The sequence below is a fragment of the Enhydra lutris genome, unplaced genomic scaffold (genome assembly GCF_002288905.1).
Source record: "Enhydra lutris kenyoni isolate GAN:26980312 unplaced genomic scaffold, ASM228890v2 scaffoldscaffold8, whole genome shotgun sequence".
Classification (NCBI taxonomy): domain Eukaryota; kingdom Metazoa; phylum Chordata; class Mammalia; order Carnivora; family Mustelidae; genus Enhydra; species Enhydra lutris.
This window is the reverse complement of record NW_019154092.1, coordinates 42928965-42999684: the sequence shown is the minus strand read 5'-3', so window position 1 is coordinate 42999684 and position 70720 is coordinate 42928965. Positions and strand designations below refer to the sequence as shown.

Genomic DNA, 70720 nt, shown 5'->3' with positions numbered 1-70720 from the left:
ACCACAGCCAAGGCCATCTTGGGGGCTCAAGCCTGAGAATTGGCCTTGCCCTTCACACCACCCCCACCTTTTCCCTTTAACACTCATTTTGAGGCTGTTTTCCAGCAACAACTTAGGTTTTTGAGATATCAACTTTTCTTCAAAGATCATCACCACCCCCACACTGCCCCACCCCCGGCTGGCTAGGAACAAAACAGCAGCAAAGGTAGAAGCCTGTGTTTCCCTTAACAGTGGTCATTGTGTCTTCCACTTTGCCCTCTCTTCTTCCAACAGAGGGAGCTGGGGTGTGGGGGCCAGTGTTGCTAGAAGGTCAAGGATGCTCTGGGCAGGTGAGTGCTCTGTGGGGGCAAGGTGCTCCCAGCAGAATTCTAGAGTGACTGCTCGGGGTGGGAGGAGAGGGCTGCCTCACCCTGCAGTGGTTTGCTGAAGACTTCCCCTTCTCAGTTTTGAAAGAGATAAGAATATGTCTCTCACGAAATATACCACTTGGGCATAAAGATTATTTTGAGCTGAAGGCAACTGAGAATCAAAAGATGCAGAAAGAAACCTTCTCAGAGCTTCCCTTATCTGACTCTAAAAGCAATAAAATCTGGGAAATAAGGCTGCGATAAATTCCTTCTTCAGGCCAGACCTACTCCCAGAAGGGAGAATGTGAATAAAATCTACTCCAATCCCTTCTTCAGGGTGGTTTTAAGGCCCTGACAGAAACAGAAAGTTCACTCATAATTGTTTAGAAAGATGCTATCATGAACATTATCTCTTGAGTGTTCTCCTAAAATCCATTTATTTTCTCCTAAAAGCCTTTTCTTCCCCCACCCTCTCTCCTACTGAATTTGGAGCATAACCTTCTAGCTTCAAGTAAAGAGCCAGCTACTTCTTCTGTCAGCTCCCATGTGTATACAAATAAATCTTGTCCTCTCGTTAATCTGTCTTTTGTCAATTTAATTCACAGACCCCAGACACAGAACCTAAGTGGGAGAGGAAAAGTTTTTCCTCTCCAGCGGTTGCATGTCATGACATGGAGAGTGACAGCCAGTGGCTTGGCTTCTGCCCCCTGTTGTCAGATGCTTGGTCTGCAGCAACTCCCAGTCTGTGGGCACCTGTTGATGATTTTCACGTAGAAGAACACAGTCTGGAGCACCTGGGTGGCTCAGTGGGTTAAGGCCTCTGCCTTTGGCTCGGGTCATGATCCCAGGGTCCTGGGATTGAGCCCCACGTGGGGCTCTCTGCTCAGCGGGGAGCCTGCTTCCCTTCCTCTCTCTCTGCCTGTCTCTCTGCCTGATTGTGACCTCTGCCTGTCAAATAAATAAATAAAATTAAAAAAAAAAAAGAAGAAGAACACAATCTTCCTTTGCCCATTATCTCAGCCCCCAAACTGAATATATAAGCCTTCGTCTTAAGAGGTATACAGAGGTCGATCTATATACAATTTTTAAAGAACTTTCTGCTATATAATCTCCCAACACGACAACCCTCACTCACACTCATTATTTCTCACAGCATCCCTGAACTGGAAGGATAGCCATTACAATCAAGGCCTCCAACAAGCAAGGGCTTGTCACCAAGTCCCAGTCTGATGGTTTTTAATTCAACCTTGTTGGGTTCCCGTTAAATCTCTACAGTGCTACAAGTCACACAAACCCATTTACAAAGAAGTACGGCGCTCTCCAGGGGAGGTCAGGGGCTGATCCCGCCATAGTGGCCGTAATGGTGTGAGTGGTGGCCGTGGAGAGGGTGAGATGCCGGAGCAGTGGGCGGTCTCTGGAAGACTTTCCTCTGTTACCATCACCCTGGCTTTTGGTCCAAGAATGACACATTCCACTGCAAATCAGGGGCCCCACAGGTGCAGCGGTCTCACGGGGTTATTCCAGGGCTAGTTCCTCCTAAACAAATCCCCTTAAACAGAAATCCCTTTAGCATACGTGAGTTCACCCATGTGGTAGTCCTCTCTGGTCCCTTCTCTTGCCACTGACTTGTTACTACAGTGGAAGATCTGGCACTCTTGGGCGACGCGGCCACATCAGGGCACTAGCCAGGATTTTCCGGCGGCTCTGAGACCCATTTGACAGAAGATAGGGCTGAGTCCGCACTTGAGGTAGAGCATTCCAAGCCCAATTCGGATCTGTCAGCCCAGCCTACTCAAGGAATCCTCCCCCACACCATGGAAAAACCCAGTTCCTGGGATCCCAGGCCATGAATATTAATGGCCATTCTGTCATCCTGCTGGTTTGTGCAAACAAAATGTCTCCCCCGGGGCTGGGCTGAAGCAGGTGGGGGCGTAAGTGATGGGGAGACACCGAGGTGATGAATTTTGGCCAGTGGCCCCCATAGAGGAGTGTGAAAAGAGAAAGGAAAACAGACATTGCACAAAGCGATCTGGAGGCTTTCCCGGCAAGCCGCCAGAAGTGTTAACAAGTGAGAGTTGTCCGCTAGGAACCGCTCTGGGCACAGAGGCCAGAATCGTGCTTTGCCTTTCAGAAGCAGAGGGGGAGGCTGGAGGGGGAGGTTGGAGCGGGAGGCTGGAGCGGGCGGCCGAGCAGCTGGTGGGCTGCAGGCTAACTGCCCTCACAGCCAGGCTGGGCTCCATAAAACTTTAATAGCGGCTTCACAAAGCCTAATCCTATAACCCTAGCAGGGTTTCCCCCCTCCCTCTTTTAAGTCAATAGGATTTCTTTCTGGAAAAGAGGAGCCAAGGGGTAACCTTGCACAGCAGAGACTCTGGCTTGAGCCCCAGAGAGGGGGAGGCTGATGAGGAGGGCCCTGCTAGCAGTCCGTTTGCCTCAGGGGACCAAGCCCCTCTCCTTCCCTCAGTCAAAGGAAGGGGAGCCTTGACACAGGAAGAGGCAGCAAAGACAGGATGGCTGTACTTGGAGAATTTATGAGTGCCTCTGGCAGTCCCCGGAAGAGGCTTTGTACAGGTTTCCCCATAACTTTCCTGCAGTTACCACAGCCCCCGAAGCCGTCACTGGGCCATTAGGTCTGAGGCCTCCATCACAGTCAGGCCTTGCAGAGCCTGAGCTGATGAGGGAGGCCATGGTAGGCGTCAGGTGTGGCCAAGATGGTTTCTTTGGTGCCGAAACAGGTGTTCCTCTTGGTGACCACAGGACCTATTGGTGGAGAATTTGATGAAGGCTAGAAGTTCTGCATTACCAGGCTAGACTAGAGACAAAGGAATGCCATCCTTTTGCTTGTGGTACAAGGCCAGCTTAGCTCTGAGGCCACCGGGCCTGGGAAATGAGGTAACATAATTTTTAGAGGGAGAAATCCGCTCAGGCTTTGCTACCAAGGAAATATCCACTGTGAGACCTCAGATTGTAACCAGGCCAACCCAGGGAGGCAACATCCGAGCTACTAAAGGCTCCTGGTGCCGAAAAGGGAAGGTCAAGCTCTGGGGCCCCGCAGTGCCTGGGGTTTCCCATCAGAACACGCCTCCTTCCCCACCTTTACCCACCCACAGGGTCTGCTTCCTGCCAGGTTCCACCTGACCCTCCCTCTGCCAATGCGGGATTTCAGATTCTCTGTCCAGAAGAAAAAACACTTTCCCCAGTGGGCGCTTCTCCACCTCTCCCTACAGGAAGCCCCCCTCCCCTTCAATCTTTCCTTCCCCGACCGGTCCAGGATCCTCCCCCCTGGTTTCCATCTCTCTTTCTTGGAAAAGAGGTTCTCATAGGGGAGGCAAAATGTTACCTCTCCCCATTTAGGATTTCAGTGGGGATGCAAACGAAAAGACAGCTTACCAAGAGGGAACAGTTTATTAATACAGTGGTGACATCACGTAGGAGAAACCTCAAATAAGGAGTAACTCGATGTGGCGGCCGGGGCTGCCAGCAGCTTCAACAAGGAGCACTGCTTCATAAAGAGACGACAGGACAAAGGCAAGGGGTCTCGGGCTCCCAAGGGCGGTGAACCATGGGAAAGGCAACTGTGTGGGAGGAAACACATGGAGTAGTTTGCAGATTCTTCTGGTAGGCCGAGAAGAGTTTGTCTGCAGTCAAAGGGAAAGTTATACCCTGCCTTTAGGCAGAAAGGAGGAAAGGTAGAGAGCGCTCTCCTATGTTTGCTGCTTCCTAAGCGCCTTCCACTCAAAGAGGCGTCTTTTGTCTGGCATAGTTCTACATTACATTCTGTGGCCGGCTTACACTGTTACTGCCCATCCCAGCCGGCCTCAGGAAGCTCTCCGCCCCTTTCTTCGGGCTGTGCTCTCAGGCTAGGTAAGCTGGTGAAGGCTCTCTGGCTAGGGCAATGTGTTGTTCCTTCCAGGTAACGGGGTTGCAGGTGCTAGTGAGATGCAGTGGGGGACAGACGTCCGGGCTCTGGGATGGACTTCTGGGATGGACTTGAGTGGGAGGGCAGGGGAGGCTTCTATCCGGTAGAGCTTTGTTCGTTCCACCTGGAGGGCACCTGCCTCTCTCGTGAGAGGTCTAGCCCTGGCTGCTTTTTTTCATCCCACCAGGTCCCGTTAGGTTTTAAGGGATGAGGTTTTGCTCGTACAATCCTCCTCATATGGAGATCTTTGTGATGATGAGTTATCATAAGAGTATCCATCCCCTTCGGCCTGATTCTGCAAGCCAGAAGCTCAGCTCCTGGAGAGAGAGGGGGGCTTGCCCTTCATTAAAGCAGTGGCCAGCCTTAGCTTAACATCTCCACTTTCGGATTCTGGCCGAAATGTCTTCTGTATGCACAGGGCAGACTCGTCTCATTGTCAAGTCTAATACATAAATCGCAGCTCAGAGCCACGAGACCCAGATGTAAAATGCAGTGTCTGGCATCGCTAGAGATAACTATATTACCTGTAATCAGGAAAGCGGGCCATCTTGATCCTCCACTCTGCTCTGGTGACTCCAGTGATCGATTTGGCTAAACTCCGATGAAGCAGAAGGACATTCAGGTGCAGGGCTTCAAGTGAAATGAAAGCAGCTGAGCCAAGAGATGAGATCATGAAACTCTTTGCAAAAGGAGGTGAACAGAGGAACCGTGACTCCTGGCTCCCCAGGGGCTTCTGCTGAGTCCTTCCTGAGCTCCGCTTTGCTTCTTGACTTCAGAACTTGAGAGACACTGTTGTATCTGTTTAAGAAACACGACTTATTTCGTTTAGGGCCGTTTAAGTGGGTTTGAAAACCATCTCTGATTTGACCTGAAAGTGATCTGCCCACAAAGGCTGCATGGGGCCTGGAGTTCTGTGAGGGCCACTCCTTTAGTTTGAGAAGATGAAGACCTCGCTGAAGCGAAATATTACCTTTTTTAAAAAAGATTTTATATATTTATTTGTCAGAGAGAGAAAGGGAGAGCGCACAAGCAGGGGTAGCATCAGAGGGAGAAGCAGGCTCCCTGCTGAGCAAGGAGCCTGACCCTGGGATCATGACCTGAGCTGAAGGCAGAGGCTTTAACTGACTGAGCCACCCAGGAAACCCTGAAGTGAAATATTATTATAAAAGGATGAAGGCCAGCATCAGCCCATAGCATTCTAGAACTGTGTTATCCAACAGAATGTGGGGAAGAAAAAAAAAAGAAGTAGAATGCAGGACACCCACGTAACTTAAAAAGTTTGTATTAGCCACATTTAAAAAGTAAAAGAGACTAGTAAAGTTAGCCCTAATATATTTTATTTAATACAAGATAATACAAGATATTTAATACAAGATTTAATATGCAATCATATTAAATATAAAAATATGCAGTCAATTAAAAAATATAAGCATATTTTCCATTCTTTTTTCAATTTGGGGGTCCCAAGTCTTTGAATCTGGTGTGTATTTGACACAACCGATCTCCACTTCAACCAGTCACTTCTCAAAGGCTCAGCAGCCACGTGTGGTCATGGCTACTAGATTGGACAGCGCAGACTGGGACTGTCCACCAACCAGAATTTCAAAAGGGTAGGGCAAGTACTTTTGGATGGGAAGAGAAGCAGGGAGGAGAGACCTCCATGAAATAATGGTGGAGAAAGGGATGTTCTTTATCTAGTTCAGTTCTGAGCTCTAAGCCACATCTGTTCTAGAGGGTTGGGGCTCCAGTCAGGAGTACAGAACGGAGAGGGTGGTGCTCTGTGGGCTGGACCGGGAACATAGCCTCCTGGGCTCTTCCCTCTCTGGAGCTGCTCCTACCCTCCTCTGAGAAGGAGAAATATGACCTGAAATCATGAGGGAATGGGGCTTGCAGCTGGGCATGTCTCTGTCTTAATCCTCAGCAAATGCGAAAGGTGGGAGATGGGAGCAGACAGGAAAGCCAGGGAGAAGGACTTGAAAAGGGGGAATGTAGCTAAGTATCTAGCAAAGATCTCAAAAAATAGGCAGCAGACATGGGATGGCTGGAGAACTGTAGATTAAGGACACAATAAATAATGTAAGAGGGTTTCTCCCCGGGCAGGTTAGGGTGAAAGCCAACACTTGGCTGTTTGTTGAGTCTACCAAAGAGCTCAAACACTCACTGTGGTTTAGAACTCTTTTTTTTCTTAAATAGGACAACTCGCTTTTTGGGAAAAGATTTATTTATTTATTTTAGAGGGGGAAAGCATGAGACTGCGGGATGGGGGCAAGGAAGGGAGGGGGGGCAGAGAGAGGGAGACAAGCAGACTCCCTGTTGAGCCGGGAGCCCAATGCAGGGCTGGATCCCAGGACCCTGAGATTATGACCCGAGCTGAAACCAAGAGTGGGGTGTTTAACTGACTAAGCTACCCAAGCACTCCAGTTTTGGAACTTTTGCTGCTCATATGTTCTAGGAAAAGCCAGGTTCTTTGCAATAAAAGGCATAAAGCTACGTAGAAATATGCCCTTGGGGTCAGCCATTGTGGTCGCAGGCATGTAAAGAAGTTTGCCAACTGCAGGTTTTAAGGAACGGGACAATAACACTTCACCAAGGATCTACCAAGCGGTGGGAACCCAAACTGCACCGTTACGGGAACGAGGCAGAACACCATCGTGGAGGAATCAGCAACCTTCAAATAATCCTTGTATTCCCTGGGATGCCTACTACCACAAGTGAAAGAAAATCGTAACTGAAGACTAACTGGCTCAATCATAAGGATATTTACTGTTTTTTAACTAAAAAAATCTGAACGTAGGGCCACCTGGGTGACTCAGTTTGGTTAAGCGTCTGCCTTTGGCTCAGATCATGATCTCCGGGTCCTGGCATCGAGCCCCGAGTTGGGCTCGCTGCTCAGCGGGGAATCTGCATACCCCTCTCCCTCTGTCTATTCCACCCCCGTATTTAAAAAAAAAAAAAAAAAAAGTCTGAATGTAGGCAGTTCTAGGGCTGGTTCTGCAGCTTTCTGACATCATCACAGACTTGAGCTCATTTGATCCCACGTTTTCACCTCCACAGTCTGTTTGACTTTTTGTCCTTTGGTTTGTTGCCTCATGAGTTCGAGATGGCTGCCATAGTTCGAGCATTGCATCCAAATTCAAAAGTAGGAAGCAGAGGGTAAAGGGTTTTCTTCTCAAGATGCCCTTCGAACCCAAGTATTGAGAAGCTTCCCAGGAAACATCCCTTCATCTCTCACTGACCACATGGCCGTGGATCATTTTGAGGAAGTCTTAGGGAGGGAACCAGCTTTTGGATAGCTAACTATAATGAATGCCTCAGGTCCCAAGACAGGCATCATGCTGTAGAAGGAAGAGCAGTACCTTATGAGCCAGGAGCCACCAGCTTGCTATGTGACCTGTCCTTGTCACTTAGTCTCTCTGAACCTACAACCTTATCTCCAGGGTGAAGAATTAGATTCATTAGATGGTCTCTTTCTGCTACAACACTTTTGATTTTATTAAAACTCGTTTGAGGGTGTTGAATGAGCTTTCTGGGGTAATATAATTAATTTAATGAGATCCATTTGGTAAAAAACAGCTGTGGCTCTTCTTCCTGTGGTCAGGGCACATTTGTTGGCTGGATAAACTCTCCTGCTCACAGATTTTGATGGAAGTTTAATTACACCAACATCTTGCTGTCCTTGGTCTCTCTGAACGCCAGTTCCCAGTAGGAATGTCAGACCCTATGTGTTGTGCTAAGCCAGAGGGACCTCTCCTGGCCTTGATTGACCTTGATCAGCCCTGCCCAGGTTGGGTCAGCAGAGGAGACCTCCCCTCCCATCTGGCATTCATTGCTCTCTCGAGTTTCTTTTCACCCAACTCTGGCCTAAATGTGGGCTTTATCTACATCCTTCCCGAAGCCCTTCACATGACAAAACTACTCAGCGCCCTCCTTTTTGTCTAAGCACTGCTTGAAGGGAATCACTGTGATGTTATGCTGGTGTGAATGGATACTGAGGGGACAAGGCTGCCCTACACACGGGTCAGGTATGGGGGTTTCGTGCACGGCTCCTGCAGGCCAGGCCAGGGCAGGAGCAAGGCAGGTGAGTCAAAGCTCTTCTCAGTGGCCAGTAACAGAGTCCACTCAGAAAAGATTCGGGGAAGCTGTGGGGGATCCAATGAGAACCGGGTGCAGGGGGTACCATCAGGTCCCTATAAGGGACTCAGATGGGGGGACTGCCCCGCACTTGGGCAGCTTCTGTCTCCTGCTTTCTTCTTCTTCTCCCTCTGTGGTTAGGAACACTTGAGTACCCTGGTCACTCCACAGTTCCCAAGTTGGCTTGCCCTCAGTTCAAGCAACAGTGAAGACAGACAGGCATCTCTGCATCTTTTTTTTTTTTTTTTAAGATTTAATTTTTTGTTAGAGGGAGAGCTCATGAGAGAGAAAGAGAGAGCATGAGCGGGGAGTGGGGCAGAGGGAAAGGGAGAAGCAGACTCCCCACTGAGCACAGAGCCTGACACGGGGCTCAATCCTAGGACCTTGAGATCATGACCTGAGCCAGAGACGCTTAACTGACTGAGCCTCCCAGGAACCTTGGAAATGTTAATCTCATCTGAAAACACTCTCATAGAAAAATCTAGAATAATATTTGACCAAATATCCAGACACCTTGGTCTAATCGGGTTGGAACATAAAAGAAACCATCATCTCCTTTAATTCTACCTCGTCGGAGCCCATATGTGGGGATTCGATTTTTTCCGTCCTTCTCACCTCTAGAGGAACCCCCACCCCTGCCAAAAACCATCTTCTGAAGGTGGGAGCTGGGTGTGGCTCAGCCTGACTCTTGACATCCTCAGTTTCCTGTCTTGCCTCTTGCTTCATGTGGCCAGGGACCTCTCTCAGCGGCAGAACCCTGGTGTCCTCAGCTGGGCATTCCGGGGGAGCTGGTAATGCCTGCTTCCTACAGCAGTCTGTCGCGCTTGCAGTGTAATTCCCCCAGTGGTAATCGCCACGCTGACAGAATGAGTGGTTAGCTAAATTGCTAATCTGTCAGCAGGCTTGGTTCTTATGAGCAGACCATGATTTACTAAGAAAAAGGATCTCAGGTGTTAGATTGCCTGACACCGGCCTCAGCAGGCATGTTTTTATTATTATTATATTTTAATAATGCTGCATATTCTTAAGATCTCCAGGATACAAAGCTCTGTTGCTTCAGCTTTGCTGTAAAGTTCACATAAAACAGACTCTCACGTAACTTTAGAATGGCAGGTGGCACAAATACATCCAATGTGTCACAAATAGACTTACCCTGTAGAAGAGGGTTCACTTCCCAGGTCCTCGTTTCTCAAACCCTGTACATTCCAAAGCGCGGCCTGTCTTCAGAAGGACTGGCCCTTGGCTGGCTCCTGGGAGTGATTCCAGAGCCTTTGGATTCTCTATTGTACAGCTGAGGCCAAGGCCGTGTTTTCCCACTGGCGCCTGGGCCGAGGTGCTGGGCACACAGGAACTCACATTAGTTCCATGGTCCTACCCAGCTGAACTGATCCTTAATAAAAATCCTGGGTGCCAAGGCTGGGATGAGACTCACTGGTTGTCACACGTTGTTGCTGGGAGAATTAGCATGTCCCCATGCCACTTTCTTGGGAGAGGACCCCCTGAAATCTTGTGCTTGGTTTCTCCAGGAGTTTGGCTGCCCCCCTTTTCCCTTTGCTGATTTGTTCTGTATCCTTTCACTGTAATAAACCATAAGTGTGAGTGCGACAGCTTTTCTGCGTCCTGTGAGTCCTTCTAGTGAATTATTGAAACTGGAGGATGGTCTTGGGAAGCCCCCTCCGGATAGTTACTTGGCGGAGGACTCTGTGGTGGGGGGCAGTGGTGGAGAAGTGACTTTGGGGACTGTTAACAGTGGGAAATTAATAACAAAAGGGCTGGAACTGGCCCTGGAGGGCTCCCTGGAGGGCCAACTGTGGCGGTCTCTCATTTCTACCTCTTTGCCCCCACAGTGCCTAGCACACTGTCCTGCAATGCAGATGGTGCCCTGCCCAGATCCCGTTCAGCAGGTGCGCTGAGAGGACCCATTGCCCAGCTGCTGTGGGTTTTGGCTCCAATTGGCTCCTAGGAGAACTGGCCTTGGCTGAATGGGCTCTTTCCTCCACTCCACCCCAACAATCCCCAGTCACTAGCTGACATGGGGGAACAAATGCCTCTTTTCCTCAATGTGGGATCAACTCCCTGGTGCCATTCATTCTCCAGAGCTCTGTGTGGTGTCAGGCTGAAGCTGGTCTCTACCCGGACCTCGTGCTGGCTGAGCGTTCTTCCCCAGCCTTGCTTCCTGTCCTCTCCCTCCTCTTAGCGCTTTCCTTCCAACAATCACTTGCGGAGAAGCCCCCATGTCAGGGACTGATTTGAGGGAACCAGTTCAAGACGGTGATGACCCAACCGTCATGGCTGTTGGAACCCCCACGACCATGTTTGATACCGTGCCAACGCCGTGAACCAACTCAGCGTGGCTCCCGGTGTCCTTGTTTCTGCAAAGGCATTTCTCAGTCATATTTAAAACTCAGTATCGAGCGCATGAATTACAGTGGAGAAGATGTAAACCACGTGTTAGCAGCTCTGGGAGACCGAAGGGGAAACAATTGTTGAAGAGGAGGTTTGCTCTCGGCCACAGGCTTGTCATTCACACGCTTTCTCCTTCCCACAGTGGTGACTTGCACCGTGACCGGCTTCCTTCCCTTCTCCGTCATCTCTCCTTCGCTCTAGCTTCTGAGCTCATTCCTCCCACTCCCGAATGACTTGCCCTTTTTTTTTTTGTCTCAAGATTTGCCTCTGAAGGAAAATAAGCCAGTGCCCCATCCGACTTTCCTTACTGTACAGATCAGGCCCCAAGCTGGGCAGAAGCTATCTGGAGGGTTGGGACACCACACCCAATGTCAGAGTACAGAGAACCGGAGAACCGTCTGGTGTGGAAAACTCACAATTAGTGTCTCAAGTGTTGTGAGTAGAAACACGTCTTCACAGGAGACAGGATCAGACAATACGTGAATGGACGTACGGTTGACCCCTGAGCATGGGGCTTGGAGGCACCGACTCCCACTAAGCAGAAAATCTGCATACGGAACTACTGACTCCCCAAAACTTAACTGCTAAGAGCCTACTGTTGGCCAGAAGCCTCACCCATAACATAAAGTTGATTAATACATATTTTGTATGTTATGCGTATTATATGCTACAGTCTTAAAATAAAGTCAGCTGGAGAAAAGAAAATGTTAGAAGAAAATTGCTGAAGAGAAACTACATTGACAGTATCGCACTATAAAAAATCCGTCTCCAAGCGGCCCGGGCAGCTCAAAGCTGGAATGCTCAAGGGTCAACCTCAGGGTTGCTCCTTAGTTTTTCTTTCCTTTGTTGCTGTTTGCTCTTGGGGCTTCTCAAACCCCGCTTCTCACTACCTACCAGCACCTCAAATTGGGCCTCAAGGCCAATGTAAGATTCCCACCAGGACCCTGGCCCCCGCCCCCAGTGCTCTCTTCATCCACCTCTGCCCCGCAGAGAGATGGCCGCTCTCTGCTACCATTTTGGAGAGAATCCCACAACTCCCTTAACGGGGCTGCTCCTCTTGGCTTAAATGCAGCCCACCAGTAGAAAGATCTTTTAATTCAAGGGCCTTTCCGGGAAGTCCAAATTGACAGAAACACATTTTAAGAACCCCCTCCATTTTTTTTTTTGAAGATTTTATTTCACAGACAGAGATCACAAGTAGGCAGAGAGGCAGGCAGAGAGAGAGAGGAGGAAGCAGGCTCCCCGTGGAGCAGAGAGGCCGATGTGGGGCTCGATCCCAGAACCCTGGGATCATAACCTGAACCGAAGGCAGAGGCTTTAACCCACTGAGCCACCCAGGCACCCCGTCCTCCTCCATTGTCCTATTTTATAGTTGTTGAATAACAAATGAGGTCACGGCTAATGTCCGGCTGGTCTTACAAAGCGGTGAACTTCAGTTGAGGGGACTCTCGGGTACCTGTGAAGTGTGGCTCGGGGAGGTATTTGTGGGTGTTGGCTCCCCCAAATCTCATGATGTTGGCCCCTTTGGGGCTGGACGAAAGGTTTAGCCTTGCTCAGAAGGATTGGGGTTAACTCCAAGATATGGTTTGAAATCTATAGGACCCAGGCGGTTCTGCAATCACTCCCCCGACTACCAATCCGTATAGATTCTCCGCTCCCCTCCCTGCCGACGGCAACCCCTCAAAACCCTGCCCTCTGGGGTTCAGGGAGAAGCCAGCCGCCCTCCAAGGACTCCACCACTGCCCAAGACGCGATCAAATAATACGTAAATGAATGAGAGCATACTTCGATGAATAAAGGACTCTGTGTTCCAATAAAACTTTATTTGGCCCATCCTCATCAAGTTTAATAGATCTTTTGAAAACATGAGTAGTTATAACAATTCCTCTATAATAACAATTATATATGAACTCCTGGTCAGGGTCAGCAGCTTGTTCCTTTACCAAAAAAGTAAAGCCGCCTTCTGAGGACAAGTGGCACATGAGGAGCAGTGTGTATTTCCTTGTCTTATTTAAAAAAAAAAAAGAAAGAAAGAAACTCAAACACTTCATATTTACATATTTTCCATTAAAAATTATGGTCAGTGTGATTAATTTTGTTTTTAAATATAAGTTTCTAACGTGTTGCAGGTTTCAATGTACAACTCTTAGTTAGTGGATAGGTTTAAGGTGCTGTTAAGGTGAGGGTGAACACAGCCCAAGGCCAACACTGGGGAGTCCTCTGTTTGCAGACTGGCTAGACCTCCCGTGGGTATCTTTGGGGGTGCTGGGGGGAGAATACCAGTGGTGGTAACGGCAGAGCATTTCGGGGAATGGACTCTGCTTCCGCAGAGGGCTTGCTGTGCCCCTATACCATCACCCCAGGCTCTGAATGCGAGGACACCTCTGGTGTGCACGCCCCAAACTCAGCCTGAAGCTACGAGGGGCATGGCTGCTTGGAAGACCTTCCTGTGTCCTGGGGTCTCTACGCTGGTGCCTGACCCCTGAGGACTTTTCCTGTTGGCACCCCGCCTTTCCCATCTTCCCACCTTGCTCCCAAGGCCACTTGCTTTTCATGCATTTCTTTAGGGACCACTCTTTGCCAGGGCTAAATGGATGATCAAAATCAAGGTCAGTATTCACGAAGCATGATCGGTCCCGTGTGAAATCTTCTCTCCTAACACATTTGCTCTATGGCGGGTACCTCACGGCTTTGTTTACTCCAAAGGCGCAATCTGTGCCAAGAACATTAGTTCCCGAGGTGGGCTGGGAGAGGAGTTCTGTACGTGTCTGCGGGTGGGTTCCATGTATGGGACTGGGTGTTGGGCTGCAGGTGTTACTGGGACTGCTGTCTTCAAACTCACCTGTGTATGACACTCCCTGGGGAGCTGGGGCCATGACCTTGCATCCGTGCATGTGTCAGGAAAGTGCATAGGGAGTTCTGGAGGAGGTGTGTGCCCAGGTCTGGAAGATGAGCTCTTGGACCCACAGATCCCACACTGGTCTGATCTGAGCCAAGGTTTTCAGACCACACAGGGATGAGGCAAACGGGGGTGTGGCAGGTGGGGCTACTGAAGTACTTGAGGAACCAGAAAATATCTGGTTGGTCTGTAGGGTAAAACTAGCTCAGTTTCCCATTTTGGAATATAAAGCAACATTGCTCTGAATAAAAGATGGGATAGGGCAGATGGTGATGGCAGGGAAGAAACACCTTGGACCAAGGTTTTTGATTGGAAAGCCACAGGGCCCCCAGCAGAGGAAGACAGTTTAGAGTGGACAGACACTGGCCTAGGAGAACCAGGCTCCCCGCCTTGCCCTGGGGGTAAGCACTTCACTTGGCTTCTCCCGGCCTCACTGTCCTTCCTCTGTCTGTGAGGCTAGACTGGCCAGATGGCTTCAACCATCGGCAAGATTCCTCTGCACCTGGCCAGGGTTGTAGACTGCTGTCTAAGACACACTGATTCCCGGCAAACCGCCACCTAGCAAGGGCCCCCTCTTTGCTGGGAAAGTGATCAACCCCCAAACTAGGCTCCTGTTCAAACCTGCTCCCAGAGGTTAAAGGCTAGTTATTAAGGCAGTTTAAGAAATGGACATTCCTCTCCCTCCTCGGATCCTTCCTGTGTTTTGCTAACCCCAAGGCAGCAGAGAGGGGTACAAGGGACGGTGGAGAAGCCGGGGAGGAGGGCCAGCCCCTTCTTGCCAGGCCCGGCTTTCCCGGGTGGCCTCCGCTCAGGGGTGCCTGGAGCTCCCCCTCTCCCTCACCACCTTTCTTTGGAGAAGGCCTCGGTCTGCACGAGATCGCCGGGGTGCTCGGGGAGGCACGCGCCGTTGAGGTCACCCAGTTTATTGTCCGGCAGGTCCTCGGGCTTGCTGCAGAGCTTCAGGGCGCGGGAGATGAACACGTCCAGGTCGAACTGGGGGCTGGCGCCCCCGTCGATGGGGGCCGGGCAGCCGGGCGGAGAGGCAGACAGGCGGCGCTCAGGGCTGTCGGGGGGCGGGCTGGCGCGCTCCGGGCCACCTTGCGTGCTCTTGACCCACTGTGCGATCTCCAGGAAGAGGTTGGCCGGCTCGTCCTCCCGTGGCCCAGCGTCCGCGGCCACCGTGGTGCTTGGGGGCGCCCCGGCCGCCTGCTTCCAGTGTGACAGGTCCAGGATGAGCTTGGGCTCGGAGTAGTGGTGCGGCTTGCTGTCGCGCCACAGCAGCTTGTCCAGGTAGGAAGGCGAGCCCACCTTGTAGTCGCAGGAGCGCCCGTAGTCGGCCTCGAAGGCGCGCTCCATGGACGAGTGCGAGCGCTCCAGGAAGCGCTCCGAGCTGCTCTGCGAGTCCTTGCGCGGGTCCACCTGCACGTCCTCGGCCAGCGGCGCCGAGCCCGCGCGCGGGTCGCGCTGCACCTCGCTTACGTCCTGGCATCGGTCCGGCCTCCACTCCAGGTCCGAGGACAGGCTCACAGGGTACCTGCAAGGGTGCAGACAAACGGAATGGTGAGTTGCCTTCCCCGAGGGAGCCAAGGCCCCGCACCCCTGTCTGCCGCGCACAGACAGCCTTTCCATTCCTTTCCTGTCCCTCTGGTCCGTGACCGCCCCCACCCACACCCCCCAGGGCTCCGGTGGAAGGACTGATTTTTTTTTTTTTTTTGGCTTAACCCTTGTATTCTTCTGTACTCGTTCAGTATCCTACAGTTATTTCTTGAGCACATTATTAAGTACAAGGCACTGGCACTGCCCGGCACAGCAGTGAACCAAACAACAAATTCCCTGGCCTCGTGGAACCTCCTTTCAAATGGACCCACCAAGGCCGTACTCCTCAGACTCGGCATGCAAATCGCCTGCGATCCTTGCAAAGTTGCCGCTCTTGATCCAGTAGCCTCGAGGCGGGCCAGAGAGTCGTGGTTCTAACCAGCTCCCAGGTGATGCTGCTGGTCCAGGGACCACACTTCAAGCAGCGGAGCCCTGATGAGTGCTCCTTGGCCCTGGCTCCGATTAGAATCACCCCACACTCTGATTCTGCTGGTCTCCACTGGGGCTCTGCGTCTGCATGGTTTTAACACATCCCCAGGGGATGCTAAGGTACGGCCTGGGCTAAGACCTCTTGCCTTAGGGGCTCTGGTTAGATGCCTCCCCACCCCCCCGCACCCTGCAACAATGCAGTGTAGGTGGGATCTATGGAAAGGTTCTAGACACCTTCCGGAGAGGCCAAAGATCCTTGGAATTCTGCTGTCAAGTGTCCTGCAGCCATGGAGAACAAAGTCAGCTAGCCAAGAGCAAATGAAGGGCAGGTGTGCAGGCCATCAGCTCGAGCTGGGCCCTTTCCTCCCCATGCCAGGTGCTCTGTGCAGAACCGTGTGGAGGGAGGCAGGGAGCAGAGGGAAGGCCGTGGCCCACAGCCAGCTGCTCATAGTACAGGATGCCCAGAGCTCACACAGGAAAAGCCGGCGCACCAAAGACAGGCAGGTTTGGCTGTGAGAGCGTAGACACAGAGGAGCGGTCCACACGATGTGGTTTACAAGGCACAGGGAGGCCCCAGGACTGCTGCCCTCTCTCCCAGTGACACCACGAGGGCAGGAGTCCCTCCCAGAGGGGGAACACCGCCTCTTACCGCAAGAGTCCTAGAAACTGCCGAGATTTCTAGGAGGAAGAACTTGAGAAGACCCTAATCCCTGACTGCTACACACCGGGAGCCAAGCGCCGGTTCTCGGAGGTCTCGGACGAGACTCTGTGGAATCAGCATTATCATGCTGCCTTCCCGATGTCCCCACTGGGACGTGATGCTGGCGCTCATCCAAGGTTAAGCCATTTGCCCAAAGCAGGAGGGCCTATCGGAGGGAGTCTGCCATGGATGGCCCATCTCCATCAGGAAGGTGTGATGGGAAAGTCGGGAGTGGAACTCTGTCAGGCTGAGAAATGGGCAGAGCTGGTGGGCAGTGGCTAAAGAAACCCTGTCAGTTTTCCTGCCCCAGCCTTGCACTAGAGCCGTGATAAGCATGGGGTGGGACTCGCTGGGCCAGTGCTCTGAGCCCTTAAGCGCTGTGGCGCAGAGGGGGAGGGGCTGCAGGGACCACAGTCGAGGGCGGGAAAGGCACGGGGGTGGCAGAAGGAAGGGTCTTCATTAATCTCTATTTGCTGGCAACTCTTGATAACAACAATCGACAACAACAAACCCACAAACCTGTCCAAAAATAGCAATGTTGCCCCGGCCCTCCCACTGCCTCCTTACGCAGAAATCTATCATCTGTCAAATGACTGAAAAGGAGAACTTGCTCATCTGTCACTTATGTAACTAGCTGTCACATTCCCACAGCAGCGGGGCTCCCACTTAGGCCTCCTCGGAGTCCTAGCTGCTAAGCCCTTGACTTCTATTTCTAAACTGAGCAGCTCTCAGCTCTCCTGGCCCCAGATTAGCAGATGGTGACGCCCAAATGTTTAGCTGCCTCATCTCAACGTCAGAACAGGAAGGGTCCCGAAAAATCATAACATGCCTACACAGAGATTGTTAAAAAATGTGTGTTCTACCCAATGCTGAATCACGGATAGTGACTTCCGGGTACACTGTGTTGGGAAGGATTCGGAGGCTCAGCCCAGTCTGGCAGGCCAGAGTGCTGTCACTGCTCAGCAGTGTCTGACATAGATGCAAATCCAGGAGGCCCCCCAGGAGGCAGGCATTAGCTGTGTGGCCTGACGCTAGTCTCTACCCTCTCTGAGCTGTGGCTTCCTCATGTGTCACTGAGCAGTAGTGATAATGGCACCCCACTTCATGGCACTCTCGGGAGGTTTCAATAATGAGGACCATGTGAAATTTTGTGTAGTAGTAAATGTCACACTGTCTCCTCTCTGTGCGCTGGTGCAGTCTACTTTTCTAGGGCATATTCCCAGTCTGCCAGAAGAGTTCCAGTGACGGGTACTCCTTAAATGTCGCTGAACCTTGTACAGAGCCCTGGCTCTAGAACACTCAGGGTGGGGAGGACAGGGGTGGTGGCCGTATTGCACAAAGGAAGGCTCCCGACCCACACACGCTCACCTGCTGGGAGTGCCTGGGGACAGGAGAGAAAGGCAGAAAGCTAAGTGGGGAAAGAACCCCATGGGGTATAGAGCTTGGGAGGTAGAGGGAAAGGTCACAGAGGATCAGAGGCAAAACAGAAACGGGAGGATGAGAACGTGGATTCTACACTCCAGAGCCAGAGGCCCCTGGAACCGTACCTATCCCAGTTGGAGAGCTGGCTCTGGTTGGCAGCCATCAGCAGGATGTCATCGATCTCATCTTCAATGCGGAAGGGGTGCTGCGAGGTGGGCTCGTCCTCCGGGCACGAGTACGGGCTCATGTAGGGGTGCTGCAGCCCCATCTCTGCTGTTAGACGATCCATGGGGTTAAAGGTCAGGATCTTCTCCAGAAAGTCAATGGCTGCGGGGAGCAAAACAGGACATGAAAGTCATTCACTGCCCTGCCTAGCAGAGACATTTTTTGGTACTTTCCCATTTGTAGAAAGCTTTTCAGCCATTCTCCTTTCTTGTGATCCTCACCACAATCCAGTGCAAATTCAGAGTAGATAATTGCTTTTCTGATTTCACGAATGAATAAACAGAGGCCCAGTGGGGAAAAGTGACTTGTCCCAGTTGCTGTTGGTTAAGAGCCAGTACAGGGCTAGGAGTCTGCCTTAGGCTGGTCTGGGCTATAGGTGAGTACATGGTGACCCTCCCTGGAAGCACTGGCAGGGGAGGGGGCTGTGCGCATGAGCAGGACACCTGGAGCTCAGTCCCACTGTGGGGGGGGGGGGCGTCCTCTAGGAGACAGCATGGGACACATCTCAGAGGTGGCTCCCTTGTGGAGTCGGGGGGAGCTGCGGTGTCTCTACACCCACTCCCACTGGTTACAGATTGTGTGTTGCTGGGGTGCCCGGGGGAGCCTTAGCTCCCAGGTGCCGGCAGTGACCTGTGAGACAGGTCACTGAAAGGTGAGGCAGGTGGGACAGGCCCGATAGCCCAGGGCTCCCTGGCCCTGCCTTCCTACCACAGGCTGCGCCTGGAGGTTTGACAAACAACAGCAGGCTTGATATTAAAATATTTAACCACCAAGCTTGAAGCCCTCCTGGGGACCAGGGTCCAGATCAAGGGGAGGTCCTAGGCACTGGAACCTGGGGACAGGAAGGGACACTCCGAAGCCCTGCACGGTGGCTGGCTGCCCGCCAGCATGAAAGTACATCGAAATTTTGGTAGCCAGTCGGGCGGCGTGGGTACGCAGTGGCCACACACCAGCTCTGCGCACGGGACTGGTGTCCTTTCTCCAGGCGGGGCAGGGGCAGCCATCTGCCTTGTGGGCTCTGCCCCGGCTCATCTCAGTGCAAGGTCTAGCCTGGAGGTTTGCATCACGTCTCAGCGCAGGAGAGCCCACCTGAATCCCGGCGGGGCTAATCGTGTTACCGCCCACGTGGCAGGGGAGAAAGGCTGCAAGCCGGCCACCACCGCCCTGCCCCTCACCCCAGCCCTGGGTCTCTCTGCAGCAAAATTCATCAATGATTCAGGAAATTGAGGGATCCGGAAGGCCGCAGCCTCCTGGGAGGACGTGGTGCCATTCCGTAAGCCCAGACCGCAAGATCAGTAAAGCAGCAGAAACTCCGATCACCGCCAAGAGCTCAGAGGCTCAGGGGGAGCCTCTGGGTCAGGGCTGGGACCTGAAAGTCCGCCCCGGCCCTGCCTGGCTCTGGGCAGGGCGAGCTTCTCCCTCTTTGGGCTGCCGCCCTCCCTCGATCCAGCTGATTACTCTGGACCTTCTGACAAGGACAGGAGAGAGCTGAAGCTCTGGACATGGGCAGGCATCATCACCGGCATCACTGTTATTAACAAAGACCCAGCGAACCCTGAAGTGCCCCACATGGACTCTAGTGAGGATGAGTCTCCTCTTTCCTTTTCCTGACAGCTGGTCTTCTAGCAGGTGCCAGACACTTCCAGAAGCCTAAAGACTAGAAAATCCCTTCTGGTCTCTAAACTAAATCTGCCCCCTGAAGGCTGAGTGTTGAAGATGGCAGACACTTCTCTGACGGCCTGGGTTCTGGGAGAGCTCCAGGCTCCCCCACTCTGTCCGGACGGGAGGCGAGCCGTGTCTACACCGCCAGCAGATCTTCCTGGAGTTCCCAGATGTATCTGCCACGGCACTAGTTTTGTCTTTCTCAACGCAGAAACCAAGCCCTCCCACCCCCCTACTCCTCTGGGCTCAACCTCCCCACATTTTCTGAAGGCATTTCTAATATGAGGCTTCCATACCATCTTGTCACCTTCCTGTGGCCCAGTGAACTTCAAACGGGACTTTCCAGAGCCCCCGGGGTTCTGGAAGGATCCTCAGGGGCATCTTTGGTGACTGAGAGGCAGGTGGGCCCTGAGGGCCCCAAACCTGCTTCACCCAGAGCACTCCCATCAGATTTGTCACTTGTGACACCTTTACTTTGTAGGGTAAACGGAGCTCAGAACTGATGCCTCGATATGATGGTCTTGGGGCCTGTCTCCCTCGTCCTGCCTTGATGGCTCTGTCAGCCACTGAGGGACAGAGTCACCTAGGCCGCCCTTTGAGCCTCTGCAGGTTACAGCCAGGGAGAGACCCTGCCTCTTCCCAGCCTGCGGGGCCTCGGATGCACAGAAAAGGGAGGGACTGCAAGTCACCAGCCAGCTCTCCTAGGTGGGTGGCCTTGGTGCTCTCCCCCGACCCATATTTCATTCTGGGGACCCCTCATTCTCCTAAAGCCAGAGGTCAGCTGGAGACCTCCTTTTAAGGCCAGCTTTTCAAGGCCACAGGCCGGCGAGGGAGTTTTGGTTGGAGTTGAGTTTTGGCACGTAGGGAGAGAGGATCATGCCCAGCTTCAGTGAACACTGTTCAGCTACAGGATCATGTCCAAAGTCATTGGCCTCTTGGCTCTTCTCTCCAGCCTCACTTCCTACCTACAGGTCTGTGACTCATCCTGCTGGTCCAGGCCTCACCGTGTCCCCCTGGCCAGCTTCTCTGTCCCTCTCCACTCCCTTCCTCTCCCCAAATAGGTGGAGCTCTCGCTGGCCCCTTAGGATGCGTTCCTTAGTCTTTGTTCTCCCCTCACATCTTGGTTCTCACCATCTTCCCAGCGAGAGCACCTCTCGAGTCTCGGAACTTCCATCCCTGACACTGCGGGGGCTTAAGGCACGTTGGGGGATGCTGCCGATGATAATGAGGAGCTTCATCTCCTATCAGGACCAATTCTGATTTTGTGGAGACACAGCCCACCACTCCGAGAGCCAGGGCACTGAGGGGCTGCTGTGTGTGTGGCTGCTTGGGGGAGGGGACATGGTGACACGTCCCTGACCCGGAATTCCTGAGAGGTGAATGCCCGTCTCGTCTCGTGGTGGGGTGTCTACAGGGCCCTGGGACTCAAATACAGATGGGCTGAGTCTTAATTTGTGGTGAATGAAATGATCCTTCCTCCCCTTTCATGAAGAGAAAACTGAGGCAGCTTATGGTTGAGCGGGGATCATGGCCACGGACATTGTTAGAAGACACCGGTGATCCAAGTTCTTGGTCTCTTGATGGTCTCATTCGTAATAATGGACACAAAGTGGCGTGGAATAAACACCTCTATTTCACCACCTCCACTGCAGCGAGCTGGAGCCACGGGACTGAGTTCTGGCCAATGAAACGTGAGTGGAGGTGAGGTGTCCAAATTCCAGCTCATGACCTTAAGGGCAAGAGGACCTGCCCCCCTTCCCGATCTTCCTCCGGGTAGTAAGGGCAGCACCCTAAGATGGCTGAACAGCAGGACAGAAGGGGCCTGCGCCCCTGGATGACTTTGCAGCAGGATCACCATCTTGGCCCTGGACTATCTGCTTTGTGATTACTACAGAAGAGAGAAATAAGCTTCCTAACTTCTTTTTTCTTAAATGAGAAAGAAATCTTATGTAAAGTCATTAGAAATTTGGGTGTCTCTTCCAATTGGCTGAACCTGTGTCCTACCTAACACGGGGAGGGGTCTCCTCAAGAAGCCTCTGGTAGGTGTGAGATCCAGTGATAATGTTAACATTTTATTTAAAGATTTTGTTTATTTATTTGAGAGAGAGACAGAGGGAGAGACAGAGCATGAGCAGGGAGTGGGGCAGAGGGAGAGGGAGAAGCAGACTGCCCACTGAGCGTGGAACCTGACACGGGGCTCAATCCCAGGACCCTGAGATCATGACCTGAGCTGAAGGCTGAGGATTAACCGCCTGAGCCACCCAGATGGCTCTAATGTTAACATTCAGCTGATGGAGCAACTCTCCTAGGCCCAGGGCTTTACACATTCTATTTCACTCACCCATCACAATGTCCCTGTTACACGGATCACTGCACTCATCTTACAATTAAGGAAACAGAGGGAGAGAGGTTAGGAAACTCGTTCAAGGCCAAACAGCTACTCCCCAATGGAATTGGGCAATGAGTCTGGGTCTGGGTCTGAAGCTCATAAAACCCACGTTCTCTGCATCACATCATCAAGGGAAACAAGGAAAGGGGAGATGAAGGAGGAGATGGAGGAAGGTGAGTGAGAAAGACGAGAAGGAAAAGGAAGCAAAGACAAGGACTCTGGAGGACGCCAGGCTTTGCCTTGAGGGTCTCCTGGCAGCGGAACTCCGGGGACCAGGGACGCTCATTCTGGAAGGAGCTGGGGCAAACTCCTGCTGCAGTGGCATGGCCTTGACCCCTCTGTCTAGGAACTCGGCATGGTCCTTCTGGAAGCTGACCACCCGCCCGGGCCCCTGGGGTAAGCCGGAGCACAGCCTCCCGGAGGCTGGCCTGGCCCCAGGCGGAGGTACCTTCGCTGTTCACTTCGGGGAGCAGTTTGCGCAGCGGCCTCTTCACCTCCCAGCTGCTGCTGATGAACGAGGGCATCACCCTGAGCAGCTCGTCTTTGTCCTCCTCCCGGACCACGGGGATGGTCTCTAGGATGAGCTGCATCTGCTCCAGCTCGTGAGCCCCTAGGGAGCCAAATACCACATGGTTAAGTGCGTTGCCCGAGAGGCTGGTGTGGTGGAAGCCCCACGGTGGTTCCGGGAGGACGGTGGGAGCAGCACCGGGCCGGCGGCCAGGGGACCCGGGTTTGGGTCTTCACTCGGCCGCTGGCCTGCTGTGTGACTGCAGGCAGGTTGCTTGCCATCTCTGGGGCTTGGCGTTGACAAGTGTCTCTGCCTCTGGAATGGACCCGTCTGATACAGACTGAGTCAGCAGAGCTAATGTGACGGGAACGTCTGGACCCAGTGCTCCGTCCCAGACACCTCTGCGTGTTCTTTCCCGGGCTGGGCAAGGAAGTGATTTTAAAACAAGGACTGAGCCTCGCCTTTTGGGTATCCAATTAGAAGGACCCTAACGAGGAGGGGGACAATCAGAAATAACCAGCTGGCTCTGGAATGAGGCTTGTGCTCCCTGAGGCATAGGGGAGGAGGACAGGCTATGCCAGGTACGTGGAGAAGTGTGCTGGGACAGGACAGAGTCAGGCATTCATTCACGCCTGTGCTCCTTCATTCCTTCACCAAATGTCGACTTACTGAGCACCTTCTCCCTGGCAGGCCTCAGGCTGGATGCTCGGCCATAAGAAGCTTCAGTCTTTATGAGTCTCAGAAACGCAACTCATCTTTGCCGCCCGAGCACTGACGCTCTCTCGGCGCGGTGGCATTCCTGGTAGGGGTCAGGTCTCTCTCCTCGCTGTCCCCCTCGACCTCCAGGCTGCTCTTACTCCCACTGCTTCCATTTTCCCTTTTTGCTTGATAACCTTTCCACTCACTTCCACCAGTTTAAATCCTTAACCCACTTTCTATCTTCAAGAAGTCCCCAGATTTATGTAGCTGCTCTGCGTGCCTGTCCCTTACCACCGATTCCAAACTGCCAGAAGCTGGTGTCCTACGGTGGGGCTCCTCCGTGTCCCCCAACGACGCCCAGTGCAGCCCCGAGCGGACAGGATTTCTGCGATGCTGTCCCAGCAAGGGCCCGTGGCTCAGGCTGTTTGGAAGCGGTCCCTTTGGCCTCCCCCTGTGCCGGCTCACAGAGGGTCAGTTCAGGGACCCTGGGAGCCCCTGTGCGGTCCCCTTCCCAAATGAACACTCCAGACTGGCTGCTTACAGTGGCAGGGAGAGAAGAGGAAGGGTCTGAAAATGTAGGATGGATGTTTCCAGTGGTCAATCCCAAGGTGTCTGAATAGAAGTCGTTACTTGACTTTGAAAGTTCTGCCCTCAAAAGGCTATTTTCAGCCTTTCTGGTATCTTGCCAGAAATGATAAGGGGCTTCCAAGTAGGTCCATTAAGCCATACAGGTCATTTTAAAGAGAAAGACTAGGATGTTTTGTGGTTACCATCTTTTTTTGTCTTAATTTTTTTTAGGGGCGCGCGTGTGTGTGTGTGTGTGTGTGTGTGTGTGGTTTTTCCCTTTTTTTTCCCCTTTCAATCAGTTCTCCCTTTTTATAGAACATCAGAGAAGGAAGATGGCACGGGCAGTGACTTACCAGCAAAGAGCATTCTCCCCGTGAGCATCTCAGCCAGGATGCAGCCGGCGGCCCACATGTCAATGGCTTTGGTGTAGTTGTTAGGGGAGAGGAGCAGGCGCGGCGAGCGGTACCACTTAGTCACCAACCCTTCCGACAGGTAACCCTGGAAGACAAAACCCCCAGCTCTGATGAGCAGCCCTGTGCAGACATACCCTCTCTCCCCAGCACCTTCTCGTTTCTTTCCACCCGAAGACAGCACTCCGTCCAGGATCCTTCCACTCTGGAGCCTTCCCTGAGGCCCAGCGATTCTCCACTGTGGGTAGGGAGGCAAGAGACCAACATTCCGGAAGGAAGGCTTTCCCACCACAACGTGGCATCACCCTGCCAAACAAATCTGCCCTCATCTAGTCAGAAGCTGGATGCCTAGGAGCCAAACTCAAGTTCATTACCATCATCAACGGAGTGATGACAAGAACCTGGAATTTCATTGATCCAGCGGCTGAATTTCAGCAATGGCCACACATCTGAAATCAAGCCAGTTACTGTGATGCTGAAGGTTAAGAATTAATGCGGCTACAGAGCTGGGGACGCCAAGCCCCTGCTGACCACGGGTAAGGCCGGCTCCGTAATGGGTGCAGGTGAAGGGCATACAGAAACACCCTGAACAGAGAGTGGGTGCAGCTTTGGTTGGCCCAGAGGATTCTGGGAGCTCCAGAGTGTCTTTCTGAGGGCATGGATGTCCTTGCTGATTTCAGCCACTGCTCAAGGATTTGTGGTCTGGGACAGAAGCCCTCCCTACAAGATGTGGTGGAGAGCTACGTGGTTTCGAATAGAATGGAAAATATAGCTGGGCAACTTGGAAATTGTTCTTTACATATTGGGCCAGAAAGTTGGCCCAACAGTGTAACCTGGGAGTGTCCATTCGGATGACTCGGAACAGTCTCTAAACTGAGAAGGCAGACCTGTCTGGGGGTTAAGGTGAGACAATTCGGAGGGAAGGGGTCCAGTGGGAGAGCCCAGGGATGGTCTTGATATCTGCTGATGAAACTCACCATTCAGCATTTGAACTGCCCTTTTTCCTGATGCAGGAACTCTCACAGACCCAGGCTCACGCAGATGAAAAGTTAAGAAGCCCCAATACCCACCAGGAGCTTTTGATCAATAATCTAGAAACTATTTGCTCAAACCTTCCGAGAGCCCTACAGTATGATGGCAGTTCTCTCTCCTCTGTGGTACGTATTTCTTCAGAGGAGGGACCCAAACTGGTGGAGGGAAGGGGGAAAGAGGAAGCGACCACAGCGTACCCCTTCCCTCGCCTCAATGCTCCCACCCAAATGAACTTCTTCGATTCCCTCATGTCCCTGTCGCATCACCCATCCCCCACGCCCTGGCCCTAGCCCCCTAGCGATCCCGGTTTTCTGTCCTCCGGTTTTGCTTTGTATGGAATGCCATATACATGGAGTCCTCGCCCCTTTTTGAGTCTCAATTCCCTCACTTAGCACGAAGCAGCTGGATTTATCCATGTTACTGTATGCACGGTGGTTTGTTAGGGGTTTCAGTGTGATCCTAAAAGTTACAGATAGACTGGGGTGCCTCGTTGCCTCAGTCCTTGAATATGCGACTCTTGATCTCAGGGTTGTGACTTCAAGCCCCATGTCAGGTGTAGAGCTTACTTAAAAAATAAATTTTAGGTGGGGCTCCTGGGTGGCTCAGTGGATTGAGCCTGGGCCTTTGGCTCGGGTCATGGTCCCAGGGTCCTGGATTGAGCCCCGTATCAGGCTCCTTGCTCCACGGGGAGCCTGCTTCCTCCTCTCTCTCTCTGCCTGCCTCTCTGCCTACTTGTGATCTCTGTCTGTCAAATAAATAAATAAAATCTTTTTTAAAAAAATTTAATAAATAAATAAATAAATTTTAGGGGCACCTGGATGGCTCAGCGGGTTAAAGCCTCTGCCTTTGGCTCAGGTCATGATCCTAGGGTCCTGGGATTGAGCCCCACATTGGGCTGTTTTAGCAGGGAGCCTGCTTCCTCCTCTCTTTCTGCCTGCCTCTCTGCCTACTTGTGATCTCTGTCAAATAAATAAATTAAATTAAATTAAATAAAAAAGTGAAATTTTAGGGGGGCCTGGGTGGCTTAGTCGGTTGAGCGTCTGGCTCTTGATTTTGGCTCAGGTCATGATCTCAGGGTTGTATCGTAGGTTCTGTGCTCAGCAGGGAATCTGCTTGAGATTCTCTCCTCCCTCTGGCCCCATCCCGCTTGCTCTCTCTCTTTAAATAAATAAGATCTTAAAAAAAAAAAAAAATTCTTCAAAAAATTACAGCCACAAGCCAAACTGTAGAAGTGCACTTCTGGGTAGGCAGGTCATCAGTAAAGAATGGTTTGATCGATTTTCCAGTCAGAGGCTGAGGCAGCCAGAGGAACACAAAAGCAGAGTCACCCAGAGGGGAGTTTGCTCTGATATGTAAATGAGCGGTCTTCTATGGGATGGAATTTCCTGTCATTAACACCTGCCAATCCGCAGCACCCAGGCCTGAAGTGGGGCCGCAGGGAGGCTTCCTTCTGAAACACCCGCCTGGAAAGTAAAAGAAAGATGTTTGCAGGGGCAAGGCTGCCCCCGAGCCAGAAATGAGGGCCAGGCCATGACAGCAGCTGAGAAAGTTCACCCAACAGCTCTTCCTTACTTCGGAATGAAAACCGAGGTCCTGCTGCTTCCCCACGGTCACTTGTCCCTCGAGCCGTTTTGAAAACAGAGGATATACTGATGTGTTTCAGCAGCCACTGGGCAGAGGAGAATTTGGGAAGCTGCAGTGTCTTCTGTCAGGTTCTGGAGCAAGAGGAGCCCTGCAGAAGGGGGCATTGGGAACAAAGAGGGGGCTCCCTTTCTGGAAGGGGAGGCGGGGCAGGGCAAGGGAGGGCAGACATGGGGAAGGAGGTGGTGTCAGGGGTCCTGCCCTCAGCTGAGATGAGCCCTGGGTGTCCAAGCAAGAGGCTCTGGGGCCCACAACACGATCCTGGTGATCTGAATTTAAGAACGTTTCAGCAGAGTGGGTGGGGTGAAAGCCAGAACTTTCTAGAATAAAAAAAGAGTAAAGAATACCCAGGAATGGAGAGTTTTATCAGAAGGGCTCACAAAACAGTAAGTAAATGGCTTTCCTGGCAGAGCCTGCAGGGTGTGGAGAGTTTCAGCTCCCTCAGTATGTGGATGAAACCTGTCGTACCTGGTCTCCATGTGGTGCACCACTGTGTGGGTCTCTGAGGAGACGGGACACCAACACTCCCACGATTCTCCATGGCCCCCTCTCAGCACGTAAGAGGCAGGACTGGAGCTGCCCTTTCCTGAGGGTCCCTTTCCTCCTGCCATCCTGTCTGGAGGTGCTCCCGGGAGGCATCTAGCCAGGATTCCCTGTCTAGACCCAGCCATGGGGGCCTCTGGGCCTTCTTCAGTGAGGGCTCCAACCAGCCAGTGTCACTTCTTTTTAGGGTCCAGTAGAGCCAAGGGGAGGTTTTGATTTTAAAAGCACGGGAGGTGTTTGGGAAATTATCTAGCAGTGGCTGCCCTCTGACGAGGGTAATTAGGGATCCCCAACAGATCCAGAGAGAAGGTCTGATTAATGCTCTGAGCATCCTCTGGGCAGAGGGAGCGGGGACAATGCATTCAGTCGCAGCTGCCTGCCAGGGAATCCAGAACAGCCTTGCTCAAACTCACCCCAGAAGGGTGGGCACCGATCCGTGGCCGGCACGGGTTGGGTGGGCTCCAGCTCTGTGCCTCCTGAGCCTGACCCCTTGTGTCTGGGAGACAGAAGCTTAGGGAAGAAGCCATGTTCCAGTACACCTTCTACTTCACCCTTCTGGCCCCTCACAGGGACAGGAGAATTGAAACGGGGACACAGCCTCTGAAGCATAAAAGCCCAGTCAGCTGTAGCTGAGTGCGTTTTGGGGAGGGGGGGGTAGGGTGACAAGGTGCAAAGGCTGGTTTCTCCCCTCATACTGAATGGCTGCTTAGGGCTGTCCCCGCTTCCGGGCCAGGGTGGTGGGGACTCGGACAGCCTCACCTTCTCTACCGCAAGTCTGTGGCATGTGGTGTCCCTGAGCGGTGGAAATGAAGACGATGATTAAAACCAGCCCGTCTTCAAAGAGCATATAATGTAGGTAGAGATGAAATAGTCAATATGGTTGTCAGAAGGATAAGGAAATGATCTTGGTCAACATTTACGTGGGACCTACTCTGCGCTGAGCACTGTGTTAGCCTTTGACCTTTTTTTAAAGATCTATTTATTTATTTATGAGAGAGAGAGGGAGTGGGAAAGAGGGGACGAGGGAGAGAGAGAGAGAGAGCCTTGAGCAGACTCTGAGCTCAGCACGGAGCCTGCGGGGCACGATCTTACGACCCTGCCATCAGGACCTGAGCTGAAACCAAGCGTCAGACACTTAACAGACAGCGCTCCTGGGTTAGCATTTTGCACGCTTTCATTCTGCCGTCCTCCCGTCAGCCTCTCGATGCAGGCTCTCCACAGGGCCCCCTGCCCAAGCTCGTATGACTGGGATGTGGCCTAGGGTGTCCTGCTCTGGAGTCCTCACTCTAACCTGCACGTCGCTGGACCACCACCAGCACACACATCAGCGCCCCCATAAGCAGCAAGGAAGAGGACCGCTCAGAATGCACAGGGACAGGCTTTGTTTGGCAGTGGGTCAGTGAAGGCTTCCTGGAGATGCGGTCCAAGCTGGTCTTGCTGGAGGGGACATCTTGGGATAGCTGGGTGGTGACAACGGGGACCAGTGTGAGTCAAGGTAGAGGGTGGGAAGACCTAGAATGTGCTCAGGGGACAGAAAGACATCTGGGCATGTGGACAAAGGGGCTGAGGAGAACGACCTTCGTTCTGAAAGTTAGTGGACCCCCAGCAAGGAGAAATCAGGAGTGCTGGTGAGAGGTACAGATTGCCCAAAGCTGCTCACCTGGAGTCATTGGTCTCCATCCTGAATGAGCTCCCCAGGGAGCCTGAGTGCCCCTGCCCAGTTGGAGAACACCAAGAAGAACCAAGGCAGCCATGGACGGTTGTAGAGTGAGGAAGGAGGGGTTGTGAGTAGGATGGGAGTTTCATCAGAGGCCGTGAGTGGCTGCTCTGTTCTTCCAGTTCCCCCTGGACAGGTCTGCGTCCTCTGGTAGGGCTCCTGCAGGTTCTTACTACCGGGCAGGGTGTTGATGGAGCAAGGTGGTTACCGGCTCTGCAGTCCCTGTCCCTCGCAGCCTAGAGAGCCTTGCAAGCCTGGCTGGCACCAAGATGCTGCTCTCTGGACAGCAGGGGACCCTGGGGGCTCGGGAAGGCCCCTGGGAAGGCCCTTGGGCACCACGTGTCCTTGCAGCACACACAGGCACCCCTGTCTGATCTAGAAGAAACTAGGTCAAGGGAAAAAGAAATCAGGCTATGGAGAAGTAAAATTTTTAGCCTTAGGGGTCCGTGCAGGTTGCCGCATGGGTGCTGTGACTCTTATAGGCGTGCACGTTCCCAGAAGATCTTCCAGGGAGCGTGCGGTGGAAATCAAAGGGATGTCACACAAGGAATGGGAAAGACGTGGGATTTTTAGCCTGCAGAACATAAAGGGGGTGGGTGGCATGAGAGCTGCCTTTAAGTGTTTTTTTATTTATTTGAGAGAGAGAGAGATTGCATGGGTGGGGGAGGGGCAGAGAAAGAGGGAGAGAGAGGAGGATCTTGCAGACTCCATGCTGAGCGCAGAGGCTGACGTGGGGCTCGATCTCATCACCCTGAGATCCTGACCTGAGCTGAAATCAAGAGTCAGATGCTCAAATGACTGAGCCATCCAGGGGCCCCAAGAGCTGACTTTAGATGTTTGCAAGGTTGTCATACGGAAGAGTTAAGCTTGTTCCCTGAGGCTCTGAGCCAAAGCAGGAGACAGAAATCTCTGTAATAGGATCATAACAGCTAACATTCACTGAGCTCGTCAAACTGTGCTGCTTCACATGGATTAACTCACTTCATCCTCACAACAACCCAGGGAGGCAGGGACTTTCACTGTAGCCATTTTTCAGGGAGCAATCTCAGGCACAGAGAGGGTAAGTGGTCTCTCCAGCGTCACACAGGCTGTACGTGGCAAGCTGGGATTCCGCCGCAGGCTATGCGGCTGGTGTGCCTTCCATCTGACTACGTAGCCCTCCTGCCATTCACATCAGAAAAGCCTCTAAAGCCATCAGGGCTATCAAAAGCATCGGGGGTGGGGGGAGAGTGGAATGAGGGGGAGAGGACTGGGCTCCTAACAGGGAGCGGTGTCCAGGTACACAGCACGGGGAACCCTGACACCACTCCCCTGGTGGACATCCAGAGCACCGCTTCTTGGACTTTGGCGGGCACTCGGACACTTGGGGACCCGGACTGATTCAGTGCACGCTCAGGTCATCAGGTGGGTGAGGTGATGCTGCGAGGTCAGAGGGCCGCACCGGGGCCAGCAAGGCCCTACTCATCTTGCATATCATGCCCGGCCCTAAGGACTTGTGATTTGCCTCGCTCACAGCCCAGGCAGATTTCCCCATCAGAGCAGCAGGCTGACCTATGATGGGGTTAATTCTTTGTGTTACAGATACTCATCAAAGATCATTTAGAAAAACAACACCTTCCCAGAGGCCCCCTCTAAGCAAAGACGTATGGCCTTCCTCCTCCAGTCTTTTCCCTCCTAAGGTGTAATTCTTACTTGTGCCAATATCCCCATCAGGCACGTTAGAAGCCTTTTTTTAAAAGAAGTAACACCACAGCCAAAGAGCCTTTCTTATTGCTGACTCCAAACTCATTCTATTAAACTCATTTCCATGAAAATATACAGCAGGGAATCGCTCAAGGCGAGGAAAGAAACACACAGTCTTCAAAGCCCAGTGCACAGCGCAGTCGCTGGTTAAGTAATGGGGTACGCTGTGTTCATACAGCTACAGTGCACACGGCTGAAGAAAGAGTAGGGCTCAGTCGGCTGCACAGAGCGGTCATTAACTTCAAGATGCCCTCAATGCTGATCGGCTGTCCCCGTTCGTCTGGGCTGCTCCTTCCCCACTCTGTGCACAGGGGGGATCCTGGCCAGTGAAATTCACAATCTCTTCCTAGGTTTCCATGGAAATCAACCAAAGCCCAGTTAAGTTTGTAAAGGCCTAAAGACGCCATGTGGTTATTTCTCTTTATAGTAAAAAAAAAAGAAAAGATGAACTCATGACCTTGAGATCAAGAGTCGAGTGCTCTATGGATGGAGTGAGCCAGGTGCCCTGAAAGAATCATGGCTCAGTCATTGGGCATCTGCCTTCAGCTCGGATCGTGATCCCGAGTCCTGGGATCAAGCCCCACATTGGGCTCCCTGCTTGGCGGGAGGCCGGCTTTTCCCTCCATCACTCTCCCTGCTTGTGTTCCCTCTCTCAGTCAAATAAGTAAATAAAAATCTTTGAAAAAAAAATTTATTTTCAATTGTGGCAAGACACGCTTAACATAAAATTAACCACTTTCAAGCAATTAAGTGGCACTGAGTACATTGACGAGGTTGTCCAACCAACCAACCAACCAACCAACAACAGTGAAAACAGAGTCTGTACCCATTAAACAAGTCCCCAGGCCCCGACCCCAACCTTCTACTTTCCTACCCATACAAGTGTCATCATGTCCTTTTGTGACTGGCTTATTTCACTCAGCCCAACATTCTTCCTCTTACTTTTACTTTTTCTTTATTGATTTTTAAAAAGATTTTATTTATTTGAGAGAGGGGGGCGGGAGCAGGGGAGCAGAAGGGAAGGTAAAGGATCTGAAGCAGACTCCAGAAAAGCCCGGAGCCCAATGCGGGGCTCGATCCCACAACCCCGAGATCATGACCTGAGCCGAAACCGACAGTTGGCTACTTAACTAAGCCACCCAGCGGCCCTTTGCCTCTTACTTTGAAACAGCAGGAAAGTGGGAGCAATGGGGTGGGCCTTCTTTTTAAAAAGCGCCTTCTTGAAATGTGGTTGTCTTCTAATAAAATAAGAGCTTCTGCCACAGATGAAAGCTTGGGACATTGTCCTCCCAAACCACGAACTCGCCATTCTACCACAGGTCAAAGACATGGCAAAATGTTCTGTTTGTCTGGAGATGTACCAAGATGTACCAAGATCACCAGCACTATCACCAGCACCATCCTCGCCAGGGATGGGCCCCTGAGCTGGTTAGAGAGTTGGATGGAGGGAAGGCTTTGCTTGGGCGCCTTCAGCCTCAGTTTCCCCATCTGTTTGCATTCCTGGTCCTCAAGCATTCCTCTGTGGGGCGTTAGAGTCTTAGGATGGCCCACCACAACCGCAACCTTTAAATGAGTGGCCCTGCTGGGCCCAAGTGACTAATTTTCAATGGGCTGGTCTGTGAGCAAAGACTCGGATTAGGAAGACCCTATTAACTGACAGGCCCTAATTAGGCATTTGTCTTGCTGACCTTCGAGGGGAAATCTGGTGGCCCTCTGGGGCACTGGCTCTCAAACCTGCCACACATTAGAAGCATCTAGAGATCTTCAGAGAATCCCGATGCTCAGGCCATCTGCCATACCAGCTATGGCGGACTCTCCAGCTGGGGGGCCCCAGCATCCGTACTTTTTACAGTTTCCCACGTGATCCCACTTTAGAGCCATGTTTGAGAACCGGTGCCCTACAGATCAACTGCTTGGAAAGGTAAGCAGTATTTTCGAGGCACCCCAGTTGGGGCAGCTTCTGTTTGTAGCCCCACTCGGGATGAGATGAATCCTTGAGCAGCCACAGACACTCCCCCGGACGGCTGCGCCGTGGGAAGCAGACCTTGCCTGGAAAGCGACCAGTCGTAACAATGGCTGCCATTTATTGGAAAACCTAACGATATGCCAGGCTCGATGCCAAGGGCTGCTTTATTACTAGTGCATTTCATGATCAAAATAACTCTGTGAGAAAAATATAGAGTGGTGAGCAACGTGACCAAGGCCAGGTTGGCTAAAAATGGGCAGTGCTGAGACGCAGTCCCAGCCGTGAACAGAACAAAGTCCTTGTCATCACGGAGTGCACCTGTTGGCTGGAAAGACAGTGGAACAAGCAAATAGATGCTATGTCCCCTGGAGATGGGGCAAGAATAAAAAGCAAGCGGGGTAAGGAGACAGACAAATGGACTGGGTGGGTGATCCGGGAAGGCCTCTGTGATAAGGGGACATCAGTGATCCTTGTGGCCATGTGGGGATACATCAAAGACGTCCATCTCTGAGCCCCAAGTCTCCCCTTTCTGTCCTCCAGCCCCACCTCCAAATGAGGACAGCACTCTAACCTTCTCCCTCCCCTCGAAAACCCTCCTCTGAGATCTCTCCTTAACACCCAGGTGCGCATAACAGAGCATCTTTGGGCCGGCAGGGGAGGGAGCTACTGGCAGGGGAGGGAGCTACTGCGTGTGGAGCTCCTATGAGGCACAGGAGATTTCTTGCCTGCATTAGCTCAGCTGAGCTCATGACAACCCTGGAAGAGAAATATTTATTTTTTCATCTCACAGCTGGGGAAATTCCCGCAGGCCCGACCCCCTCTGCCTGGCTTACTGGGCAAGCCTCTGTGTTCCTGGATCCCGTCATCTCTAAATGCACAACTCTGAGGAGCAGGGGAGATCCGGAAGGCAGGGGCCAGACATTCTCTCTCCACCTGCGTTGCTCAGGGAAGACGCTCACGTTCAATGTGGTGAATTAATGGAATGAATGTAATCTGGAGGAATGACTGATAGGCCCATAGCGGAATTTCTGGAAATGACCACGAGCCAATAAATTATTTTGAAGTTCGTTGGCCACATGAAAATCACGGGGCAAGAGTAGCAGCCATGTTCAAGTCCAGCCCTCTGAAATCCAGGGGCTCCTTTCCGCCCGACATTATCTTGATGCTGCAGCATGGGAGCTGGGCCCCTTGGGCTGCGGATCTTGCTGGGGGGCCAAGGTGGAGGTCAGACTCAGCGCTGTGTTCCAATCCTTCCACCCCCGCTCTCAAAAAGAGGATGGACCTGCAGGATGGGCGCTGTCACTGTCCCGGCTCTGTGGCGGGGAGCTCAACGGCACAGGCCCAACATCGAGTCCCACAGCACACAGTTCCGTCCCCATTTCTGCCCCTCCTCTCATGGCTGCTCATGCACCGTCCCTTCCCGGAACGTAAGCCTTCTCCCTCTTTTCAGCTTGCAGGACGCTCTCGGAAGAACCTTCTGGGCTCCCCTTCCTCAGAAGTCTCTGGGGTATACACCACCACCTTTGTGTAAGATAACTAAGATGGAATCAGACTGAGAAAAGTGAGGGCTATGTTGTCATGGTCTTGCCTTTTCCTATGGAAGCAGGGTCAGGTGCATGTTAGAAGGGAGGGGCAGATCTTGGAGCCCTGGGGCAAACTGATTATACGGATGGCGATGGGCAGGGACAGACGCTGGGCCTCGGCAGTTCACCTGAACAGGTTGGAAATCCCTCTCTTGGGAGCCTATGAAGGGCAGGAGCCTGGGGAAGTTGGCACTGGGCAGGGTAGGACTCCTGCTGGGCCCAGCCTGTTTATAGGAAAGGAAGTAGCTGCCTGCAGAATGGGGGAGAATGAGCCAAAAAAAGCCCCATTACTTCTGAATTTGGCTACCTCCCTGGCCTGGGGTCGGAAAGTCTCCCTTATGGAGTCACTACTTTGAGTTAAGGCAGTGTTTCCCAAAAAGGGCTCACATCCTAAAGAGGCTGATGGGAGGAGCTACAGCGTGTGAACAGACAGACCCTTCAGGCAGGTGGACACCAACCAAGAGGTTTACAGAGTCTCAGGGTCTCCTGGATGGGGTTCAGGATGCACACCTGGCACCCCTCTTTGTCCGCATAAGCATTATTTTCTAAGCATGTTTTGGGGACCAACCTTTCTCTGGATACACCTTAGGAAATACTGGGCAAGGTTCTTGTTCACACGCTTACCTGGGAGAGGAAACACTGACCTGTTAGCCATTGTCTTCTGTTCTATTAGCAAGGACTCGTGTCATTATGGCTCCTGCTGTGGACGGAAACACACTGCAGCCCTCACTCATCTCTGGGCCCCTGAGGGCAGGGACCATTGCACCTGCTGTGCCTGGGGTCTGCAGGTGGAGGAGGCTGAAGGCCCAGGTGACCATGTGTGACAGAAGCAATCAGAAATGTTGGCTGCTCTGAATTCACAGAGGCTCTGGCCTCAAGGGTGGGGAAGGGCAGGCTGCAAGGGGGGTGGGGGATGGGGGGAAGGGCCTGCCTGCAGGATTGTTGCCCTTGTCCCCTTCCCCCAACCACCAGGGAAGAAGCACAGGCTGCAGGGGATGGAGGAAGACTGTGGGGTCAGAGAAGAGAGTGGCGGAAAGGCCCTGACACCAACTCCAGCCTCCCCTCCCCCCGCTCCCCGCCAATATTGGTCCTGTCAGGGTCCAAACCCAGCTCTGGGCTTAGTAACTCTGTCTGAGCTTGATTCAAGAAAGGTCTTCTCTCCTTGGTGGTTGGGCTGCCTGGATCACATTATCCACCAAGAATCACATCCTCTCTCTGCGGAAATACTTCTCTTCCAAAAACACCTGCAGGCCTCCAGACATGTCCCACTTCTGAAATGCCCCGCACTTGAGGGACCATTGGGGTCACCTGCTCCAGGGAATTCTAGTCCTGTTTCAGAGGGGATTGTTTGTCGACAGGCATTTCTTGAGTTTTTCCCATAGGTCTGGCTGTGTGTGAGGCACTCCTGAGTTGTAATCTCAGGGAGCTTACAAGCCAATTCTATGCAATGAGTTTTCTGGTTTGACTACAAAGACCATCATTAAGCCAAAGGACACTCTGAGCGAGGGAGGGGATAGGGCCTGAGGGTGTGAAGAACGAAACGAAAAGGAGGTTGGGGTAAGTTCTGGGGGCCTCTTAAAAATATAAAATTATGTGGGGCACCTGGGTGGCTCAGTGGGTTAAAGCCTCTGCCTTCGGCTCAGGTCATGATCCCAGGGTCCTGGGATCGAGCCCCGCATCGGGCTCTCTGCTCAGCGGGGAGTCTGCTTCCCTTCCTCTCTGCCTACTTGTGATCTGTCTGTCAAATAAATAAATAAAATCTTTAAAAAATACATAAAATTATGAACACAAAATTATGAGAGTATTTTTCAGTCAGAAAACTGTAGCAAATTAAAAACTATAAAGAGCTGGCAAATACCACAAGCACCACACAATTCACAAAGATAACATTTTTACTAATTAGCTGCTTGGCAAACTGCAGGTAGCAAACTTCTGAAACGTACCGCCTCATCTGATCATCTCTTGTACGGCAATTTTGTACCGTAATTTTTCACAGTCAGAATTTAAATATAACTCAGTCTTTGAAAGATAACTGAAAAAGCTAACTCAGTCTTCACTATGTTTGATATTTCAGAATGACTGGTATTTTATAAATTTCTCTCACCTCCAGAACTCGTTTGGTAAGGTCATATATATTTTTAGGACTCTTGTCAAGTTTGGGAAAAATGCTACTTAGCCCTCTTTCATGTATGCGCTGTTAAGACTCAGGGGGCATTTCTAGCTTTCTCGTGTGGTGACTCAACTTTTATTATTTGAATTGGTGGCACTCACTGACCAGGCTGTTGTGAACCAGGATGGGCCAGACATGGCCACACGTTATGAGCTGTAGGTGGGCTCTGCTTCTTTTGTGGGCTGACACCCCATGACTTGATTCAGGGGCCACCGAAGGATTCCTGGGAGCTATTCCTACACCAAGACGACAGGCAATGACTGAACTATATATAGAAGTAACTGCAAATCATGTAAATATACTCGACTAAACCCAAAGCTAAGTACCATTAGCCCAGCCTCCTCTCAGAGGCCCCAGATGCTGAGCCCTGCCAGCATGACCCAACACGAGGGAAGACATGGTAGGAGGCAAGTCAGAATGGAAACAGGCCCCTTCTTAGCTGATGGCTGCCAAGACAGCTCAACTTGCAAATATTACAAAAATATATGACCATATGAACACATTGTGAGAGGTCCTGAGTTGGGATTCACCAACTCTGTGGTGAATTCGGCTCTCACCAGGAGGACAAAGGGCCAAGGAAGAGGCAAGGGCCGAGGAGGACAGGGAGGCATGTTGTCAGGATCTTCGAGACAGGAAAGCAGGTACCGACCTAGTCTAGGAACCTTCCCTGAGGTAAATCACAGCAGGGCCTCACTTCTCATAGCCTGAGGCAGACTGTCTAGAGCTCTGGTCACCCCAGAGAGTCTGTGAAGAGGGAAAGGTTACAGAGGAAGTTAGCTTCGTTTTGAAGGATGTTTCTTTCCCTCCTTACAAAACAAGCTGGTAGATCTCTGGCCACCAGAAAAGGTCTCTGATCTCCTCCCCTTGCCACCCGGCTGCCTTAAATTCCTTGACCAAGAGCCTTGGTTTCATTTTTAGAAGAATAGCTAAAAAAGCAAATTCCATGCCTCCCCCTGGCGAAAGAGTATGCAGGGATTTTATTCTCCACACTCAGCAGTGCCTCTGGAAAGTTCCTGGAGAGCTAAGCGAGGTAGGAGATTGCAAGGGCCCTGGACACTTAGAGAAAGCGCGGGTCTGAGGAAGGGGAGGGGCACGGGGCAGGGGGAGTGGGCCCCAAAGAGGAAGTCCAGTCTCTATACAACTTTCCAGCACCCCACCCGGTGGGTCCAGCAATCCTAGGCGGATGGTTACAAAGAAGGGGGATGAGCTTTGCTTCAATATTTACGAGAAAGCGCTGTGAGTGCATTGGGTCTTCAAAACCGTAGTACGAGCGCCAGTTGTGTGTGAAGCCATAGCTGCTTCATCTTCACCGCCGTCTAGTATTCCAGGGCATTTAGAGGGAGTGTGAACAAGCAGTCGACATCCTTCTGTTAGATTCACTTCTAGCTACTGCTATAGAATAGAGAATTTGGCTGGTCTTTTCCCCCGGTTCCGACGAGGACGCGTCTAAACCCTCTGGAATGTCCTGCGGGTCAAGAGGGCGATTGTTACTCACTGTGGGCCTGCAGATAGCTTCAGGATGGATCTGGCCATGTGAACAGAGAGCTGGGTGGGAGGACTGGGGGTCTGCTAGAGCTTGAGTTCGTCCAGGTGCCCAACGATTCAATCAACCATGCTTACATGATGAAAGCCCAGGAAGAACTCTGGACCCTGGAGGTTGAGTGAATGTCCTTGGTTGGTGACACCCACCTATGTGACCAAAAAACCTTCACGTATGGGACCCTCCTGGGCTCTGCCTTTGGGATTTCTCGCTCTGGCTGGCTGGGATTCATAACCTTTGTAAGAACACTGTAGTCGGAAGCGTAGGGCTTTCCTGAGTTCTGTGAATCATTTAAATGAGGGAGTATGTAGGCCCCGAATTTGTAGTCAGCGCCCATGTGTGCCAGGGAAGCCCTGAGCTTGTGGCCAATGACTGAAGCGAGGGCTGACCTCTGGGGACATGACCTCAACCCGCCAAGTATGTTCTAACTCCAGATCAGAAAGAGGTCACTGCAGGTGTTGTCAGTTCAGACGAAGTCGGCAGGACGGACTTCCACCCAGGCTGACTCGTCTCCTTACCGGAAGACGAAATGTGGACACAAGACACCCACGTGGGGAGGCAGCTATAGGAAGATGAAGGCACAGAGGGAGTGAGACTTCTACAAGCCAAGAAATGCCAAAGACTGCCAAAGAAGCCAGGGTCAGGCATGGAAGGGACCCTTCCTCCTAGCACCTGGAGGAACCGACCCTGGCAATGCCCTGAGGTCAGACGTGTGGTGCCCAGAACTATGAGGTAAGGGGTTTCCATTCTGTAGGGCGCTCAGCGTGGGCTGCTTTGACATGTGGCCCCAGCGAACTAAGGCAAAGCCCAAAGAAGGCTTGATTTTCTTCCCGCAATGGTGATATTTGTTTTTTTTTTAAACAGCAAAAATCAAACCCCACACAAATCCTTCTGGCTGTCTGTGGGCACCCTGACTCTCAGGTGCTCCAGCATGGGGGTAACACGGGGCATGGAAGCATTTGGAGGGTTTCTCAGCAGGAGGACCTGGCTCTGGTCTCACCACAGCCCACACTCCCCTGTGAGGCCAGACAGAGATGCCTCACAGGTGGCATATCGGTGCTGGGAACACGAGCTCTGGACCTGGGTTTGAGTCCTGCGCCAGCAGCTTCCGTGCTAGTGACTTAACAGTGATTTTCTTAACCTCCCTGAGAAAACTCCCTACGGGGCTGTCGGGATGAAACAGAAAACACGTGCGAAGCACGCTGCTCTGAAGAGTGCCACGCAGTCCTTCCTTTCTCAGCTCTATTTAGTTTTCTTAAGAGAGACAGTGGGGGTTGGGGAGGACCAGAGGGAGAGGGAGAGAGAATCTTAAGCAGGCTGCATCCCCCCAGTGCAGAGCCCGAAGTGGGGCTCGATCCCACGACCCTGAGTCAAAACCAAGAGTTGGCCACTTAATTGGAAGGAGCCACCCAGATGGCCCTGGCTATATTTTGAGAGGCTTCAAGGGTGCTCCTTTGCTTGTTGTGCCCAAACGCCTCAGCCAACCTGATTTCCTGGGTTCTTACTGCTCTGCCCCCAGCCTTCCACTCCCTGCTTCCCGGGGGCGGTCAGGCTCTGCTCTCTGTGAGATGTTCACCCCCTTTCCCTCGCTGGTGCCCTCCCCTGCAATGCCGCCTCTCACTTCCTACCTAGAGCCTGACGACCATTAAGGCTACCTTCACGCCCACATCCTCAAGATGCACTCTTTCCAAACGAGCTCTAACTTAGAAGGAAAACGGGGCCAGAGACAGGGGGAGGGAAAGGAAAGTTTTCTCCAGAAGACCCGTCCGTGTCACTCATTCCACACCGGATATCCCATGCCGCCCTGTGTGCTTGGCTAAGATGTGAGTCTCTGTCCTGTCTTCCCGGTGTCACCACCCGTGGCCACACAGGGCCCGCTGAGGTTTGTCAAGCACGCTCAGTTTGGATTGGTTTCTTAGAGCGACCCGAGGCAGTCAAGGCACAACAACTGCCCTCCCACCACACCCAGCACAGACTTCCCACTTTCGGTGTCTGCCGCTGAGGACGGCGAGGGTAAGTCAGGGACTAACCCCAGATGCCCCTCTCACATTCTTTCCCCTCTCTAGGTGAGGGTGGGGTGGGTGCAGAGGGAGGGAGCAGAGCCGGAGGCTGGCAGTGAGGCCAGATCTTCCCGGGTGAATCAGTGCCATCTATACGGTGTTACCGAAGCCCTCTCTATGCAAATAACTCTTCCCGGAAGTCCTGTGTCGTGCTTGATTTCCCACTTTTGGAATAAATTATATGGGGTAATAGTCTGGATGTGCAGGGGGCCATTGTTAAAATGCAGGAAGACATCTGTCACTCCTCCACTGAGTATCAAGTGTTCACAGCTGGGGAGACACATGCAGACGGGAGCCCACTTGGAAGAGGTGACAACAGGGCTCTGGCAGATAGTGAGGACACCATGGGGACAGAGGCTGTAAAAGGCACTGATGGCCCCGGGTGGCTCGAGGACTCTGCCTGCATAGGGAGGTGGCTGCGGAGAAGGGGAGCCAAGAAGTGCCCGTCTAAGGCCAGTGGATGAGCCCACCTGGGGCAGCTCGCAGGGAACCTGAGTCCCGTAGGACCAGGACACCCTTGGGGTAAGTCATTCAGGCTGGCTGAGATTGCCAGGGAGCAGGTGTGCCCTATATGCACATAGTCCCAAGCCTTTCTTTTGACTTTAATTGGTTTTGGATAGAAATGATCCCCAACTATTAAGGGCACCATTCTCAGTAGCTTCAAAGCTCTCTTTTTCTCTCACTCTCTTGTTTTCTTCCAAGCAGCAGGACCTCTTTGATGCTTCCCCATCCAGAGTCTCTGGCAGCTAAACACCTAGCACCTCTTGCTGAGTCAGAGGTGGGAGGTCCAGACCTGCCTGAGGGCCTCCCTGCATCCCTGCGGCAGCCCCTGGGGAAGAACCCCCAGGCTCCAAGGAACACAGTTTGACAACATCTGTGTGGGAAAGAGCACTAGACCTCAAGTCGGAAGTCCTGGAGTGAAGCCACATGTACACTCACTAGCTACAGAAGCCTGGGCAATCTCAGCCCCCTCAGTTTTCGTTTTCCTCATCTATAAAATGGGAGACAGGGCCCTACCCAAACCACAGGATGACCATGGACTCCCACGATGACCGGTTAATCAAGGGCGCAGCAAATGCGTGGGAGTGCTCAAGTTTTTATCGCCATTCACATTACACAACTGGCTTCTGAAAACAGACCGAGACTGGACACCCTTCGGCAGGGTCGGGTTTTGAACAGCACAACTCTGAGTTTTCAGACGCTGTGGCTCTCGGACATCAAAGGGAGGCAGGAACCCCTCTCCAGAGCCCGATGGCTGTGACTTTCTAGTAATTCGGATGTCTGCCTTTATCCTTTGTCTGTTTCCTTACTTGTCAGACCATCAGCTGTCCCTTCTCTCTGCTCTCAGGTGCCCATCTAGTCCCTGGTTTGCTGCCTCTCATCTGCCGGGGGGTCTGAAAACCCGGCCAGGAATCTCACTGTTATCATGTGTGAGGTGAGGGTCCAGAGGCCCAGAGGTGGGCACGGGGACGGAGACGGAGAGACCCCGTGGATGGGTGAGGCCCCATCTGTTCAGTGGTTTAGACTGTCTTTACCTTCCATCTTGCCTGGGGCTCAGATAAATGAGGGCTGCAAAACAGAAAGACCACACCGTCCTTGCTCCCAAGTCCAAAATTCATCCTGCACCCGCCACAGCCGCCAGCCAGCCCTACTCAGAGCTCCCCCAGCATGAGACCGGCAGCTTAAAGCTGAATTCACGGAAATGAGTCCCGGCCCCAAGCTGTCCTATCCCAGATTCCTCCCTCACGCTCTGGCTCTGCTCCATCCGGTAAGAAGCTCGTGTCTCCCGAGGACTTCCTCCCTGCCGAGCACTGCGCTAAGCGCTTGGCATTCTTTATCCAGTTCTTAGAACAACACTGTGACACGGGTTCTGTTATTTCCGTCTTGCAGGTAAGAAAATGGAGCTTAGAGGATAAACCCCTTGCTCAAGTCCCACGGTTATTAAGGACTAGGATCAGGGCTTATAGCCTATAGTCTGTGGAGTTCTTCCTCCTGGGCACGACAGAGCGTGGATCCAAGGCCCTGCTGAGCGCTCGGTGTCCAGATTCTCTCCTACAAAAGCTACACGGGCCTGCACCACGGGGCTCGCACCTACCACGTAGTCCATGGGGAGCAATGAAAGACTGACCCAGAGGGTCAGGGGGACGCTACCCAGGACTGGCTGAGCTCCGGGTGAGCAGATCCAAGGTCTGGGTCACAGGCAGAGAACCGTGAGGTGGTATGATTTCTGGAGCCACAGGAAGGTTGCTTGAGAAATACTGCCTCCACCTGCTGGCTGCTGCCTGAAAATCCCTTTCCCTTTCCCAGCAAAGAGTAAAACTTAAAATATCAATGTTACCAGGCTGTACGGCTTCGTGCTACAATTCTACGGACGCGTACATGGCTGATGCGGCTTTCTTGTTAAGATCCATGGGGGGTTTTGAGAGAAGGAAGAAGTACCTGGCGGTGCTCCTGTGGGGACGAGGGAGGGCAGGAAAGAGGACGGGGGGGCAGCAAACTGTGGACAGGAGCTCTAACGAGGGGAAAGGATGCGGAGACGGGAGACTAGGAGATGGTCTGGTAGTGTGACCAAACACGGCCTTACTGAGCTCATCCAACAAGCACAAACTCGGAAGGCTGTGGTTTGCTTCAGTCAGGGGCCACCTTGAAGACGAAAACCCACTGTTCAAAATGAAGCAGAAGGTTGGGTTTCTGTGCTGTTTGGAGGTGGGTCGGTGTTCTGGCTAAAGGTGGGGTTAAGCAAAAAAGACGTTCTGTTTCAACGCCTGTTGCCGGAAAGATCTCTAAAATGTCCCCATTCAATTTCCTGCCTTGGGACACAGCGCCCAGGGAACAGAATCTGATTTCTGACGACTGAATGATGTCATCAGCTTTTGTGTCTGAGTCTTCGTACATCACGGTGCCCGGTGGCAGGCCGAAGAGTGGAGAACGCGGCATCCTGTCCTCTTGACGTTCAGAGCCAATGTGAGGTGAAAAACCAAAGCCAGGGACTTCCTGGAGAGACTTGTCTCTGTTTTCATTCACTCGTTTGCTTCTCAAAGTCAAATCGAGACCCCAATATCACTTTAGGCAAGTCGTTTTTGGGGAGGCCCCTCTGGGGAATGAGATGAGCTGTTGTCTAAGGTCTCATGTGGCCCTGACGTTGTGTCTCTGAGAACCGAGCTGTTCTAGTTAGCGGACAGGCCCCCCCGAATCGGGATTCTGCTCCCCACAGCGAGCCCCGTTCCAGGAACTGTTAAGTCACCCAGCCCCAACATGCCCCAGCACTCACCTCGAAGGCAGCAGACACGCATCACTGAAACAAGAGACCCCTCGCGGGGGGCTGGATATCAAGCGTCATCACCACTCAAGAACACTCTTAAAACAGGCTGCTTCTCCAGAACACAGTCTGAGGGTGACCCTAACAGAACTGGTCCTCCTGGGGACTGCTGAGGGTACAGGGCCAAGACCAGAAGTTCAGAGATGAACGCTGCTCTAACTGCACACATCCCGAACTTTGGGGTCTGTGTCCCAAGATGGACCACAGAAGATGACACTGGGAGGGGAGTCCTTGAGGGGCTCAGTAAGTATCCCCTGGGTGGTTTTCCGTGGTCATGGCGCCTCCTCACACATGTGGGCACAGTCCTATCTCTATGTTCTTGTCTTTGGACTCTGATTTTCCCCCCAGTTGTCTGTGGGGGATGTGGGTCCATATTCTCTTTCGTTTGATGGGGAGGAAGCTGAGCCTCCCGGGTCGGGCTGACTTGTGCGGGTATCATGTGGGATGCAGGGCTGGGACCCAGGCCTCGGACGCCAGCCCACTGGTCTTTGAAATTGTCTTCACTTCAAATTCTGCTTCAGTGCCCCGGGTAGAGAGGAAATGCAGGCAACCATTGTTTTCGTTTCCAGATGGGGAAACCAAGGCAGAGAGCAGTGATATTCTCTCCTGGTCACTTGAGGAGCTGGGAGCGGCATGGAGGCCAGAAATCACAGCATCTGAACCTCAGGCCAGCGTCTGTTCCCAAACAAGCAAATTCTTCACTTTGTGATCCTAGTGAGCTCTGGAATGCCCACTGTGAATGCCCTGAGCAAGGAAGGAGGCCTAGCAGCAGGAAGCCATGAAGGGGCAGTGACAAGAGAAGGAGAGAGGGGGATGGCAGGCGAGCAAAACTGGGGCCGTATGTCCTCCTGGGTGCCAAGCCGGCAGAATGAGATGACGCCAGCAGGTCACCTCACACACTCCCTGCTGCTGGCCCTCTGGCCCCAGCCCACACAGGTCTTCCTTGACCTTCCTTCCTAATCCCTGCAATAGCCCCATCCTTTCCAACTTCATGCCAGTGCTTTCCTGCCAGTGGCTTCTCAAGAGCCCGTTTGTTGTGGTGGGGGGACAGTTTCCCCCAGGCCTGCCTTCATCTGAGGACAGCGGGAGCCCCTCTAATGGGCTGATCCAGTCCACGCCATCACCCCAGGGTGATGCCAAGGGTAGAAGGTCTTTCTTCTTCTCCATCCACGCAAGGGGATGAAGGGAGTAAAGCTCTTTTTTGTGGCAATAACAAGCCACTCATCAGATTTTAAGCAAAAAAGATGGGCTCTGCTCCACTGAGTTGACAGGGGCCATCACGCCTGACCATGCCCTGCTGGAAAGGGTGGGAACGTGGATGGGGAGTCTGTTGCTGAACGGGGACGTCCGGAGAGAGGGGAGAATCCAGCCACTGCTCTGTGGCTATGCTCCAACTCCACACAGCCCTACACCCTGCTGTGCTGCCGCTTTGCCTGCATGTCTGGGAGGGAACTCGCCATCTGGGGCCGAAGGAGCTTTATGGGCAAACTGTGGCACTGTGAAAAAATCTAGTCTATGTAAGCGTCCCACTTAAATATAAACTCCCTGAAGTCAGGGACATCGGCTAGAGTACGGATTTTCAACCTTGTGTCCTCAGAAGCTAGATCATAGTTGGCATTTGGAATGCCGAGTATTTTTTAAAAGATTTTATTAATTTATTTGACAGAGAGAGAGATCACAAGTAGGCAGAGTGGGGGGGCAGACCAGGCTCCCTGCTGAGCAAAGAGCCCGATGTGGGGCTCGATCCCAGGACCCTGAGATCATGACCTGAGCCGAAGGCAGAGGCTTAACCCACTGAGCCACCCAAGCACCCTGAATATTTATATTTTAAAACAGCTTTATTGAGGTACAAGTGACACACAACTGCACATATTTAAAGTGTACAATTTTGATATGTTTTGACATACATATGCCAACTGTGAAATCCTCACCAAAGTAATGAACACATGTGTCACCCCTGGAAGTTTCCATGCCTCTTTGCCTCTCCAACCACTGATCAGTTTACTAATACTGTAGATTACATTTTCTAGAATTCTATATACATGGAATCTTACAGGATCTCATTATTCATTCCTTCCTTCATTCATTTTGGTCTGGCTTCTTTCACTTGGCGTAATTGTTTTGAGATCCATTTCCTATTGTTGCAAATGGTCCGTTCCCTGTTATTGCTAAGTAGTAATTCCACTGTATGGATATACCACAGTTGGTTCAACTGAATGTTGACAGACATTTGGGTAGCTTCCAGTTTATCCTCTATGAAAAAGAAAGCTGCTAGGAACATTTATACACAAATCTTTGCATGGACATATAGTTTCATGTCTTTTCGGTAAATATATCAAAGTGGAAAGTCTGGATCATATGGCAGATGTAAATTTAACTTTTAAAGAAACTGCCAAATCATTTTCCAAAACGGTTATAACATTGATTTTCAAATATTAAGCCAAACTTGCAGTACTGAGAGAAAACACACTTGGTCAATATGCGTTTTTCTTTGTATATGTCATTAAATTCAATGTGCTAAAATTTCGTTTTGACATTTTACATATATCTTAATGGGAGATATGTTTTCTTTTCTTGTAATGTTTTTGTTAGGCTTTGCTATCACTGCAATGCTTAGAATGAGTTGGGAAGTAGTCTCTTCTCTCCAATTTTTTGAAAGAAATTTGTAAAACTGGTACTATTTCCTCCTTAAATATTTGGTAGAATTCCCCTGTGAAGCGATCTGGGCCGAAGTTTTCTTTTGTGGAAATTTTTTTTTTTTTTTTAAAGATTTTATTTACTTGACAGAGATCACAAGTAGGCAGAGAGGCAGGCAGAGAGAGAGGAGGAAGCAGGCTCCCTGCTGAGCAGAGAGCCTGATGTAGGGCTTGATCCCAGGATCCTGAGACCATGACCTGAGCCGAAGGCAGAGGCCCTAACCCACTGAGCCACCCAGGTGCCCCTGTGGAAATGTTTTAAACTACATATTCATTTTGTAAGTAGAGAGGGATATTCTACTTCTCAAAAATTTTTTTTGAGATACAACACATATACCATAAAATTCACCATTTTAAAATGTACCATCCAGTGGTTTTAAGTGTACTGGCAAGGTTGTACGACCATCATTACTAACTAATTCTAGAACATTTTCACCGTCCCAACACAAAACCTCATACCCGTTAGAAGTCACACTCTATTTTTCTCCAACTCCCAGCCCCTGGCACCACTAATTTATTTTCTGTTTCCATGAATTTGTCTATCTTGTACAGTTCACAGAAGCAGAATCATACAACAACAAAAAAAAACATACAAAGGTGGCCTTTTGTGACTGGCTACTTTCACTTACCATAATGGTTTCAAAATTCACCCATGGCATACAGCATGCGTATTAGCACTTCATTCTGCTTCATGACCCAAAGAGCCAAAACTATCTTGAAAAAGAACAATGTTGGAAGACCCACCTCCTGATTCCAAAACTTACTACCAAACTTCAGTCATCAGGATAGTGGTGTTCTGACATAAGGAGAGACATGAATGAAGCTGGACCTCTCTCCCACACCATCTATAGCAATGACTTCAACATGGATCTAAGACCCAAAAGTAAGGCCTGAAACTATTAAAACTTTCAGAAATCATACATGTAAATCTTCACAACCTTTGATTATACCCCAACTGCAAAAACAACAAAAGAAAACATAAACCGGGTACCAACAAAATTAAAAAAAAAAAAAAAAAAAAAAAGTTTGCTTCAGAGGACAACTCCAAAAAAGCGAAAGATAACCCACAGAGTGACAGAAATTCAAGTTATTTATCTGATAAGTGACTTATATCTAGAATATATAGAGAACTTTACAATTCTATAATAAAACAAAACCCAAATAACCCAATTAAAAATGGGCAAAGGATCTGGACAGCTCCCCAAGGAAGATCTACACATGGCCAACAAGCACATGAAAAGATGCTCGACATCATTGGCCACCAGGGAGATGGAAATCAAAACCACAATGACGCACACCCTCATCCCTCATTCTGGGATGGCCAGAATGAAAACAAACACACAAAACAGAAACTGAGAAATGTTACTGAGGATCTGGAGAAACTGAACCTTGTTGCTGGTGAGAATGTAAAAAATGGTGCCACCAGTTTGGAAAACATTCTGGTAGTTCCTCAAACAGCACCATATGACTCAATAATCCCACCTTAGGTTTATACCCAAGAGAAATGGAAACCTATAGACCCACAAAAGCTGGTTCATCAGCATTCACAGCAGCATCATTCATGATAGCTGAAAAGTAGAAACAATGCCGTAAGCCAAGGAACAGAGAGACAAAATGTGGTGTATCCAATTCTGGCATGTCATTTGGCAATAAGCAGAAATGAAGCAGTGAGACCCACTACCACATGAATGAAGCTTGAAAATATACCAACCCGGTCACAGAGGACCACACACCACATGATCCTATTTATATAAAATGCCTGGCATAGGCAAATCCATAAAGAAAGAAAGTAGACTTCTTGGTTGCCTAGGACTGGAGAAGGAGGGGATGGAGACCTTGAGGGGTGATGACTCAGTGGGTTGAGGGTTTTGTGGGGGGTAATGAAGATGTTTTAATCTGGGGGTACTTGGGTGGCTCAGTCGGTTGAGTGTCTGACTCTTGGTTTCAGCTTTGGTTATGATCTCAGGGTTGTGGGATCAAGCCCCACTTATAGCTGTGCACTCAGCGTGCAGCCTGCTTGAGGTTCTCTCTCTCCCTTCTCCTCTGTCCCTCCCCCCACTCATGCATGCTCTCTCCCTCTCAAATAAGTAAGTAAAATATTTTAAAAAATAAAATAAAATTGATTATGGTGATAGATGCACAACTCTGTGAATATACGCCAGTGAAATGTACATTTCAAGTGGGTGAGTTGTATAGGATGTTGATCATGTCTTAAGTTAGTGTAAAAGCCGATATAAACCTCTGTTCTACTGCAAGAAGCGCCCTCACTGGTAGCATTTTCCCAAATAGCTGCGTGCTGGGGCATTGAAGCAGGCCGTGGCCCCAGTAAGTTTCCAGTGGGGAGAAATGGAAGGAAAGATCCAGTGGGGAGAGGTGGAAGGAAAGAGTGGTGCAGGAGCACTGGGGAGGACGGCAGGTGGACATGCGAAGGTGAGAAACTGTGTGGGGTCCCAGAGAGAAGAAGGGGCCTAGGACACAGGGATTGCATTTTCCTGTCCAGGCCCCACCTTTGCTCACTGTGGGCCCCACAGAAGATGACAAAACTGCTCTGTTCTCCAACTTTCTTCACGGGAAAAGCAGAAGCAAGTCCTCCCCATTTCATGACTCTCCCTTCTTCTCATCACAGCAAGTACCTGGGAGTCTTTGAGTTCTGGAGCCGAGCCCAGCGGCACTAGCTGCTGTCCAGGTCCTGCTTCCTATTAGCAGTGGGTCTTAGATGAGCCCCAGGGGTCCCCTAGTCCTCACGTATCAAGTAAGGACAATAATTAACCTGACCTGCCTCCTTCAGAGGAGGCTTCAGAGCTACCACGGGTGGGAAAGAACTCCCAGAGTGCATTACTGTGAATTCCAGGAAGAATTTCAGGGTAGATATGATGATATTGATCCCTCAGCTACAGGGGCCATCAGCTGTTCATGCTCTCTCGTTAGCATCTGCAAATTGATCAGGGTCAGGGTTGAGGGCAGCTGGTGACCACAGAATAGAGCTAAGACAAAAGGCCTATAGAGGACCACGAGGGAAATGGAAAATGGAAAAAATGCATCCCCAAGATGATGAGTCCCACATTTCACAGCTGCTTAATTGAGCTCACTGCCAGGAGGACACGTGGTTCTGCAGATGGTCGTCGTTCTGCATAGAAGATAGTGCAATACAACCTCCATGACCATACCCTAGGGTCTCCCACACTCTGGAAACCTGCTGTCCAGGTCATCTGGGGACACAGGAGAGGCCAGCATGGTGCAGCAGGCAGAACAAGGAATGGCTCCTCTTTTTCTCTGCCTCGGACAACAACAGGATGTTGTCAGGCATGTGATGGACAGTAGAGGCAAACAGGACATCATGGAAGAGAGGGGAAGGAAGCAAGAATGAGCATTGGGGCAGCTGTGAGACAAAGGTTTGCCTCTTCCCAAACAGCTGTGCCAGGATGGACCTCATGGTTGCTGTTCTGCATGCCTGGATATGGAACCGGAGGTGGACATCTAAGTGAGTACCTCTGGGGAGGACAGGCCTTCCTCTCCAGTCTGTGCATGGGGGAGGGTGGATGGGTAGGGGTGACAGGTGCTCATTGCTGGGATCCATTCTGAGGGGCCATTACCAATGTCTATTCTGATTGGCTGGTCCCCAAGCTTACCAATCGTTAACTATTTTGAATATCAACACTAGTGTATAACCTCATTACCTTGGAGAAGTGCCAACATTTAGCAGCCTGGTCTACCTTCAGGCTCTTCCAAGCATGGTGCTTCCTTATCAATCCATTCTGACAACTGATTCCCATAAAGGTTTCTGACTTGTCCCCACTCCTCTTCACTCCTTCCATTTTTATCTGCAGTCAAATGCTCTACCACTGAGCTATACCCCCTTTCCATTTTTATCTAAGATGAGAAACTAAAGCATGGTCAAGTGCCTCAATAATATTTATCATTAGTGCTAGAATTTCCAGTTGTCTGAGAACACAAAAACCCTCTCCAATCATGATTCATAATCACAGTGGAGAAGAGCTAATATTTAACGAGTGCTTCCAGATGCCTGACCTGGTGCCATGCACTGCACACACAGCCCTGGGAAGCAGGATCTAGTACGAAGAGGGGACGGGGCCAGCCTGCAGCAGGTGAGGTAACTCACTCTGGGTCACCTGGTACCAATGAGGAGGGTCATCCAGCTTCCCAAGGGCGTGGTGCACGCAGAAGAGCCTGTCCCATGGTTGGCATGGGGCCAGCAGCCGAGGCGGGACCACCCTTGGGGAGAGGGCGTAAAACTCATGTGACATGTCATGGTCAGCGTGTGTACACTCCCGGCCCAGATGCTGGTGGGCTTCGCCCTTCTCTCTCATGGAGGGAGTGACCGGGCTTACCACTCTTGTAATAAACACATTCTTGGCAAGCAGACTCTTGTAACAAAACTTCCCCAACCTCCCACCTGAAAAGGTTACTGTGATAAAACCATCCATGTTCCTGCTGCACATTTTTGGGAACTATAGAAAAATGAACAGAAGGGGGGAAATCCCCTTCTTTTTATTTGTCATGTCTAACCCTTGTTAACAGTTTGGAGCTTTTAACCTCTAGCCAATTTCAACGTGTCATTCTTTTCTCTGTGTTTCCAGCTGTTACGATCACCATCTATACAATTCTGTATCTTGCTTTTTAAACCTAATCATTATGACATAAACATTTTCTATGCTATTGTGAACTCTTCAAAAACACCAATGAAAATAGTTGTATCCCATGCTATACGGTGGGTAAGCCAGTTTACTTAACCATGCCCTAACCTCCAATATGATTTCAAGTTGAGATGTTCACGTATGAGGTTCTAAGTAAAGAGGTGGTATTTGCCACATCTGAGTTCTGTGTATCTAGGAATTAAAGTGTCACAGCTGGTCATGCAGTTTGAATTTGGCTTTTTAACTTAAGGATGAGTTTTAAATGGTACTGAGGTGGAAGGAAAATGTCCCTGAATCCCAACAAGGCACTTAGCTAAATCTCTTAGGACATCTTTGTGGACAGTGAAAAAATACAGATCAGATAACTATATAATTTTGTAAACTCACAACTGGTTGGACAACTAAATCCAAAGACTGTTAGCTCAGGTTCAGTGTCACCCTGGAGAGACGTGTCTAACTGCCATGAATCGAAGCATTTCACCTAATCCCTTTACACATTTTAAAACCAGTGATACAGGTGAAGTCCTAGAAGACAGGTGTATCAATGATGATGTTGTAAGGGATAAGACTGTCAACTATGACGTTGTAAGGGATCAAACAAAGATCCAAAAAGGTCTCATCAGGCGGGAATATTTGTCTGAAGCCAACAAGATGAAGATCAAGCATATAAATGTAAAACAGAGAATACCGGGCTCAACTGAACTTGGTTGACAACAAGCTCAGTAGGAGGTAATAGTCGACGCTGCTGCCAAAAAAATCACGGGCAGCGGGAACAGTAAATCATTTATGGAGCAGAGAGGTCACACTCTCACTGACTCTGCTGGTGAAATCACAGAGTATCTGTTCTGAAAGATACTTTTTAAGAAACGGTATGACAAGTAGGAGGAGGTCAACGAAAAGACGGGGAGGGGAGGGTGAGCTCTGGCAACATTATCATGTGAACAGCCAACAAGGCAGCTTAGCTCAGTGGCTACAGCGTGACCTCCGAAGCCACTGCTAGGCCTTGACACCCAGCGCCGCCATTTTCTAGCTGGTGACCTTGGACAACCTACTCTCTGTGCCTCAGTGTCTCCATCTTAAAATGGGGACAAGAGCAGCACCTATCATCATCATCACCATTATTATTCTTACTACATTATTAGGCTGGTATAAGGACTGACTAGGTTAACACCTGTCAAGCACTCAGAACAGTACCTGGATATGCAAACAAAGGGCTTCTAGGCTGCAGAGAATTAGAAGGGCATGATGGATGACTTCAAATATTTGAAAGCTTCTCTGAAGGGGGAAATCGTGCTTTATTCTGAGATGTTCTTGAGGACCGTACTCGATTCAGTGGAAAGGTAATGGCTTAGCCTCTTCATTTCAATTAGCATTTAATGTACATGTATTTTGGGTCAGATACTGTGCCAGGTGCTAGGAATAGAGAGATAAATGAGATACATACTGTTTCCTAAGGGCTCCAACGTCTATCAGGGAAGAGTCAGCCACCTGAACAGATAATCACCATAGTATGGGAGTAAGTGCTTTGGGCAACTGGAAGAAGGTGTGATGAAGTCTCCCTCGGGGAGCTGGGCAAAGCTTTGCAGAGGTGGGGCTTCCAAGCTGAGTCTGCAGGGATAGTAGGAGTTCATGTGGGAGCAGAGGGAACAGTGTGTGGGATCAGAGCTGTCACCAAGTATGGGATTATCCAGTGAACGGTGACAAGTCAGTGATGTTACAGCACAAGGTGGGGGGTGGGGGCGGAAGCTAGAGACGGGGCTCAAAGAAGTGGAATACCAATGTACAAGGTTGCCAAGAAAGTCCGGATAATCCCAGCAGTACGATCTCCCCCCACCGCCCAGCCTACTTCTCTACTACTGTCTTTTCAACAAGCAACCCCAGCAAAGGCTGATTAAAGAAACTACACTCCAGGTGAAAATTGCAAAGGATTTGACTCAATTTTCCAATCATTCGTCTTCAGTGTAAACACTGGGGTATTTGCCTATAGAGTAAGACAGTACCATATTCCTGAGATATTTGTATCCCGGGAGTACCCAAGAGGAGGGACTGGAGCAAGGCCTGGAGCAGCTGAGCTCCTCCCCACCAGGACTGAAGGCGCTGTGTGAAAGGGAGTTCCCCTACCTGCACATCCACTCAGGTACAAAGGGAAGGAGGAACAGTGAATTATTCTACACTTAGCCCCTAGGCTCTCCACTTGATGCCACTGAATAATATTCATTAAGCACGCTACTGGGATGTAGAGATAAGTAAGTCACCAACACTTCCTTCAAGGTGCTTACAATCTAGCATAAAGGGTCACTGGCCACACAGAGCATTACATCACTGAATGTGAGGGGGGCTGCTTCTGGTCATGACGGAGTAGCTATACTAGATTTGCCCTCCTGTCTTAAGCAATGACAAAACTGGACAAGCATACACATCAGATGTTTTCAGGCACTGGACAATGGGTTGAGGGAAGGTAAGGAAACACACAAGGTGAATTTCATATTCGCCCTGGCACTCCGCCTGGGTAGATTGCCCAACCACAGCACAGGGAGATGGAGCAAAGCAGAACATGGTTGTCCTACTGATCTGGGGAAGTAGGAACTGGAGTTTGGGGCTGTTGAAACATCCAGAACTGGCAGGACAAGATGCTGGAGAGGAAGGTTCTTCAATAAGGTGGGGGCCCAGAAGTTTGTTGTGAGGGTGGGGCTCACACAGATCTCTGGCTGAGTGCTGTGTTGCTCAGATGCAGGGTGAGATCTGGCGTGGGCTGGCAGAGAGCAGCTACTTTGGAATTGAGAGCAAGAATATTAGAGGTTCTAGAGACCTACCACTGGATCCATGGGAGTTCCAGTCTAGCCAGCCAGAGGGGAAGCACCAGGCATTCCAGTGACAACAGAAAGAGCAGGTCCTAGGAGTAAGGACCATGTTCTAGAGTAAGGGTTACTCTAGTCCTGCCCTCTCAAAGCCTAAAGCCAAGCCTTAACAAAATTAAGGAGAACCATCAGTAAATTAATGGACTGCCAGAACAAAAACCAAAATTGGGTTTTGAACTCATTAAAGGAAGACAATATAATTCAGACTCCTTTTCAGAGTATCATTTGCAATGTCCACAAAATTATGAGAAATGTGGAGAAGAAAGAAAATGTGACCCAAATTCAGAAGAAAAAAGGAGTCAATATAAAACAACCCAGAGATGTCCCAGATTTGGAATTGGCAAAGACTTTAAAGCAGTTATTTTAAATATTTCATGGATTTAAAAGGGAAAAAAATGATCTCAATGGATGAAGATGGGGAATTTTAGCACACAAAGGGAAACTATAAAAAAGGAACCAAATGGAAATTCTGAAATGGAAAAGCATATTATCTAAAAAGGAAAACTCACCAAATGAGCTTAATGACAAATTAGAGATGGCAGAAGAAAGGATTAGTGAAGTTGAAGACAGAACCACAGAACTTATCCATTCTTAAAAAAAAGACAGAAGAAAGACTGTACAATCTTCTGGAGCAATAACAACCTAAGTAATACATCTACTCAGAACCCAGAAAGAGAAAAGAGAAAAAGCAGAGCAGGAAAAAATAAATTGTTGAAATGTCCCAAATAAACCTACAGAACCAAGAAGCTCAATGAATCCCAAATAAAATAAGCACCAAGAAACACACACCCGGGCACATCCCAGTCAAGCTGCTGAAAGTTAAGGCTCAAGACAAAATCTTGGTTGCAGAGGGAAAAAAACCCCACATACATATAGGGAAATGATGTGAATGAAGACCTTCTCTTCAGAAATAATAGGGACAGGAAATAAGGCAATGGCATTTTTAAGTACTGAATGGCAAAAAAGATCACAGATTCAGAATTTCATATCCAGAGAAAACAAACTTTAAACATGAGAGGAAAATAAAGACACTTTCTAGATAAGGGAAAGTCTTTGCCAACTTGTTAGCAGCAAACCTACTACATGAAATTTGAGCCCCTCTCCAGTAGGCTGGTAGGACACTGACTTCCTCTGGGTGAGCGCCAGGTGAGTAAGGAGGCTGGTGTTGAAAATAAGGAGGAAGCTCCTGATCCCTTTATGCTTTTTTTTTTCCCTTTTATGCTTTTTTTTTTTTTTTTTTTTTTGACAGATCACAAGTAGGCAGAGAGGCAGGCAGAGAGAGACAGGAGGAGGCAGGCTCCCTGCTGAGCAGAGCGCCCGATGCGGGACTCGATCCCAGTACCCTGAGATCATGACCTGAGCCGAAGGCAGAGGCTTTAACCACTGAGCCACCCAGGCGCCCCATCCCTTTTATGCTTTTAATCAACAGCTCACCGCCCCCTCCCAAGAGGCAGACTGCAGGAACAGGAGAAAAGGTGAGCTTTGTTTCCTAAGATGACGAGGAAGGCAGCAAGCTAGGCAGCGATACCCTGGGGCGGCGAAGCCAGCAGTAGAATCCTGAAATGCTGTAAACAGGCATTGCTCCAAGCCCCTAATTCCGTCACTCATCACCTTGGCCTCATTCCCAGATGCTCCTCGATCTCTCTAGGATCTGGCAATAAAGGGTCAATTCCTGGCGAGCAGGGCCCCTCCAGGACCCTACCTTGGGTCCCTGGCTGGCTGCCTTTCTGATGGGCAGTACACGGGCCATGCTAGTTAAACATTTTTCCTATGGCCCCTGGTTGCTTCCCAGGGAGGGAGGCCGGGGTGTGATGTTCAGGGAGGGTGCAGGAGAGGACTCCAGGAGGCCCAGGGACACCATGGAGGCCCTGCTCCTGGGGGTGGGGCTGCAGTGAGTGGGAAAGGGCAGGGAGGCTCTGAGAGCCAACGAAATTAGCTCTCCAGTGGGCCCGAGTATTCAGGGACACTTGACTCTCTAGTACAACCTCTGTTCTAATCCCCTAGGTCATGTTTTTCCCTTTTAAAAAGGGATATTTCATAGCCTTTTAAATAAATCTTTTCAGCTCCACTGATTTGGAATAACATGCTTAGCAGCTTAAGAACTTCTAGCTGGGCCTTCAGCAAGTTGTCCTTCCACGAGCCCATTTTCTCATGAAACACTGGCCTCCGGGTCTGGCTGGGCCTCTCCCAGTGCCGGCACCGTAGACCCCAGTCCTATTCCGGGATCCCTGGGAGGGATGCTATTCCTCCCTCCCTGCATGTAGGGAGCTGCTCCTCTTTCCCCGCATCTCCAAGACGGAGATCATTCAAAACACAAGCCCACAGAACCCCAAAAGGCCACTCTCTTGATCAGGGGCAAAGACCCTATTTCAGGCCCAGGAATGAGCATTCCTCCTCGGAGGTTCCGTTTCAAGGGAATCTGGGCTGTGTGTCTGCCCAGGCAGACAGGAGGAGCTTATATCGGCCTAGACAGATGAGAAGCTGTCAGAAGGCAGTGGCCCGGAGAGGAGGAGGTGGGGTTGATCAACACGGTTAAACCAGTGTGGACACTGCCGACTGAAGCTCCGTGCACAGCCTTCGGAAGCTGGCCATGTGTGTTCACCACCACGAACCTTTCTGCCTCCTCCGGGACCTTGAACCACAAGCCTTAACGAACCATGGTCATCTGCCCTCAATCCACACTCGGTCTCACTGATCAGTGAAGCCAGTGTCTCCCGTCAAGTTACAGGAATCAAGGAGTTGACACCAGAATGAAAAGTCCATGTTTTCTAAGATGGTGTTCCTATCACTGGACTACCGTGAAAGTCACACCCAAACAGAACCAACGCTCCTTTCAGTGGAGATCCCTGGTTTGTGTAGCTTTCTGCCAAACCTGAGCGATGGTGCACAGGCCAGACAGCTTCCCATGTGATGTGATGGAGACCCTGAAAAGCCGTCCTGCCGAAAACAACCCTCCTCATTCCCTGTCATGACATTCCCGCCGTGAATGACCCCGTTAGTTAAAGGAGCTGCTTTAAATACAACCCCGTAATCTGGGAGTTCTTAGCCTCCTTCATGGTGCTGTCCACACACAAGCTGTTTCGTGTCTTCAGATCAGTGGCTCTTTTTTTTTTTTTTAAAGATTTATTTATTTGACAGACATCACAAGTAGGCAGAGAGGCAGGCAGAGAGGAAGAGGTGGGGGAGGAAGGCTCCCTGCTGAGCAGAGAGCCTGATGTAGGGCTCGATCCCAGGACCCTGGGATCATGACCTGAGCCAAAGGCAGAGGCTTTAACCACCCAGGCGCCCCAGATCAGTGGTTCTTGAAAGTGAACCAGCATCAGACTCACCGGGAGGCCTGTTACTACCCAGCTTGCTGGGCCCCACCCTGATAAGGGTCGGCCTGAGACGGAACCAGAGACCCTGCATCTCTAACAAGCCCCGGGGACAAAGTCGATGTTCTGGTCCGGCACCCACTTTGAGAATCAATCACTGTCCTATTAATTTCTAAGGCATCTTCAGGAGATCGGTAGCTACAGTGTGAACGCACTCTGATAGGGAGTGAGGTATGAAGACAGAGGGCTCTGGAACAGAAAGGGGTCAAGGGCCCAAAGACAGGCCAGCTGAACAAACTCAGATCTTCTCAATTGATCCACCAATGCACAAGTGCCGTGGGCTATGCAGCCGCTGCTGGGCCTCTGACTCTGGCTTTCTTTCCTGATGTCTTCTGCCTGCGGCCCCCAGAGGAAAGGCGAGGCTGCTGGCAGCGTCCCAGCAGCCCAGGCGAGGATGGGGGGCTCCTCCCTCAGCCACGGCGGCCCCTCCAGGAGGAGAGTGAGTTCACACAGCTGATATGGCTGTCAGCGTGCTGTGGGATCTTGGGGGCTCCTGACACCACGTAGAATTTGCACAGGACTCAGCCGAGTCTTAAACAACATTTCTTTTTTGCCTCTTTGGAGACCCTCTGCTTCCTAACAGGATAAATTCAAAGGAAAACATGCTCTGACCCTTCAGCAGCCTCTTGATACAGACAACAAGGAACTCCTTAGCGGGCTGGCTGAGGAGGTGGGTGGGGAGGGCTTCATCACAGGAGCAGAGGCTAGGAAGCCACCTATCAGGTGGGGCCTCATGACTCCCCTCTTGCCCCATCAGGAGCTGGTTCTGTATGTCAGTGGAGAAGGAACTGAGACTTGAATGTCCACATGGTATCATCAGGGTGTCTACTGGGCAAACAGTTCTGTTAGTGATTTCGCCCTTCGTACATCTGAAAACACTTTGACATCCTCCACGTGACTCTATCAAGAATCCTGGGAAATCACCAGAATGGGAACAGTGACTGTTTGACAGAAGACCACTGAGAAAAGAGGCACAGAAAAACCAGTGGGCATAGAGTAGAACCATGTGTGCTGACCACACATTGTGAGATCCTGAGTGGGGGGTCTCTTTCCTAGGCCCTGGTTTTGTCATCTGTGAAATTATGGACAAGGTGATGGTGAAGCCTTCTGATAGATCTACTCAGGAACGAGCTGCTCAAAGAGCAGGACTGGCCTGAGGTCAGTGAGGTAAGTAACAGTGACTCAGAGAGACGAGTGCCCCCTAAGCTGTTGAGTAGGCCATTAGAGCACTCCACTGCCACCCACTGCAATCACCCTGACAGTGTGGGCTAACTGGGAACTCCAGTTGCCTTCTGGACCTGGCAAAGACCGAGGCCCCCAAGGGAGGGATGGTAAGAGAGACCCAGAATGCTCTCGGACTGTGTCTTCAAGTCCCAGGGAAGCCAGCTGCTCACTGGAGAAGAGAAAGCCATTTCCTTCGGCACTTCCTTTCACCAGGTGAACTCAGTGGACACGACCCTGGATGGCAGGCCCCGTGCTAGATGAACAGATGTGGAAGCGAAGGAGACTCACTGTCCACCCAGGAGGGAGTCACAGTGAGGAGTGGGAAACCGGGTGGGTGGTGCTCAGCCAACGGGCCAAGTCCAGCCACCAGTCAGGTCACAAAGTCTGGCCCTGGCCCTGGGCTGAATCAGCATGAAAAAAAGGAGTGCCCTTTTATAACCCACACCTAGGCGCTGACTGCTGCCCAGGTGAGCACCACCTTCTTCAAGGTGAGTGCAGGAGCCATAAGACTTGAGGAAGGCTCAGGTTCAGAGTAGCTCCCAGGCGGACACCCTCTGCCACACACACAGGGGAGAACAGATGCACACGTCTGACCCCCGCCAACCCCCTGGCTGGAGAAATTATGGGCCTGCTCTCTTTCTGAGACTCAAACCCTCTACACACATGCAATCCGTGGACCCAACTAGCTTCCCACCCGTGATGTGCTGGTAAGTGACTGTTCTCCCACCTGTTCAAGATGGTCAAGAGATCCACTAGGCCAAGCCTCAGGCACAGTGATCAGACTCCATGGGGGAGATAAGGTGCACACGACATGCCCTCAAGAACCAAGGGGCTCTCAGCCTCCGGGAGCAGAGAAGAGGCAGACGCAAATACCCACGGGACAGAGGAGAGAATGGGAGATGCTAGAAGGTCCAGGTTATGGGTTGGGGAAGAACCAACAGGGAGCTTCAGAAGAAGGGAAGGCTAATTTCAACTGGGGACCAGTTGGCCTTCCAAAACAAGATAGAGCCTGGAGGGACCATGCCTTAGGATGCGAGAAGGCCCCAGTTCTAAAGCCTCTCCCGCCACAGTCGGCCAAATCATCTCAAGACAGCTGGTTCTCTCCGATTCCAGACAGACCATTTGCCCTAAGTGCCTCACAGCTTTATGAGAACTAAATGAGAGCTGATTTAAATGCACACTGGGTCAATGAAAGCACCAAATATAAAGTTTTTGTCATCACTCGGCTTAGAATGAGGAGGTAACGAGGGAGGCTGAAAGTACATGAGGGAGAGGGGGTACGAAGGGGTGCGGGGGACACCTGCCAAAGGCAGGGCTCACGCAAACACCCACTGGGCTCACATCGGGCTCCAGGGATTTTTTTTAACTCCCACAGATAATTTTATTGAAGAGACTCTAAGAAGATATGTCACAACACCTAAATTCTTCAGCATCAGGAACATGAAAGTCCCAACCAGAGAGGTGTCTTCCCAGCCCCAAGGGACAGGAACACAGCCACTTACAGTTGCCGGCCAGGGAACCAGGGCCGGGGTCCGGGGTGCTCCGCAAACACTCCTTACATAAACGGACGGGCTCCTTACTGCCTCCAGTGGGGCTTTACATTCATGCTCCATGTTGACTTGTAACCACAAGCCAGTAGGGCAGATGGCATCTACTCTCGTCCCTGTCAAAGATGGGGAAACCAGGGCTCCCAGAGGGCAAGTGACTATCCACATCCCCGGTTAGCACTGCCAGAAGGGAGCCTGGACCCCTGCCTCCTCACCTCCTTACACTACGCTCTTTCTAAGAATTGTTATGGCAGCCGATCTTCACCCCAACACCTTTCCTGACTTTAGAGACGGTCTCCCGCGTGCTGTTCGGAGCACTCTCCCCGGAAAATGTCGCTTAATCAGACCCTTTCATCAAGGGAGATCCTGTTCTTACTCCCAAAGGTACTGGTTTATTGCAATTCAGAAAGTGGTTTTGTGTATCCCAGAAATGAGTGTCATGGATGCTCTGGTCCTTTCACCAAATAAGAATTGATTTGGGTTAAAACCTTCAGTTTGATTGTTTCGAGTCATTGCTTCTTAGAAGAAAGCGAAGGGTATTAGGAAGACAGAAGGGCATTATTATAATTATGGTTGTTGTTGTTTTTTTTTTTACCATGGATACTCTTTGCCTACAAAGTCAACTGTCAGTGTTAACAGATGGCCTAGCCGCAGGAAGGGGGGACGGGGGCAAGCTCTTGGTTAAGGTGGCACTAAGGAGTTCGAACCAGCTGGGCTGATCTGGGGTCTGAAATCTGGGCTGGAGCCCAAGTTCTAGCCAGTGAGGGTGGGACAGGGAGCCCTGCCTCCCCCTCCCCCGGATACCCTCTCACTGTAGCTACCCCATGCAGGTCTGTGCCTTTCTAGGAGTCTGTGACCTTCTGGCTGCGGCAAATAAGGTAGCAAGGGAGAGCAGAAGAATGGGGCCTCAGAGAGAAAGCTGAAGCATGTTCAAGGTCAGAGCTACCCTCCCCTTTCATGACCTACCTCGGCCACTTTGGCTGACCTACTTCCTAGGGAATGTTTTCATTCTAATAAAAATTCATGGTTCAAAGGTTTTGGCAGAAGGGTGGAAATCACACCCACTCCACAGCTCTGTTGAGGGATGCCTGGTGATATGTGCTCGGGCTGAGGGGCTCAGAGGCTCCCCTAAATTGGCAGGAACCAGGGGTGGGGGAATAGAACTTCCAAGGATTCCCAGTTCCTGAAGGGAGCAGTGGATTAGTTAAGAAGAGGTCAGGGGCCTTAACAACGAAAGTCCACATGTCCATCAGTGTGGCTGGGTCAGCTCTGATCTCTGCAGCTGGAAGAGCATTTAACTCTGACCAGGGGGTCTCAGGCCTGTCCAGACACCTCTAGTGTATGTCAGTGAGAGGCCAGAGCACCGTGGGACCTGGGAGAGCTGAGCCATTAGCTAGACAGCGTACGCTGAGGATGAGTTTACCAGATTCACTGTTCGTGCCCCCTGTCCGTGGACAGAGAGAATGGGACACAGAGTAGGGGGAGGAGGCAAGGTGAACCAGAGCATAAGGCTGGTGTGCTGGGGAGCCTCACGGGGAGCCCTGAGCAGACAGCAGGGAGAGGGGGTATTAGGCGGATGGCAGAGATAAGAGGATGCTAGAGGCAAATTCACCAACCACAGTCTTAAAGTCATAGAGTTTAGAGCTGGAAGGCATCTTCGAGATCATCTTCTCCAACCCCCTCTTGCGAAGCTAGGAATTCTGGGTCGTGGCCACAGTGTAGAGCCAAGCCTAAGAGCCAGGTCACCACTCCCACCCCCTGCCCAGCCAGCTGCTGCTTGTGAGGCCAGTGGTCTTTCTGGCACCCTCCAGTCTCCCCCAGGTACGGACCCCAGCCCCCCGGCTTCAGTGAAGCTCAGTGACCGTGAGCATCCTGGAGCATTCCGGGAACCATCCCACCAGCCATTCCAGCCAGCCATACCTTGTGTGAATAATGCTGGTCAACGATCCTTGCCAACCCGAAGTCCCCGATCTTGAGCACGAGGTCCTCTGTGCTGATGAAGATGTTGGCGGGCTTCAGGTCCCTGTGCAGCACGTTGGCCGAGTGGATGTACTTGAGCCCTCGGAGCAGCTGGTACATGAACAGCTTCGCGTGCTCCTCCGTCAGCGTGCCCTGCTCCAGCAGGTGCGCCAGGTCCGTCTCCATGTGCTCCTGGACGATGTAAGCCACGCTGAACTTGAACAGCTCGCCCTGCAGGTCGGTGCCCTTGGGCCCCAGCACCTCGTACACCTTCACGATGTTGTCGTGGTCCAGGCGACGGATGATCTTGATCTCCCGGAGGGCGTGCTTCATGCTGCGGGCGTCGCTCAGGACGATCTTCTTGACCGCCACCTTCCGGCAGGCCCTGCTGTCCACGGCCGACAGCACCAGCCCGTTGACGCCAAAACCCAGGGGCTGGAAGTCAACAAAGCGCCCACCAAGGTCATACCCATAGACACTGGCAATGCAGTCCCCCTTCTCAGCCATTGTCAGCTCAGTGGTCAGGGTCCGCCCGGGCGATGGAGGGGCGGTCAACGTCGGCCAAGCCCCGGGGAGCAGCCTTCCCGGCACACCTCATTCTGTCGAATCCCAGAGCTGAGGGTTGCTTTTTCTCGTGGTGATGTCACTGCCACCAGCCCTCTGGAGATAGGAGTGGCATCTGTCCATGCTTGCTGAGCTGCGGAAGGCGAAGGCTCAGACTGTTTTCTTGACCCGCGTCAGGAGGGCTGTCCACCAACTCCTTGGTACTCTGAACTCTCCTCGAAATTTAGAATGGCTCATGCTTTCTTCAAATGTAGCATCTTGGAGAGAAAAACCAGTCTCGTGATCTATGTGACTGTGATGTTTCCTACCGTAATGAGCCTCAAGGTAAAAGATCCAGAAACTCTCCTCTTTGAATCTTGTGTTAAAAAAGACGTTCCTTCTGGCTGAAATGCAGAGCTGTGGCTGGGCTGAGCTCCTGGACTTCTGATGGCCCAAAGCTCAGTTTTATCACAGCATCCAGCAGCCTGGTAGCTCTTCTCTGCATCCCAAGCAGGATGAAGGGATCCCAGCAATGGATTCTGGAGGCCTCCAGGGGCTTCTTTCTACTTCTGCCGGCTCCCCTTTCTAGCAGCTCCCCTTAGATGCTGCGACCCAAATCAGGCTGGTGGGCACTGGCGAAGAAAGCCGGAGAAACCCAACCACCTTTCTCGAGCTCTACACCAAGTTACCCCGGAAGTCCCAAAGCCGAGGGGCACTCAACTGCCACGCCAGGATCCTCCAGAGGCCTCCGACGGGGCTGCGTCCTTGGTCACCCCTTCCTCCACGCCACCTTGCACAAGACTGTGCTGTTGGACTCGGACAGGCTGCAGGAACGCGGCATCTTTCAGACCATGTTTCCTTTCCTGTCAAAGAAATAACGTTGGGTAAATTTCCACACTCCAGCCTCCACACCTTCCCACTTGCGTGTCCTTTGTTAACCAGCCCAAGTGTTATTTGATCTGTCCAGCCAGCTGAAACACTGCTTGCTCAGGGGATTCCAGGCTCTACGCTGCCCAGCCGCCCCTCCTGCTGTGCACAGCGCTCCCCTGGAAGGGAGAGAAGATGGATTGATTTGATAAGATCGTCAAATGGTGTGCCTTTGATGTAAATGCCTGCTCCCCAGAGGTTCACACACCCAAATTGTGGGTGGGAATGATCTGCTCTGACTTTTGAGAAATTAACTTGTGATGCTCTCTAAACACATACCTCAGTACTAGCTGGGAAGGCTGAGAGTAAAAAGTAACGTGCTGCAGACAGAAAATAAAGGAGCAATAATTTTGTGTTTCTGCTTGGACCCCTTTGCTTCTCCCTTTCGCAAATGTCTCTGGATATTTTGAGAGAATTTGCTGATGTTTAATTACATGTGTATCTCTTGCTTTCCAAAGAGGCAGCTTAAGCACACACACCAAGTAAGAGAACTTTATTACCACCCTGTAAAAGGGACTCTCTGCCCAGCAAAGAAGGGCACAGACTTAGCAAGACACCAGGACCGGCATGGTGAACTGTGTTCTCTTTGATGATGAGGATGTAGCTCTCTGCAAAGCAATGGCTCAAATCCTATCCTGACTGCCCCCTGGTGGCTGCTGACTCAAATTACAGGCACAGGATCTAAGCGGGAGGGAAAAAACTGCAAAACAATGTAAAATCAGACCTCTGGAGTAAAGGCAATGTCATAGCTCTTAAGGGAGTGGCAGGTTTTACAAGTTTATTAAGTCCACGGACATTCAGAGAACAAATACTGTATGCTGCACAAAGGAGTGAATTTCAGAGCTATTTCTTAGTTCTCATCACCCCGTTGGATCCTCTATAGGGATGCTTTCGTATCTGAATTTTGCACAACTCTGCAAATGGTAAGTGAGGCAAAACAACAGTTAGCTCAATGTCTGAAATTAAGGGGGCAAATCAAGGGACACAGATGATCTGAAATAGTAAATAATCAGATCCCCTCTGAAGACTTATGACAGATTTGCCAAGGGTCTGGAACATAGTAAATGCTCAGCAGATGTTAGCTATTTGACAACTTTGCTAAAAATTCCCTTGTACTTGAGTAAGATGGATGTACTATTCTAATGTTTTGTCAAGATCTTCAGTGATTCTACTCTGCATGTTTTTACTGGTCCCAGCAGCAAAATAACTTTGGTCTTAAAGAAATTTCAGACTGGGAAGCAATCACAGCAAACAAGTCTAGTGGTCCTTAACCGGGGATGGTGCTGCCCTGTCTGGTTAATTTGACTAGGAGTCACTATTGGCCTTGGAGAGGCAGGGCCAGATTGGCTAACCATCCTGCCAAGCAGTTCTGTCAGTGAGTAACTGACACGAACCCCCAAATGCCAGCACGTTCACTGCGAGACCATAATTCTGGTCCAAGTCCTCACTTTGGGACTTTGAGAGCACTGAGGTTCAGAGGAGGCTAGCTCAGTGCTTCTAGCATAAACAGGTTCATAAACATTTGATGAATCGAGAAATGACTACCATTCACTCTGAGGATTCCTTGCCAGTTAGGGACAGTGCTGGGACCACCCTCTGTGCCATATTCTGCGGCCCATGCAGTAATGTCCACCTGGATACCTAATTCAAGGGAACCAAAGAATCACCCCAGTCCCGCATTCTGTTCTCTCTCCCTGTGCATTTGGTAACAGAAACCAAACTGGAGCTGCTTTCACTCTCTATCCATATGCCTGGTCCAGTTCCCAAGGGCACAGCAAACAGGCAATTACATATTTTGCTTTATGAGAAGAGATGCTTAAGCCTTCTTCCCTTGCCAGCTCCCACTGGGTTGTAAACAGACAGGACTGAGCACCTAAGCAGGGAGGGGATGACATCACCAGCAAATGAGAGCAGGATTTGTTCCAGATCAGCTGCAATGCAGATAATCTGTGAATAATTAAGAGGTGCTTTATTTATTTTTAAAACTCTTTCCTCTTCCTCTCACATGGGGCAGGGACCACCTACCCTGGGCGCGCGTGTGTGTGCACACGTGTGTGTGCACACGTGTGTGTGCACACGTGTGTGTACGTGTGTGCCAGTGGTCTCCCTGATGAGCTATCAGCTCCAGCGGGCAAGGACCGTGTCCCCTTGGGAAGACTTGCTTCCAGCCACTTGGCCTTTCTCATAGGCCTCTAAGTACACTCTTTCAATTCCTGCCTTCCTTCTTTGCCTGCACCTTCCCAGTTCCCGAAATGTCCTCCTGCTTCCTCCCCACTTGCTGAAATCCTACCCATCACTCAGAATCCAGATGGCATCTCACTTCCACTCCAGAGTTCTCATTCCTGGAGTGTCCCCGGTAACATTCTCCCTGTTCTCCACTCCTGCAGTGTTTGTGCGTATGCTGTCTGTGACATTTACCATATATGAATCTGGGCTGCTAGGTAGCTTTTTATCCATGACCATCTCCCAGCTAGACTTCAAGCTCCTCGGGTTCCAGCACAAAGCTGCCCTTGGACAATGACTGCGGCTTGGGAGTGTCTGAGAACATCCGTCCGTTATGTCTACAAAGTGGTCATGCCCACATTTCCTGCATGGTCAGCCTCCCCTCCCTGTGTCTGCTGCCTCAATACAACTTGCTCCAGAAGGTTCTTCTCACGACAAGCCCCAACTACCCAGATACACTGCCACCCTCTTGGGAGCTCCTTCTGCTCCAGAATTCCAGCACTAAGCAGGCAGCCCTTGACCGGCCGTTTCTCTGTTCCCGTGTGAGTTTACTGTTACTCATCCCTTCTTAGTCCTCTTTACTTTCTCAGTTTCTAGAATTCCTCTATAATTTCCCCGGTAAACCTTCTGCCTTTCTCCACAGGTGGGCTGATTACAAAACACGGAGTCCCTAAGACGTCTTGGATTAGTGGTTCATTGTTTGTGTGACACACCAGGGGGCGTGGGCCCACGGGTCCTGGAGAGGGGCAGACCCAGCATCTGGAGATGTGCCCACCTGGGCAGAGGAGTGATTCTAGCAACTTCTTAGGGCAAAGCACAGACATTCTCCGTTTGAATTTGGTGGCTCAGAGCTGCTCTGAATCAGGTGTGACTTCCAACCAGGGAGTTGGCATTCACCTTGAAGGAAGGAAAGGTCATGGGTTCAGCTGTGCTCGAATGACAATGAGCAAGAACACGTGTAACTCCTGCAAGGGCAGCCCGGGCTCCGGTGATTCATGGTGAATGTCGTCATAAAATTCAGGAGTAGAAATATCTATCCCCAGGACTGGATGGAGCTAGCAACGGAGCTTCATCTCTCCACTGATTTCTCCTGGACTCTCCCGCAATACCTTATCTTGAGGCCAATTAATTATCCTCTTACGAATCCAGCCTTCTAACATGTGGAGGCAAACCAGAGACGAGATGGTGTGTGCCAACTGTCCCTTGCTGGGTTTCCTGGGGATCTGGTTTACAAAGCGGCTTTGGAAAGTCTAAATTTAGACTCCATTCTGCCTGTTCAGATCCTCCCAAGCCTCATGCTACCATCACCTTTCAGCAGGAACGATGGATGGCCTCCGATGAGGTGCTGATATTTCACAGACAGAGCTTTCTTTTCTCTGCTGAGCACCCAAAAACTTGCAGGAAATCCTTTTCAGGCAAGGCTAATGTTTACAGTTGAACAGGCTGCGCACTGCAAAAATTCTAGGTGGCACCATTCACGTTAGAGTCAAGTCTGTCTGACTCTAAGGTTCGTGACCCTAATCACTATAGCCCATGTGAACGAAGTCCTCTAGACCAGAGATCAGCAAATTTTTTCTGTAAAGGGCAAGAGGATAAACACCTAAGGCTTTGCAGGACAGACCTTCCCATGTTGCAGCTACTCCAGCCTTGCTTTCCAGCACAAAAGCAGACACAGATAATACCCAAAAGGGCATGGCCGCATTTAAAAAATGTTTATTTACAAAAAGAGGTGGGAGACTGAATTTGGTGAGGAGGCTGCAGTTTGTCGCCCCTGTTCTAGACGGTGTAGGAACATTCTCTAGCTTGTTCCCGAGGTGGCACTGAAGTGTGCTATGACTCAGACCTTTCCCGCTCCCCGTGCATGGTCTCCTTCCTTCTGGCCTCAGTCCTCCAGCTGCCTCTCACGGTGGCCCAGCCTCAGGCCTGTGTGCCCTCCCAGGGAGCTACCCTAGGCCATTGAGCTCATCTGCAGGTTTCCTGGCCTCAGGGCCCACAGGCTACCCTCTGTCTCTGTGGTTCTCGGGTACTGCTGACCGCCTCACTCCTACTCAGCTGGCCTTTACCAGAGGCTATTTGGAGAGGCAGAGAAGGTGAGGTGATGAAGACAGGGTAGCCGCCCAGACTGAGAGGTCACCATGGGCCAGGAGCTGCGCCTGAGGATTTCGGTTTGTGTCATGCTCCCATGAAGACCCCAGAGGGAAGTGACTTGCCCAAAGTCACCCCACTAGCAGTCGACGTCTCCAGAGGTGACCTCTCAGCACAGTTAACACGTGATCTGAGCCCAAGTGAGTGACACTCACCACGAACCACCTAGGGCCCATGTGACTTCCAAGGCCCAAGGAAGGGAAAATTGGGGGATAGGCACACCTGTGGCACTTCCCAAAGGAAAGCAGCCCCAGTGTGGAGACCTCGATTCCCTGCCCACTTTATGGAAACAGAAACTGAGAAACAGAACATTAAAATGAGATTAAGAGTTAAGAAAAAAACCAAAACCAAAACCAAAAACTGCAAGCTTAAACCACCATCACAATCCCTTCCAACCAGTTCTTGACCTCTTCTCTCACGTAAGCCTCAGGTACACCAGAGCCCGGGCTGCAGAGACCGGCCATCCCAGGCGTGAACGGAGCTGAGTGTTCTCCCAGCTCCCTGACCTCACAAGGTCCTGGTGCTGACATGGGCCACCAACCAGGAACCATTCCCACTTCCTCCGGGAGAACAAAAACAGGTCTGGGTGAGCCATCAAGCAGCTGAGCCCAACCAGGGATGACCCACGATGGTTCCGACCCAAGGTTTCTCAGCCTCAACGTGACTGACACCGTGAGCCTGGTCATTCTCAGCTGGGGAGCTGACATATGCACTCTGGGATTTTGGCAGTGCCCCTACATGCCAGAGCACCCCTGAGTTGTGACAACCAAAAGGTCTTTAAACATTGAGACCGATCGCTGGTGGAGGAGGCACCCCATCGCTCCCAGCGGAGAACCACTGGTCTAAAGCCGCCGTTTCTAGAACTGGAAAAGGGTTACTTGTTTTATGCAGCTGTACGGCGCGCTGTTGTCAACAGTTCAGGAACCCTGATCTCTACTTACTAAATGTCAATAACATTTCTGGTTCCTGTGACAGCCTCACACATTTCCAAAACCCCGTAAGGCAAGGGGATATCCCACACCAGCCCTGTTGAGGGCCTTGAGTGAAAGGTGCGGTAACCCAGCCCCTCCTTGGTAGCCACTGGCTTACGGGTTGGTTATATGATCCCGTTTAGGATGGTAAGTCTTAAAGGAAATCCCGCTGTGGGGGATGGTGCTCAGGAAAAGGCTTCCTTCCGAAGAAGAAACCACTCTGTACCTGAACGGCTGTGGGAGAGAAAGTGCTGTTGGTGCTACTGCAATCACTTTGAAACCACACAGGGACAAGCCTGGGGACAAAGGCCAGCACAGGAGAGCTGGCAGATGGGCGGGGCGGGGGGCATGTGCTGACATTGCTGAGTGGCCGAGCCAAACCTGGAAATGCCCACCTCCAGTTTTCTCGCCCCGTGAGGCTGCTAAGCTCTATTTCTGTCTAAGACATTTTCACCGCCTTTTTCCCCTTTTATTTAAAGGGGACAGGATGTGACAGTAACTTGCCAGGTACATGGTTGATGGGGGCGGGAGAGGAAGAGGTGCAGAGCGCAGGGCTCCTGACTTCCAGGAGCTTGTGGTCCTACTGAGAAAGAGGAACCAGAGCAGTAACAATTACAGAAACAATGAAGAGCCCTCAGCAGGTGTGGAAGTTAGGACGCGGCAGACAGCGGACGGACCAGTCCGAGCGGGGTGCCGAGGCTGCGGACAGCAGGTTCTGAGACGGCCCCCAACGACCCCCGCCTCCTGGCTTCAGGCCCTGTGTAATCCCCTCCTCGTAAGAGCGTGCTGGACTTCCTGACCGTCTTCTAAGGAACAGTGAGGCAGAAGTCATGAGATGTCCGCTCTCCGATGAGGTTATAAAGAGGCCATGGCTTTCCTCGTGGGTGATCACTCTCAGGGAAGCCAGGGGAGGCAGCCCTAGGGGATCATCCACTGAGTTCTTTTTCCTTTTCTTTAAGATTTTATTTACTTATGTGAGAGAGAGAGTAAGAGAATGAGTAGAAGGAGGGGCAGAGGGAGAAGCAGACTCCCTACAGAGCAGGGAGCCCAAAGTGGGACTCGATCTGGGGACCCTGGGATCGTGACCTGAGCCAAAAGGCAGACGCTTAACCGACTGTGCCACCCAGGCGCCCTCCGCATGAGTTCTTGCAAGGAGGCCTTCGGACGCCCCCTGGCCACCACACAGGCAATCTTAGAAGCAGATCTTCCCTGAGGTGAGCCGTGAGAAGAAAAAAAAGCCCTGGCCACAGCCTGATGAATTCTCACAAGAGATTTAATGTCACAAGCACCCACTAAGCTGTGCCCAGTGTCCTGACCACAGAAACCATGTGACAATAAATGCTGTTCAAGTGCCTGAATTTTCAGATGTTGTTCTACAGTGACAAACCACTGATGCCTCAGAAGGGACTTGGAGATCTGCAGCTCTTGACGTTTCCAAGACAAAGAAGATGCAACGCTGGCCTCTGACTTTGAGAATTCTTGGGCCAGGGGTCATGGGTCTTACCTGGCTCGGATTTCATCATATTCCAGAGCCCGACAGAGCCTGGGGTTGGGCGGGGGGTGGAGGGGGGACGACACGTCACCTCTCTTGTTTCACTGATAGAGCCCTAGTGTCTCGTCCTGGGTCCCACATAGAGTAGGGACTCAAGAAATTGATACCCAATGACACAGGAAAGCCTACATGCTTGCAGGAAGAGTTTGGTTATGACCAAATATAACCCGAATGGGAAGAGAAATCGAAAATGGGTCCCTGAAGCCCAGATCAGAAAGCTTTTGGAATCCCTCCAGGGAGAGCAGGAGGTAAAGGTGGGGGTTCAAGCAGGATGTCACAGGGACCCCAAAAGAGCATAGTGACTGGAAGGCCCTTCCTCGCCAAGGAAGGAAGGGCCGGTCCTGAGGCAGTTAGCAGTGTGTTATCTCTGATTCTGAGCTCAGATGGGTCTTACCCCAGCGGCAACAGCAGCGATGCTCCAGG

At 51.2% G+C, this 70720-nt stretch overlaps 1 protein-coding gene across 1 annotated transcript; it reads right to left on the bottom strand.

Moving 5' to 3' along the window:
• Positions 1-14539: 14539 nt before the first annotated feature.
• Positions 14540-63516, bottom strand: LOC111142689 (mitogen-activated protein kinase 4). Its single transcript, XM_022495986.1, has 5 exons — positions 61898-63516; positions 24253-24397; positions 22574-22735; positions 17975-18176; positions 14540-15236 (listed from the first exon to the last, which is right to left on the bottom strand). Exons 1-5 carry the CDS (start codon positions 62441-62443, stop codon positions 14540-14542), a joined length of 1752 nt encoding a protein of 583 aa, XP_022351694.1. The 5' UTR covers positions 62444-63516.
• Positions 63517-70720: the final 7204 nt, after the last annotated feature.

Bases quoted from the DNA above. Each gene is read 5' to 3' on its own strand.
- LOC111142689 (XM_022495986.1), bottom strand. From the start codon at position 62,443: ATGGCTGAGAAGGGGGACTGCATTGCCAGTGTCTATGGGTATGACCTT. The intron at 22,736-24,252 runs GTAAGTCACTGC...TTGGCTCCCTAG, and splicing joins GGGGAGAATGCTCTTTGCTG to GGGCTCACGAGCTGGAGCAG. The intron at 15,237-17,974 runs GTACGGTTCCAG...GCACCCTTGCAG, and splicing joins CAGCTCTCCAACTGGGATAG to GTACCCTGTGAGCCTGTCCT.